This window comes from Triticum aestivum, chromosome 2D (genome assembly GCF_018294505.1).
Source record: "Triticum aestivum cultivar Chinese Spring chromosome 2D, IWGSC CS RefSeq v2.1, whole genome shotgun sequence".
Classification (NCBI taxonomy): domain Eukaryota; kingdom Viridiplantae; phylum Streptophyta; class Magnoliopsida; order Poales; family Poaceae; genus Triticum; species Triticum aestivum.
In genome coordinates, this window is record NC_057799.1 from 642,146,097 (window position 1) to 642,217,379 (window position 71,283).

Here is a 71,283-nt window from a genome sequence, read left to right on the forward strand (position 1 = left end):
AACCCTACTATCACCCGGAAGTTTCTCACCGCCGCACTTGCCTCTCCAATGCGATCATTGTTAGCGGAATCTCGCTGTTCGACACCACCACTGCTAATCCTCCATCCTCCCATGGCCCAGCCACGACTTCGCTGTTGAATCCCGCCGCTCGAGATGCCCATAACAGCCTCGGCGCCGTTGCCAATTCGGGATCCATCGCTACCTTGAACTGCGCTGATTTCGGCCATTCACCGCCCCTTTGTCGCCCTTAATGGCCACCGCGGCACCACTGCTTGCCGGGGAGGTCGATTAGCGTCCACCTCGACCACTACTTGATCGTCGCGGCCGAGCCGAGCTGCTTCTCGTTCGGAGCGTTTGGTTTTCGGACGACGCGACGACGAATTTCAGATGACGCTGCGAGGGCGGAGGTGTCGAGAAGACCTCCTCTAGGCCATTCCTAGCTGGTGCCCGACCACATCGGTGATACTGCAAAACACCATCATATCTATCGGTTGGGGTCCAAGCGCATCTGGAAGTCTTAGATCGGATGTCACACGAGGGTTTTACCTAGGTTCGGGCCACCGGAGAGTAATACCCTACATCCTACTTGCTTTTGTTATTCATGAAGGGATACCTCGTGCAAAGGGTTTACAATGATGTATGAGATTGCTACCGAGTATAGATGTGAATGGGAGCCCCTTAGCCTCTTCTTATATACACGGAGGAGGCTAGGGTTTACACGAAGGTGGATGCGATCTTTGCTGTCGCCGCCCCTTACTTGGAGGGCAAGAAGGCCTCTGGCGCCCTTTTTAGGGTTTCCTTTAACCCTGGGCCTCGTGGGCCTCTTGTCAAGTCTGAGGCCAGACTCCCTTGGGTGAGCCACCCCCGGTGTATGACACTGTCACTCGGCCCCGGCGATCAACCAACCGAATTTCTCCTCCTTGCGCACTAGGTGTTCGACGAAAAGCCTCAAAGGTAAAAAATATGTTTTTCTTTTTTTTTTGCTATATAGGAGTAAATTGTAATGGAAAGTATTCTGTTGTAGATGAGTTTGTTTGAATCCTCTTAGTGGGATAATTCCTTTTCCTCCGAAGAATATGAGATGGATGAAGACGAGGACGTTGTTTTGATCATGATGATGTACATGCCAGAGATAGAATCATGTAAAAAGAGAAGCACTTACAATGAAACACATGGCCAACATCCAGCGTTGCCAATCCCGACGAATCTTTTCGTCTTAGACCACGCTATCGTGCCACGAATAGAACGAGGAGGAGGAGAACCCATTGATACGAAGATGTGCCCAAACCATGTCCTGTGGACGATGAATTACGTCAACGTTCTCGACTCCTTCCTCGCACACGTACGCCACGCTCGGCAAGCCTTAATCAAATTACTTGTAGATCATCTAACTAGCTCCTAGATATCATCTACTAACCAGAAATAGTTGTTGGCCATATGGAAGGAAGAAGAACATAGAGAGACTTCCATGTGGGGTCAAGCTTAGTTGAGGAGTTAAGTTTAGGGTGCTAGGAAAGTTAGAGCATCTCCAGCCGTTGGCCCCCCAGGCGGCGATTTTACACGCCCCCTGGGGGCGAGCCGGCGCTAAAATCGGCGCGGGGGCCCAGACGCTTTTTTTTTAGTTTAAAAAATCAGAATTCGGCAAACTTGACGTTCATATTCAACATGTTCGGCGTTTACATAGATTATTTAAAAAAACATCTACAAGGCGAAGAAGTCGATGAGCGCGGCGAAGTCGCCGACGTCGCCGTCGTCCTCGTCGTCGGCGGCGGACTTCTCCTTCTTGATGGCCCGGCTGCCCCTGCTGGACCCCTGCCCGGCGTCCCGATGGCGGACCGGCGGCGGCGGCGCGTCATCGCTGTCGTCGAGGACGACGATGCCTCCCTCGTCCCGGCCACGGCGACGAGCTTCAAACTGCGCGAAGGCGGCGCACTGGCGCTCCATCTCCGTGTGCGCCCAGTCGTCGCGTGCCCATTTGAGGGCCGCTTCGTCGTCGAGCTCCTCCTCCTTGACGCCGCTGGCGAGCCCGGGCTCCGTCTTCACGACGGGGAGCCCTGGCTCCAGCTTGACGGCGGCGAGCCCCGGCTCCGTCTTTGGCTTGACGAAGCGCGGAGGAGTCTAGGAGGAGGTGCGCCGGCCGCCCTCGTTAATGAAGATGCCGGTGTTGCGGGTGCGCCGGCCGAGCGACATCTCCGCGGCGGGCTCGGCCTTGACGCCGAGGAGCGCCGGCGAGCCAAAAGAGTGGGAGGAGGAGCGGGGAGGAGGAGGAGCCGGCGAACCTCCTGGGCACCCACGGCCCGGCGCTCCGGTGGGGGATCGGGACGGCCGCCGCGGCAGGTTGTTGCCGCCCTCGAGGTATTCCATCACCTCGTGCAGGGTGCGGCCGGGGACGCCCCACCAAACGCGGCGGCTATCGCTGTTCTTGAGGCCGCCGACCACCGGCGCCCCGTTCGTGGACGCCAGCCGCTGCGCCAGCCGCTGCGCCTGCCGCCGCTGGAAATAGTCCGCCCACGCCGTGTGGTTGTCGGCGGCGTACTGGGGGAGGGTGCGCTGCTCCTCCGTCAGGGACGACCGCACGCGGTCGACCTCGGCGACGAAGAGGCCGGGGCGCGCGTCGGCGTCGGGTACCGGGGGGATGGGGACGCCGACGTTGCTGAGCCTCCACCATGTCGGCCCGGCGCGCATGTCCGGTGGCGCCGGAATGTTGGCCTCGAAGAGAAGCCACGCCTCGCCCTCCTGGAGCGAGCGGCGGCCGAAGCCGTTGGCTGCCGCGGAGTCTCCGGGCAAGCGTTCGGCCATGGAGAGGGGAAGGGGAAGGGGAGGAAGGGGAGAGCGGCAGAGCTCAACGGCGGACGGGAGGGACGGCGGCTGGTTTGGGCTCGGCGGACTCAGGCTGGTGTGGCCAGCAGCGAGGGGAAGCCTCTGGTTTTATAGCCTTGGTGGTGTGAACGCGTGGCGGAAGGGGAGGGGTCGCCGCGCCAGCCAGCCCGTGACGTGCCGCCCGTGAGGAATCAATGGCAAGGCTGACCGGCGGCAGCCTTGCCATTGATTCCCCGTGGAAAACCGAGGCGTTCGGGGGAAGACGAGGCGCGTGCGGCTGACTCGGTGGGCCCGCCGCGCTTTCGTGCCAAAACCCTCGCCCCGGCGTCCCCGAGCGCCCCCCAGCGCGCCGAGTTCGACATGGGGCCGCCGGCGCCGATTTCGGCCCAAGCCGACGAAAAACGGGCTCCTGGGGGCGCGACTGGGCCGATTTTTGGGCGCCGGCGCGGCAAAAACGCCTGGGAAGGGCCTGTTGGGGGCGCGGCTAGAGATGCTCTTAGGGGGTTATTGGATAGAGGAAGGGCTAGGATGCTCGAACCAAGGAGACAATGTTTATGCATGGTGTGTATCCATATATCATTCATTTTAATTCCAGTCCATTGTTACACTATTAATGTCTTCATGTATAATTATACAAAAAATTCTATGAGACTAAAAATCCAAGAATTATGATCAGAAATGTACCAAAAAGTATGTAATGCAGCTAGTTTGAGTATATAAGTCGAACATATATATCATCCAATTTGCAATGCACAGAAGTAAATCATGCCAACATAGGCGAATAAATATGTTATTGATGGACCCATTTATTTTAAAATCCATGTAACCTTGTTTCTTTTGTCAAAGGGTTGTACAACCTTACCGACTATAGAGAGAGAGAGAGATCCGATCGATGGAGTTGAATCATTCCCAAACCAACCACTCCGTTTGGGAAGCTTAATTCGGAGAAACACCAAGGTATGTTGACATATTTTGATCTAGTGAAATGAGAGCATGCAGTTACAAATCTGAAACACTGAACTAAACTTTAATTTCTTTGAGAAAAATCGTTTGATTTGTATGAGAGAATGCCAAGGTTTTTACTGAAAGGCAAGCAGCAATGCGATGTTACACCGGACTGATATCAGACTTTCTGGTGTCCACTTTTCATCAACATTACTGTTATTATTATGCACCTAAAACAGAAAGCTTTGGGTTCATATATAACTGTAGTGTTATTGTGTTAATGCGAGTATGTCCGTATGCCATCTATATTTATTTAGAGGACACACTGGATCTCACTGCTGATAAATGACTTGTGCTTGATCATTTGGAGCTCCGTTGGCCCTCCGCCGCCGCGCACGACCTCCACGCCGGTGATCACCGCCGCGATCTGCGTCTCTTGGTGCCCGACATCGAAGATTCTGGTGATGCAGAACCTGCCGCCTCCCAGGTACAGTAGACTGGCCCTGACCTGCAGCCAGCCCTCCGGCGGCTTGAGGTCTTGCCACTCGTGCAGCAGTCTCGGCCGAGCGCGGCGGACCCGGTCAAGGTCAAGCGCGCACACGCGGTGGTGAGCGTTGCCGCAGGCGAGGCCGAGGCCGGACCAGAGGTTGTGGAGCTCGGGGACGTGCTCGGCGCGGCCGTGGAATGGCAGCGTCCAGCGGCCTGCCTTGGCCCACTCGCCACTGGTCGTGTCGAAGCAGTAGGTGCCGACGGCCCCAGAGAAGCAGACGGTGGAGCCGCCGTCGAGCAGCGCGTAGGACCGGATGTCCGTGCATTCGTAGTTGGTATCTTTGACGAAGGGCGGCTGCGGGAGCCGCTGCCACTGCCACCGCCAGCACTTCTCGCCGTGGCCAAGTCCCGGCACCTCGCCGTACGCGTAGACGAGTGCCTCGAAGTTGCACGGGCTGCGGCTGGCGGGGAACCTGTCGAGCACGTAGAGGGCGCGGGCGCGCCTGGGGTCGGCGGCGCCGGCGAGGGCGACGGAGAAGGAGACGGGGCTGGGGCCTTTGGGCCAGTTGAGGGAGGGCACCGGCTCGACGGAGCGGATCCCAGCGTCGCAGAGGATGCTGCTGCCCGCCCGGTCGGTGCAGACCATCCTGCTCTCCGTGGCGCCACCGCCACCGCCGGCGCCGTAGAAGGGCAGGAAGTCGAGCCGCATGTCCTTGGAGCGGTACGCCTGGAGCTTGATCTTGGGCGCGGGGAGCCGCGGCGAGGTCTCTAGCCAAGGCGCCTGTCGAGCCGCCGCTGCTTGTGCTTCCGACGTGGATGGGTAGAAGAGGTGCTCGTCGGGCTTGATGCGGCGCACCGAGTACAAGTTGCCGCCGCCGAGATTCTTCGTCACCACGTTCACGAACCGCCGTGCCATCGTTTCCTTGTTCAACGCTGCGGCGGCTGGCATGTTGGTCAAGGGGAGCCGAGTTATAACAGGCCTAAATCCTTTGTTTCTTCTCCATCTTTTCGGCCTATTTTTTTTTTAAAAAAACTACCGATCTGTCCATCAATAATCATGATAGTACAAAGACACCGAAAATAAAATAAAATATATCCAGATTCATGGACCACCTAACGACGACTACAAGCAATGGAGCGAGATGAAGGCGCGCCCCCTCCCTTATCAGAGTCGGGCAAATTTTATTGTAGCAAATAGTCAAGAACTCGTCGTGCTAAGGCCCAAAGGACCAACACACCAGAACATCAATTGTCGTTGATGAAAACAATCGTACAACAGAAGGATCCAAACTGTAGACACACAGACACATCTTTCTGTTCCTGTGGCTTTCTTTAAGATTTTCATTGTATTTATCTTCTTTCTTTTTCTATGTTTTTATACACTTTTTTTTGTTTTTTGTGTCGGTGCTTAACAGTTTTCTGTTGGTTTCGCTTTTATGTGCTTCTTCACGATTTTTTTGTTTTTCAGTTATTTTCCCTTTTTTTCTTTTTTTCAATACATGCCTACTTATTTCATACTCATTGTGCATTTTTGCATGCATCAAGAACATTTTTATCCATATTTAACATTATTCAAACACATCATAATATTTTTTTAATATATCTTTTGATGTCTACTTTTTTCATACACATTGTACATATGAATTCATGTTTAACATTTTCAAACACATGATTAAAAATTTCCAACACATGTTTTCGAATATTTTTTAAATTACGCGCTGAACATTTTTCAAATATATGTAAAAAAAATTGAATGATATGAAACATTTTCTAAAACTATGTGAATATTTGCTACATTTTATAAACATTTGTTTAAATGTCATAAACATATTTTGAAACGTGTGATGTACCATACATTTCCTTTTACTTGCACAAAACATTTATTTGAATTACAAAAACATTTTTTAAATATCACATCCATTTTTTGAAATGCATGAATATTTTCAAATGGCATAAAAAACTTAATGCTATCAATATTTTTCTAAGATTACTCTAACAACAAATTTACACTGTGTTAACATTTCTAAAATTCATAATTTTTTTGTTAAGTAATTTACATATTTAAATATATGAATTTAAAACATTTTTATAATGTGTAAAATATAAGAAAGCAAAAAACTTTTTTAGAATAAAAAAATCAAACAAGTAAGAAAACAGAGAAGGAAAACGAATAAACCTGGATGAAGCTAATTGGGCTAGCCCATTAGTAACAATGATGAGGTGAGGCGAGCTTGTGTTTCGGCGCAGGCGAGGCACAACCGCTCCCAAACGAGAACGGGCTATCGAGACGTCAATTGGGTTCAAGTAATGTTCGACACGGATCTATAGGAGGCTGGATTTGTGGGCAGAAGGACCAAGGAGAGGTTCTCAGACGCGCACGGAGACTGGATCGACGGTTCTCAAAGAATCAAACAAATCAGACCAATTCGGATGGAAGGAAATCAATTATATTTTTTATGACACTGGAACATAATATAGTCGATGACACGTGGGACAAAGTGTGCTAACGTCCATGCATGCTTCTTCTCTTTATGTACATCAAATCACCCATTGTGTCATTTGGCGCAAAGCCCAACTGGAGCCACAAAACGAGGCAACTTATGAACAAGGCAGAAAAAGACAAGTGGGGACTTACGCGAGCTAGTTGAAGGATGTTTTTCGTGAATTATCTACAAGTGATTATGTTTGTATTCCGTTTTATATTTGCCTTGTACTTACAAACGACAAACAACAATGATCATTGCCCATGTCTTTCTTTGGCGATACATAGGCCGTTTGATTGAAAAATCGAATCGATTCTAAGATTTCTTTTTCCATACTCCAACCAGGATGATAGAAAACCCAACCGCACCCTCCACGGCAAATGAGCTGAAGCATTGAAACTGAAAATCGATCCCCTCCTGGAATCACATGAGCAGGAGTGAAAAGCTGGGAGAGATGGGAAAACGCGGCATCCGGCCAGGCCGTAGGGGTGAAAGGCTAGGAGAGATGGGAAAACACGCCATCCAACCAGTCCGCAGTGGTGAAAAGCCAGCTGAGAAGCCAAAACGCGCCATTTGGCCCGCCACACCGGTCAAAGGTGGAATTGTCGGGAAAATACGCCATCCGACCAGCCGCAATGATCAAAATTCGGGCAAACTTGGCAAGACACGCACACCCCACTTATTAGAACATAAGCAAAGGGAAGCCCGACGTTTGAATTGTGTTTGATCAATGACTATTTGAAGAATGTTTTTACTCAAACTTGTCAATGACTCGCTGCGCAATGAAACAAGCTCGCCTCGCCTCAACATTGTTACTAATAAGAATGTTTGTGGTAAGTTTGCTACATAAGCAAAGGTAAGTTTGCTACATTAGTAACAATGCTGAGGCGAGGCAAGCTTGTGGTAACAACATCAAACATTTAGTAACAAGTAAGAATGTTTTTACTCAAACTTATCAATGACCCACTAGCCGTTTGAGGCGAGGCTAGCTACAACAAAGAAGGTAAGCTTGCTACATGAAACAAGATGATGAATGCATTCAGACACTGTCCATTCATACACAAAGACTCGTTGACGGCGCCTCGTGGGGTGACAGGGTTCGGGCCGGACGGGGCTCTCACCCTCCCAGGCGCCCCTTTCCAGGGGACTTGGGCCCGGTCCGTCGCTGAGGACGCCTATCCAGACTACAATTCGGACGGCACAGCCGCCCGATTCTCAAGCTGGGCTGCTCCCGGTTCGCTCGCCGTTACTAGGGGAATCCTTATAAGTTTCTTCTCCTCCGCTTATTTATATGCTTAAGCTCAGCGGGTAGTCCCGCCTGACCTGGAGTCGCGGTCGAAGCGACGTGCGCTTCGTTTGCTGGGTCGTTCTGAGGCCATAATGTCGGCTGCGCGTCGGATGCACTGCGTTGATAAAGCGAGGACGCCCACCATGCGTTGTGTCCGGCGCGGTACACCGGCAGCCCTATCTTCGGTCCACCGCCCCTTGCGAGACGAGGGACCAGATGCCGCATCCCGATTCCCGATGAGGGTGGTTGGGAGCGTGTTTTGGCGTGACGCCCAGTCAGGCATGCGCCATGTACTTCTGCGTAGTCACAACATTGGCGCAAAGACCAATTGCAGCCAAGAAGCGAAGCAACTTACGAACAAAAAATTTTATGAATGATCCACAAAGGGACAAAAAACAAATGCAACTGAGGATTTAGGTGAACTAGTTGAAGGATGTTTCTCGTGAACTATGTGGAACTGGCCATGTTCGTTTTGCATTTAGTTTGCCTTGTGTATCTACTAACGACATACAACAATAACACTTCCACTTTAGTACACCCCTAATTTACATTTGCCTTGTGCATCTACTAATGACATACAACGATAACACTTCCGCTTTAATACACCCCCTAAACACATCAACTGTTGAGACCGGCTTGTACCCCTTTATAATTAAAGGCGTGATAGGGATTAAGAAATAATTAAGTCAAGTTTAACCCTATTGAAACCCGTATGACTCATTTAAATCCATGCGTAGCGTACACTTGATACCGTCGTATACATATGAATCTATTACAAAATAAAGTCTAAAAGAAACGAGCAAATCTTTGAGACCTTCAAACTCTTTCGTCTTCCATGACACAACGTTATACTTTTTTTAAGGCGGTCGTAGGAAAATAACCACAGTTTATTGCTATGGTTAGATGTTATCTTGTATCTCCTACGGTTCTCCTGTACGATCTAAGTTTATGAACTGTTGCATGAGGGGTGTTGTAACTCTAGAGCTCGTTGCTATGGTTAGATGTTATCTTATTAACTATTTTCATGTATCTGCGGATGGTTAATTACATAGATGTTGTAATCATAAATATGTTGTTTGTTCAAGTAAGAACAACGCGTTATGGGTTAGCTCATGCGTGATTCTTTTTTTAGATGGTGTTAACAAATACCTCTTCTCAACCACCGATCCCGATTCAATTGTCACTCATATTCATTCCATCTGCTAGTACTGCTACTTGGTGATCCCTCGTTAAAACCGTCACAGATTATCGATCGATCATGCATCCATCCATCCCTCGTAAATTCGTAATATGCCACCCTTACTTTGATCATTCCCTCACCATCCGGGCTGGCTATACTGCTATAGCTAGCTGGAGGTTTTTTTTTCAGAAAAGGAGCTAGCTGGAGGTTGATTGGTCATGAACCCATCTTTAATACTAGAATCAAATCAGAGCAGAAATAGTCGTGCAATCCGATCCAATCATCCAGACACATGGTGACTGGTCACAATCCGCATTGCAAACGCTCTGAAAGCTAGCTACTTACTACTAGGACCTGAAATTTCCATGCAGATCATCACGGCTACAGGGGGTAAGAAAGGAGTAGCGAGCAAGCAGGCAGGCAGGCTAGCTCTTGCTGTCCTGCCTGTTGGTGTTGGTGTTGGCGTCGGCGGCGGCGGCGGCGTTCGTGTTGGTGTCGGCGCCGTGGAGGAATTGCAGGAGCACGGGGCTGTTGCAGCGGGGGCACCGGGGCGGCTCCGACGAGAGCATCACGTACATGAGGCACCGGGGGCACCCCGCCACCACCATCGGCTTGGCCGCGGCGGCCTCCTCCTCGTCGGAGGACACGCAGGAGCTCGCCGGCGACCGAGCCATGCTGGCCATGGATATCAGCTCCTGCCTATCAACCTAGTGCTCGTGTACTACGTCGTTTCACTGTTAGGTAGGTGGGTGCTGTGTACCGGCGACCACTAACAGGGAGAAAGAAAGGGAGGGAGGAAGAGACGGTGTGCCCGTGCTTGGGCTGCGGAAGAATGGTGTGCCACCTTGCTGTATATATATAGCGCTTCTGTTGTGCATCAAGAAGAGGGGGTCACTTGAATGCATCAACAGCGAACGGCTATAATGTTTGCGTCCTCCCCTGTCCCGCTCGACTTTGGTTCAAATACTTCTACTTCTCCTTGCTCTTTTTCTTTTCTTCTCCAATAAGGTTACAAGGGTCTGTTTATAACTGTCTAACAAGTGGATAAAACAGAAATGCAGAAATAAAACAGAGCACTGAAAACAAACTGAACTAGAGAAATACATGTACCGCTATGTGTTTCCCTTCGCTAAAATTAAGGGTGAAGAACCAAAATATCCGCAAAGACACAGTTGACACTTCACAACGGAGGTGGTCATAAATAGTGTCACTGCAGGAGTAGTTGGCCACAGAACAGAACTAGAGATAACTACTCCCTCATAAGAGCGTAGCGCTGTCAAAAATGCTCTTACATTATGGGACAGACGGAGTAAATGATATTTAGGCTTGTGCTCTCGGAATCACTCAAAATAGATTTAGTTATACAACAGCTGAGTCGTGCCAAAGTAAGAGCCAACTAACGATTCACACGCTCTATCTGAACTTCAAATTCACCAGAATAGAAAAACAGACAGATATTTTATCTGTTCAAATATATCACTATATAGCAGACAAGCCTTTGTACAGCACTGCCGCCACTATGGCTACTTTCTCGATCCCAGTTACAATCCCACTAGAGATTCCAAAAGTCCATTGCCAAAGGAAATTAAAACAAAAAGGAGATTTCGTTTGTTGCCCACCTGTGGTGCCATTTCCGGTTGCTCGCCCTGTGTGAACAAACATATTTCCAGGCCCTTCCATCTTCCACCCATTAGGATAGGGCAACATCTAACAACTCCACGAAACCAGACACGGCCTCAAGCCTTTGCCACCTTGACTGTCTCACAAGGCAGAGGCTGCAATGCCAAAAGAAATATTATTCAGAAAAAATGTGCAAGGAGAAAGAAATTCTTCGCAGTATTGATGGTCTAAAAATATTCTGTACAGTACTCCTGGCACATCCTTATCGTCCAAAGAACATTAAGTGGCACACTGAATACAAAATACTGCAGCTACATTAAGGTTTCCTAGCAGGAATTTATGGCGCGTATGAATGGAGATGAATGCAGCTTAAATAACGGGCATAAATGGAGGACAGGAATTTTGGAGCATGGTTCCACGCGCACCCGTTAGAACAGTAAATTCGAAAGAAAAAAATACTAGGAAAAATAAAATAGAAAACTGATATATTTTTTTTGTAACATGCATAGTCTACCGTGTACTCGCATATGAACTTTCACGAAGAAATGACATCGTCGTATTCCGGGCAAAAATGACAAAATCGAAGCTATACTAAAAAAAACACTGTTTGATGAATGGTAAGGCCCTGATTGTATTTTCTTCAATAAGGATACCAGGGGTGTGTCATTACTTCACGAAACTTCGCACGTGAGTAGAATGGTCGATCAAGTTTGATACCCCAAAATTCCAGAACTTTTTTTAAAAAAATTATTGTATTTTTTTTCTGATTTTACTATTCACGTGGCATAAATGGAGCACTGTGTTATCTTGTGGGCAGGACTTGAATGGGGGGTGGGATGGAGACCACTCTTGCTTGAATCAATGAAGAAAGATGGACTACTCCTACCAGCCAGGCCAGCTACGAGTTTACAGACACACGCCAATCTCAAGAAACTGGGCTCATAAGAACCGTATTAATGCCGGCTTGTGCAGGCATTCAGTTCAGCCCAGCTTGGACTCAGGGGCGTGCATTTCCAAGTGATGCTGAGCCGGGCTGTGCTAAGTTAAGGCTCATTTTATTGAAGCTGCTGTACTGGAAGATGCCAAATCTTTAATGAGACCACAGTCATCATCTAGCACTTGATTGGACTTGTACTTGTACTTCAAACTCTAATAAGAGGGGAATTCCTCCATTGAATCTGCCCAAAACCACAATAATGTATACTACTCTAAGACACCGACGAGACAACAATCTATGCTCCTATTTATCAAAAAAATAAAATTAATATCTCCTCACGGAGGCAATGAGAAGCTTCGTTCCGCGACATATTATCAGTATTCACTATTCAGATTATCTCGTATTTTATAGGGCTTGTCTAGTGCTGAGATTACAGAACAATTGTACACATACTGTACTGCCCTACACCAGTTAGGAGTCATGTGCTATGAAATGCTTTACAAAATGCCCATCAAAGCAGTGGTACTCACTACTCAGCCATAGGCCTAAAAGTCCTACGGAGAAACATAGATATATGAGCTCCTTGCGTCCGATTCCTAACATTTGAATGCTGTGAAGTGAGCACCCAGATTTTCCCATAGCTAAAGCAAGCCAAAAATTGGTTGTGGGTGGCTAATACGCTGAAAAAACATTTATGCAAATGCCTCGTCTTAAGATTCATTTACGAGTATAAACAAGTTGGACTCTAGTCAAGGATAGCATAACAAAACTGAACTTGCCCATACCTCACGAATATTTACCTACGGCAGTCACTGTTCTGTACAGGAACACACATAACTGAGTAAGCTTCGTCTGCTGCAAACTTGCAATGACAGACTGAGCCCTTAGCGCCAGTAGAACTGTTGCTGACTGTCGGCAGCTCTTAAAAAAATGCAGCAGAAGCCAGGCAGCTCATGCTTACTGCACTGTAAGATTCCAGACCCAACTTTTGGGTCGTCCACAAATTGCCGACATGTAATGCGAGAACATGGTTTGTTCAACGACACTGTCATTTCAAACAAAAGAATATTAGTTACTCTGTAATACTGCTTTCAGAAACGACAAAAATTATCATGACTAAGCAAACTTCCTTTTCCTATTAAATCATTATTGATAAAATTATGGACAGACAATTAATGATAGAAATATAAACATGATTTCTGTGTATTTATTAGCATCCGCAGAAGGTAGTGTTACATTTTCCCACAGGCATACAACATACCTTGTCAGGTAAACCCCGGCAGAGCTCACACAAAGCAGCTCGGGAGTGCATACCGTTAAAAGTTGGTTACAGGTTGTCAGTTGTCATCAGCGTCTTGATTCTCATCACCATCGCTAAAATCAGAATCACTGGAATAATCCGAGTCCCCAGTGCTTACAGAATCAGAAACCTCTCCTAGAACTTCGAATGAATTCCAATCAGGAGGAAATATTCTCTGAAGTGCTTCAGTTAGTGCGCCTCCAGTCATCTCAATCTTGTGAAGCCATTTTGACCAGTGAACAGCAGTACGCATATCAACAGTCAAATCGTTCTCAAACATTTCTCTACAAACACTCAAGATTCCTGTGTAGGTGCTTCCCTCCATCACAGTTGCCCTTGAGAGAAGTGAAGTTACCAGGCAATGATAAGCAGCCTCATCAGGCTTCAGCCCCGCCAGTTTCATCTCTTCAAAACATTTCAATGCTCTGTCTGGAAGCGACGCCCTTGCCCAGCCTTTAATCAAGGTAGTATATGTCTTGAGATTAGGTTTCAGTCCGACATCTGCCATCTCATCTATCACCGTTTGTGCCCTCTACAATAAATCATTTAATTAAGATAAATCAACGGATAGTGTGCAAAGAAACACCCAATAGAAATATTTATCCATTCGCAAATTCTAATTCTGATAAGATGAAGCCATATAGGATAAAGTTCATTGTACTAGAAAATGTGTAGTCATGATTGTCACAAGGAATTGTACTATCCTTGTCGGTCTATCTCCAGCATCCAGTAACAATAGGCTACAAATTAATAATGCAAAAAAAATTGTACCTGCATGTCTCCTGCTTTGCAGCATGCATTTATGTAGGAGGTATATGTATGAATGTTCGGTGGGACTCCATCTTCTTTCATCTGCTTCATTAAGTCTGCTGCCTCCCAAACATCTCCCCTCCGAGCCCACCTAGAGAAAAAGGTCAGTGATTATAGACAAGCAAAAGGAATTGCCTAAAATACTTTGTGAAACAGACCATAAATTATTCTGCAGTATGCCCACGCAAAATACTGTAGAACTAATTCAATAAAGAACTATCATGATAGTTTCTTCATCTCTCTGAATTAGAACTTGGCTTACTAGTTCTACAAGCTCCACTAGTCATGAAATGAATACAGGTTACCTGAGTTACTGAGCCAGCCAACAAATAATAACCCAGCAGAACTGTAGGAGAACAAGGTTAACGGATATTGGTCAAAGAGCTTATCTAGAGTACCTACCCATCAATCAGAATGTTATATACAAATGTATTCCTTGATATCTTCTGAGAGCTCATCTCACGGGTGACTGCTAAAGCACTCTGCATTCTCCCTGATTTGCAACAGGCCCTTAGCAGCGTCTCGTAAATGTAGACATCAAGTTTTAGACCACCCTCTTTGATCTTCGTGAAATATTCAAATGCCTTTGCGATATCCCCAGTAGCAGCATAACCTCTCATAATGATTGTGTATGTATGTTCATTTGGCGTAATACCAGCAATATACATCTTGTTAAGCACAGAAACGGCCCTTTCAACCTACAAGACAAGTAAAGAAAATGACAACAGCGCATGGTTTAAGTTTCAAGAGCTACGATGTATTTGAAAAATACCTGGTTCTTTCTAATTAGCCCATGGATAAGAGCATTGTAAGTCATTACAGTGGGAGCACAACCACTTCGTCGCATCAAATCAAGAATATCCAGAGCCCTTTTCATATCTCCAGCAACTGCAAACCCCTCTATGATTGGCCTAAATGCTCTATTCGATGGTTGCATTCGTTCTTTCTGCATTTTTTCCAGAATGCGAATAGCTCGATCCATATTTCCCATCTTACAAAATGCTTCTATCAGCAAATTGTATATGGCACGATCAGGCTGAAGACCGGATTTTAGCATTTCCTCAAATATGCGGAAGGCATTTGTGAAGTCGTGTAAATGGATAAATCCACTGATCAGCATAGAGTAAGTTTTGTTGTTATGCTTGATTCCATATGACTCCATTTCTTTGCTAATAGCTATAGCTTTAGCGACCTTACCAATCTGTAAGAAAGCATACCAAAGCGGCATCAGCGACTGTCATCATAGAGTGCAATGCAACATGCACAAAAATGATGCTCATATATTGTTGGTCTATACTGTAGGGCTAGATATTTTTTTTCTTTTTACATTTTTGTTTCATTTACCTAATTGCATGTTGAAACTATGATTTGTGAACATGCTAGAGAGTACTGGATGTATAAGACATTATGAAGCAGATAAGTTCATCAATAACTATCAAGCACGTAATAGCTTTATCAACTTTACGGCCCCAGCCTGGGACAATTCCTCAGATAACATCACTTGCACATTATCTGAACAACAGTTGCACTTCAAATATCTTACATAAGAAATCTTTCTTCCATTAAAGCTGCCAGACACTAGTATAAAGAACAAAGAGCAACAGAAAGCAAAAGAGAAAACCCTAATCAGCTAGTTTTACACATTTAACACAAAGGGAAAAAGATAGTAAAAGGCTTTTTTGCGGGGAAGTAAAAGGCTATTCCGCAAGGCAGCAGGCAGCGACCCACGCAGGCAATGAAAAAATTGGAAAGGTATAAGCTAGAATTTTACCTTGACATACAAATTAATAAGGCATCCATAAGAAATTATTGATGGTGTAAAGCAACATTCCTGCAAAATGAAAAGTAAATAACCAGATCAAAAAGGATGTGACACAGAATACTTAATCCACCCCAAACCCAAGAGCTTCAAAATGTATTGTAGGTTCAGGAAGGAGAAAACAATAATGTAAGAATGCCAGCCAGCTCAATTAGCCATGAGATGTCATTTCCCACTATAGACTATACCTTCAGCCTTTCAAACACAATTAGACATTTCTTTTCATCTTGAATGATAGTATATCCATGCATCATACTGTGATATGCATCTATGGGAGCATCTATTCCATCCTCTTCCATTTCACGGACCAGCTCTTCAGCTCGATCCATATTGCCAGACTGGCTGCGAAAATTACATAGACTTGAGTGCTAGATCGATACTATATGAGCAACAAGCTGCCATGACTACATGGCTCAATTAGGTAACATACTAGCATCATAATCATTTCCCATATAATAGTTATCTCCATTTGAACTTTGAAGGGCCTGATGAATCTGGTAACACTAACCAATGGGCATGGATGATGTTGCTATATATGATCCCGTTGAGATCCCCTAGGTTGGTTTTAGCCTCTTTGAACAAGTTGTCTGCAGATCTTCGAAAACAAGAGAAAAGATATTAGCAAGAAGCCATCTTGGGCTGAGAAATAGAGACATGAAAAGTCAAGTGACATGGTACATAAAGAAAATGTCTGAATCTGTCAAATGCAGAAGTATTGTTATAAATATCAGAAGTTCTGAATAAAGCAGATAAGGAGCACATAGAGCATGGCTCCAATTGACTGAGGGAGGAGGAAGGGTAGGGGGTTGGTTACTCACTGAGCATCATTGATTTTGCCAAATCCTGAAATAAGGATACTGTAAGTAACAATTGTCAGCTCAATGCCCTCAGCTTTCATTTCTTCGACGCATGACAGCGCTCCACGCATATCTCTAGCAACTGCATAAGCGTGAACAAGGCTGCATGAAATGAATTAAATTTAATGGAGGGGAGAAACCAGCAAAGTGAAGCAATCAATCTCTAGCAACACCGCAAATGTAGAAGTATAATAGCAATGTGACTACAACACATTATTGAAGGATTTTTATTTTATGTTTAAAGAGAATTATGACTGGAGCACATTATCTATGCAAAGCTCTAGATGTGACCTTGAGAACCACCTGCCTTTGTATCTCACTATCTGCATCGATAAACATCTTTATTTCACATTGGCAAACTGGCATTAAGGTGGCAGCCTATTCTGTTTCTGGGTCGGTTCACGACTAATATTTCCTCAGTCACCTTTCATTCTGGTACCATGCAGAAACATGTTCATGCTCAATTAGTCAATTTACATGTAATAAGTTTTGCAGTTTGTCTATTTCATAAAGTTGTTTGCACAAGACCTCTGGATTTTATTTTATCCTACATTAGTCTGTCTATCATGGAAAAGAAACGGCCTAAAAAATGTAAGTAACAGCTAAAATGCACCAACCTTGTGAAGACAAAGGCATTGGGTTCTATTCCTCTTGCTCTCATGTTCTCAAAGGTTGCACGAGCATGATGCTTATCACCCCGCTTGGCATAATACACAATCATCAGACCAAATTCTCTCCTTGATGGCTGAAACAATCAAAACAACGAATATAAATGGATCATATCAAAAGAATTCAATCACAATGAGACTCAGGCGATTCTATCTTCTGCACAATAAAAAAAAAAGCAGCGAGCATCAACTAAACCAACATTACTTTACTTTTTCGGCCCTGCATATCAAGTAAATTGGCTGTGCAACTTCCATAGGAGGTCTTGGGTGCATAAATATCATTATCCAGATTTTCAAACATGAAAGGATCGATATGAGTTGAAACGCCAGTTGCTTGCACACACAAAAATATAGGGTCGCTAACTCTTAATCAACTCATATAATATCTATTCCTGCACATGGCTACAGCTTACAAGATATACAGAAAATGCAGAATGACTACAAGAATTGTTCATGTAAATGAAGGGCACCTTGTAGAGCAGCTAATTCTTTAGTCAACTAGCCAGATATTTGGGAACTTGAACTTTGATTGAAATTGCAGGTGACATCAAAGTAAACAGCAGATTGAAGTTACAGAGGAAAGCTGTGCAGCAACTACATTAGGCAAATGAGGATTTACAGAAGGTGAATTTTCAGTGTGTGCAATCACAGATCATCTGCCATTAAATGGACAACTACTAGACCATCCTCGCGTTATTGTGCAATTGGCATCCTAGAGTTAATATTCAGTACCATATCAGTATCACCACATGTTAAGATGATATATGCAATTGGCATGTTATAAAAGTGGAGGAGCACTGCAACTAGGAGTAGCAGAAAACAAGGCCGAGGTGGTACGGGGAGCCGCCCACCTTGGGGATCCTCTCGAAGGCGGAGACGACGGCCTGCCAGTCCTCGGGCCGCGACTCCACGACCCTGCGGAACTCGCGGCAGGCCTCGTCTCTGCCGTGGTGCCACGGCGACGGCGGCTCCTTCCCTTGGCCGTGGTCCACCCAGCGCGCCCGGTCCTCCGCCCTGGCCCGCCCCTTCCTCCCGTCGTCGAGCCGCACCGTGAGCGACCTGCCCCGGAAGTCCACCCCGTCGACCTCCGCCGCGCGCTCCGCCGCGGCCTCCGCGGCCTGGCCCTCGGCGTCCGCGTAGTAGAGGAAGCAGAAGCCGGCGTTGCGCTCGGGGTCGTCGTGGGCGCGCACTAGCTCCACCTTGTCGAGCGGCCCGAACTGGCGGAAGAAGTCGGCCACCTCCGCCTTCCGAGCCCGCGGCGGCAGGTTCCCGACGAACACCTTCCCCTTCTGCCGGAAACCCTCGTCCACATCATCCACATCCTCCTCTTCCTCTGGCTCCGGCTCGGGCTCCGGCTTCACCGGAGGCGGGGGAGGGTGCTGTTGCCGCGTCCGGGGCGGAGGAGGAGGAGGGGGGGGCGGGGAGAGCTTGCTGGAGAGCCATAGCTTGGAGGAGAGAGGGTTGGGGAGAGGGAGAGGAGGCGGAGGCGGCGGGGGCGGAGAGGAGGGTTTGTGGGGCGGTGGCGGGGGCTGGGAGGGGCGGCGGAAGGAGGAGGAGGCGGAGGAGGAGAGGGGCTTGAGGAAGAAGGGCTTGGGTGGGAGGAGGTGGGGCGCCGGAGAGGCGGCGGGGGCGGTGGGCAGCGAGAGGAACTGCATCGGCATTGCGACTCCGGAGGAGAGTTCGAATGGCCCGGGAACAACGACGATGCCAACGCAATCGCGGCGGAGGATAAGGCGGGGGACTGACGAGGAGGGAGAGCATTTTTTTTTTCTCTGCATATCCCATATTAGATACTCCCTCTGTCCCAAAATATAAGAACGTTTTTAACACTACACTAGTGTCAAAAACGTTCTTATATTATGGGACGGAGGGAGTAGCTTGTAAAACCAAGCACTCACATTCACTGGGGGCCTCTTTGATTCGCAGGATTTTAAAAACGCAGGAATAGAAAAAGTATAGGATTAAAGTGTCATGCCCACTTGAACCATATAGGATTAGCAAGGAGTGTTTGATTTCATGAGAAAAACAAAGGAATTGTAAAAAAAGATTGGAGTGGATGTTAGATTTTCTATGAAATGTAGTACAAAAGATTCCATTGAAAAAATTCCTATGGGATTCAATCCTATGAATCAAAGGACAAACGTAGGAAAAATTCCAAAAAGATTTCAATCCTCCAAAAATCCTATAGAATTCCTTTGAATCAAACGCGCCCTAGAGTATTTGGGCCGTCGGATCTGTTTAATAGCGAGCCTGGTCGTCCGATCTCAGACCCGAGCAACACAGGCGATTGGATATTTCCTGGATCAACATGAGTCGTCGGATATTTTTACAGATGGCAGAGGTGGGTAATTTTATGGTTTGGGCGGGGTTAGACTAGGGGTTTTGATAGTGGTTGTTGGCTTGACAGTGGTGGGAGAGAGTGTGTGGGTTGCCTCTTCTCTGCTCACTTGCCCCCTTCTTTCTTTGACCAGGCTGTGGATCTGGATCGGACCCGCCGCCACCACCGCGTAAGCCCTCGCCTCATGTGTATTTTCTTCACTCTCCTCTGCCCATCTTCTCTATGTCTTCTCGTCGAGTGATTAATGGCGTTCGATGTGTCAATGCTGGTGGATCGGGGTCTCTCATGGTCGGATCAGGGTTTGAGTGTCGTCCTTGAGCTGCCATTGTCATTGCCATCTTCGCCTCGCCTCAGGTGCCTCCTCCTAGCTCTTTCCCTCCTTCCCGTTTTCTTTCCAGCCAAGCGTGTCTGGGTCGTTGATTTCGTCCTTCGTTGTCTTAGACTCAGCTCGGTTGTCTCCTTCTACCTCTCTTCCTCCTCCCATGCTCCGGCGAGCTCAAGGCCAATGGTGACGGAAAGGATGAAATGGACACTGCCTCCCTTGTCATTCCACCCTTCCGATCTAGTGTAGAAACAAACGATGGTGGCGTTCTTTGGTTGTATTTAGTTTCTACTTTTCAGATGGATTGGCTCCCTCTCTCTGCAGTATATGGAGGCCAGAGGTGGAGGAGTTTGGATAATATGCAGTCAATGGGGACCATCTAGCAAGTGGAGGTGCAAGGATGGTTGCTTGGGAGAAGAAGTAGAGGACGTTGCCAGGGTGCGTCTCTCAGACCTGAAACCCACCTTGGCAAGGATGTGAACATCGTTCATCCTAAACATCAGCAAGCACTTCTGTAAGGTCCCTCTTCTCATGTGCCAAGGTTGTTGCTGAATTATCTTGGATGAGCTCACTGATGTGCCCCTTCTGGTTCATCATGAAGTAATTGCATGTCAGGTGCTCAGTAAATTGTTGGGGTGGGCTACTAAGTGCTTTTGTTTGTGGCGCAGTTTACGACTAAGACTGGGAGGGCCAGACGTGGCCAGCACAAGCTTATTGGCTTGAGTGGCTGGGTTGCTATGTCATCGACGACGTCTGTGTCAAGATGAGCGACTAGGTGTGTTATGAAATTGTGTCAAGCAGATGGTTACATTATTTAAAAAAATAACTTTCATCCGGAGTTAGTTTATTATTTATTCTGAATGTTTGATTCTTCTTCTAAGCTAGATACTGATACGTCTCCAACGTATCTATAATTTATGAAGTATTCATGTCATGTTTACAACAATTTTATATGATTTTGATATGATTTGATTAGAACTAACCCGGACTGACGCTGCTTTCAGCAGAACTACCGTGGTGTCGTTCTTTGTGCAGAAATAAAAGTTCTCGGAATGGGCTGAAAATTCATGATGTTTTTATGGACCAGAAAAAGCCCCTGAAGCACAAGGGTTGGGCCAGAAGAGTCTCGAGTCAACGACAAGGGTGGAGGATGCGCCCACCCCCCTAGGGCGCGCCCTCCTGCCTTGTCGCTGACTCGTGGACCCCCCGATGTGAAACCAAGGACAAAAATTCCTATAAATCCAGAAACCCCAAGAAAGAAACCTAGATCGGGAGTTCCGCCGCCGCAAGCCTGTGTATCCACGAAAACCCAATCGGGACCCTGTTCCAGCACCCTGTCGAAGGGGGAAACCATCACCGGTGGCCATCTTTATCATCCCGGCACCCTCCATGACGAGGAAAGAGTAGTTCACCCTCGGGGCTGAGGGTATGTGCCAGTAGCTATGTGTTTGATCTCTCTCTCTCTCTCTCTCATGTTCTTGATTTGGCACGATCTTGATGTACCGCGAGCTTTGTTATTATAGTTGGATCTTATGGTGTTCTTCCCTCTCTACCTTGTGATGAATTGAATCTTTTCCTTTGAGGTTTTGTTATGTCGGATTGAACCTTTGGATGTGAGAGCACTTGATGTATGTCTTGCGATGGGATATCCGTGGTGATAATGGGATGTTCTATTGATCCACTTGATGTATGTTTTGGTTACCAACTTGCGGATTCCCGTGGTGACAATTGGGTAATCTATGCATAGGGGTTGGTACGCGTTTTCATATTCCTTTCTCCGATAGAAATCTTGGGATACTTTTGAAGTTCTTTGTGTTGGATTGAATATTATGAATCTGAACTTGTTTGATGCATATCGTATAATTGACCCACGGATACTTGTGGTGACATTGGAGTATCTAGGTGAAATTAGGGTTTGATTGATGTGTATCATTTGGTGTTATTTTACTACGAACTCTAGGGCTGTTTGTGACACTTACAGGAATAACTCAATGGATTGATCGGAAAGAATAACTTTGAGGTGGTTTCATACCCTACAAGCAATTCATCTTATGTTCTTCGTGATAGGAACTTTGGAGTGACTCTTTGTCGCATGTTGAGGGATTGCCATATGATTTAATTATGTTATCATTGTTGAGAGAACTTGCACTAGTGAAAGTATGAACCCTAGGCCTTGTTTCCAAGCATTGCAATACCGTTTTCGCTCACTTTTGTTACTTGCTACCTTGCTGTTTTTATATTTTCAGATTACAAAAACCTATATCTACCATCCATACTACACTTGTATCACCATCTCTTCACCGAACTAGTCCACCTATACAATTTACCATTGTATTGGGTGTGTTGGGGACACAAGAGACTCTTTGTTATTTGGTTGCAGGGTTGTTTGAGAGAGACCATCTTCATACTACGCCTCCCACTGATTGATAAACCTTAGGTCATCCACTTGAGGGAAATTTGCTACTGTCCTACAAAACTCTGCGCTTGGAGGCCCAACACGAGTCTACAAGAAGAAGGTTGCATAGTAGATATCAAGTTCTTTTCTGGTGCCATTGCTGGGGAGGTGAGTGCTTGAAGGTATACCTTTCAATTGAATCTTTTAGTTTCTTGTTTTATCACTAGTTTAGTTTATAAAATAAAAACTACAAAAAAATAATGGAATTGAGGTTGCCTCATATGCTTCATCTTTTTAATGTCTTTCGTGAAAATAAGGATTCCGACAATTGTGATCAATTGCTAGAGGAAGAATGTAATAAAATGTTTGGCATGTTTTTAGTATGAATTCTTTGAATATCCATGATGCTAATGATATGCAGAGGCATAAGGTTGGGGATGATATGTTTGATGAAGATGATATTTTTAGTCCCCCAAATTTTGATGAGCAAATTTATTATGATGATAGCATACCTCCTATTTATGATGATTATATTGATGAATGTGGGTTTGGAAGAGTGTCAACTCTAAGTAATGATCCCACTATTTTGGAGAGTGTTGAATCTTTTCACAATATTGATAAGAGTGGATTTGGAGAGGACATGACTCTATTTAGTGATGAATCCACTATCTTGAAAGAGGTTTTAATTGATTATGACAACAAAGTTGCTATCTATGATGATTATTGTGATGACATGTATGCTATAAAGAATAATGATAACTATATGAAACTTGTCATCTTGATTTTAATTTTCAATTGGATTATGCCTCACATGATAGTTATTTTGTTGAGTTTGCTCCCACAACTATTCAAGAGAAGAGATTTGCTTATGTGGAGAGTAATAAAAATTCTATGCTTATGCATCGTGAAAAGAGTGCTTTATGTGATAGTTATATTGTTGAATTCATTCATGATGCTACTGAAAATTATTATGAGAGGGGAACTTATGCTTCTACATATTGCAATAATATCAAGTTTCCTCTCTATGTGGTTACAGTTTTGAAGTTATACTTGTTTTACCTTCCTATGCTAGTTGATTCTTGTTCCCATAAGTTGTTTGCTCACAAAATCCCTATGCATAGGAAGTGTGTTATAGTTAAATGTGCTAGTCATATGCTTCATGATGCTCTCTTTATGTTTCAATTCTTATCTTTTATACGAGCATCATTGAAATCATCATGCGTAGCTAAAAGACATTAAAGAAAAGCGCTTGTTGGGAGACAACCCAATATTTACCCCGACTGTTTTTTTGTGTTCACATGATAAAGCTACTGTAGTAATCATGTTTTATAGATTTTGTTTCAATAAAGTGCCAAGTAAAGCCTTTGGGATAGTGTGGATGATAATTGACTTGATTCTGTGCAAAAACAGAAACTTTTGCTCCCAGACCAGGAATTTTGAAAATTCACTGGAACGTGGTTTTGATCTGAATTTTTTACAAAAAATTGATATACAAATTTTCTACGTTGTCCTAATTTTTCAGAATTTTTGGAGTTACGTAGGTAGGGAAAGTTTCCAGATTACTACAGACTGTTCTGGTTTTGACAGATTATGTTATCATTGTGTTGTTTGCTTATTTGGATGAATCTATGGGTAGCATCAGAGGGTGTGAACCATGGAGAAGTTAGAATGAAGTAGAAATAACACCAATATAAATAAAGAATGAGTTCACAACAGTACCAGAAGTGGTGATTTTATTTTCTTATACTAACGGAGCTTACGAGTTTTCTGTTGAGTTTTGTGTTGTGAAGTTTTCAAGTTTTGGGTGAAGTTTCAATGGACTACGGAATAAGGAGTTGCAAGAGCCTAAGCTTGGGGATTCCCAAGGAACCCCAAGGTAATATTCAAGGACAATCAAGCATCTAAGCTTGGTGATGCCCCGAATGGCATCCCCTCTTTCGTCTTCGTCTATCGGTAAATTTACTTGAGGCTATATTTTTATTCACCACATGATATGTGTTTTGCTTGGAGCGTCATTTTATTTTGTTTAGATTTGCTTGCTGTTATTTATAATAAGTTTTATTATCTTTCATTTCAATAAAAGTGTCAAGTATAGCCTTTACCATGCTTATTTTGCAAGTCTATATGTTGATGTTTGAAAACAGAAAATTTGTTGTTATGTTTTGAATATTGGTGAATATTCAGAACATGATAAAATATTGAAATTTTTACACAATGAGTAACAACAAATTTTCTATAGTGCGGTATTTTTTTCGAAATTTTGGAGTTAGGGAAGTATGATTCCTCTTGCATTCTTTACAGACTGTTCTGTTTAGACAGATTGCTGTTATGTTTGCATATGTTTGCTTGTTTTATGATTTTATTGCGATAAAGGGTTTCCCCCCGCTTTATATTATAAAGCAAACACCCGATACATCCAGCTTGCTGGGACCGCAGCACAGATAAGCCCAAAAGAAAACAAGAAGAAGAAAGAGAAATCAATACCGACACCGATAGATCAACGAAGAAAGGAAGACCGGCAACCGCTACACCCTCCGAAGAAGGACCACCACGCTCCCAACATCTCGATGCGTCGCGCCCCAAGCAACACCTTCAAAAAGGAATGCGATGATGCCGTCGCTGTCGCCCGAACAAGTTCTAGGGTTTCCCTCGGTACGCGGGGGATAGTGGGGAAGGGGTATACCCGATGCCCCTCGGGAAGGTCCGACGGCGCCCGCAGGCGTCATGGCATCGGTGCCGAACAGGCCGACAGGGGTTTCTCCCTACCCACAACCACCACCACCACCTCAGGCATTTCGAAATGCACCACCCTCGCAGCCACCCACCAGCTTGTGCCACCACGATTACCGGACAACCCTCACCGCCTCACTGGAGCTGTCAACACGAGACCTGGAGATGGAGAGGAGACACCGGCCACGGGAGCGAACACAACTCGATCGGAGGGAGGGGACTGCCTCCACCGCCGCAGCGGAGCCGACCGGACGCGGCGACGATGACTTGCTGGGCCACGACGGCCCGACTGGGCCCACTGGACCCGGACAGTCCTGTCACCACGCTGCAGCACGCCGACCAACGGAGTCCTCACAGCACGAGACCGCCGCCACCACGCCACCACCAGGGAATGTCGCTGCTGAAAGCCGAGCCACCGGCCCGCCCCAGCCCAGATGGGGCCCAAATGGGCCCAGATCTGGGCTGGGCGGGCGCCGCCAGCCACAGCGCCACCGGGCCGCCCCATGGCCAACGGCTGCACCGCCGTGTTGAGAGCCACCGGGCCCGCGGCACCTCCACCAACGGGCCGCACCGAAGCCGGCCGAGGAGCACAGCCGCCAGCAACCACCGTCCGAGCAGGGTGGTGCCGCGCGCGGGGAAAGGCAGGCCTGCCGCCGCCAGCTCCCCGCGGCCAAGGACCGGCGCGCTCGCTGGCGGCGGCGGGAGGAGGCAGGGGCAAGGGCGGGGAGCTGGAGAGGAGCAGGGAAGAAGCCCCCTTTCTCCTCGCTCGGGGAGGCGACGCGGGGGTATGGGAAATGGAGGAGAGGGGGAGGGGAAGGGGAGTGGGGGAGAGCTAGCTGCGACGGCGGGCTCCGGCCGTGGTGGCGGCTCCGCTCGGCCGCATCTGTTGCAAATTTCAGAAAGATGGCATGCTATGCTGCCATTTACTCAAGGTACTACAAGGATTAAACATCGATGAATTACCAGACAAGTATTTCATTGACAGATGGAGACCTAAAGAAAAAAGAGTAAGCCAGAGCAGATTTGAAACAACAAAAGAGGGACAATGAAGTACACAAGCAAGGCTCTTATGAATGTCAAGAAGGTCGATAGAATTGGCATTAGAAGCTCCGAAGAACGCACAATGATATGACGTTCTTGATGTTGAGATTGAGAGGGTAGAAATACTAGTGCTGGCCATACCTTATGATGAACCTCCCTGAAAAATCAAAGAGCACTATTTCAAGGCAATCTGAGGGTTAACCTGGAAGAACAACTATCCTTGATCCAGATTACATAAAAACTAAAGGTAGATCAAAAAAGACAGGAAGACAAAAAAGGATTGGTAGAAGAAGTAATAGCAACATGTATAGTAACTTGCTCTGGGTGTCATGTCAAAGGTCACAACATTCAGACTTGTACAAATAGAAAAGAAGGCATTGAAAACGGGGACTTTTATCAACTTATACAAAAAAGTTAGAAGGTAAATTTTCTAGGGATTTTCTAAGAATGGTTGTGTTTTTCTTTTTTGAAAATTTTAGAAAATGCTTCGGATACTTTCTAAAAGATGCTCACATTTTATGAAAATTTGTTTATATATATTTTTAAAAGTTCTCAAATTTTCAGACTTGCACAATTATTTTTGAAAAAAATGGTTGTGTTTTTCTTTTTAAAAATGTTTGGAATTTCTAGAAAATGCTTTGAATACTTAAAAAAAAATGCTCACATGTTTTTGAAACACTGTTCCCAAATTGAGGAAACAATTCTTAGATTTTCAGAAACGTTCAATTTTTTATAAACAAATAAACATTTTTTTTTTGTTTTCTAGGAAATCAAAATAAGAAAACCGAAAAAACAAAAGAGAAGGAGAGAAAAAAACACTCGCCTAGATACATACAGTAGACTGTTACGGCCGGCCCAGTGGAGCAACGCCCGTTCGCGATTGGCTGGCCGGAAGAAAACCTAGAGTAGGGTGGGGTTCCCATTTCCTCGCCTCCCTCCCCTCGAATCAAAGAAGAAGAAAATACTCCTCGCCTCCATTACGAGCCCCGCCGCCACCTCCCAAAATCCCGAGCGCTTCCGACTCCGAGATCTGAGAGCTCCGCCACCGCCACCTCCCAAAATCCCGAGCGCTTCCGACTCCGAGATCTGAGAGCTCCGCCACCGCCACCGCCGCCGCCGTCCCCGTCCCCATCCCCACACCCGGATATGCTGCGTGTCGTTTCGAAGTCCCTCTCCACGGTCGCCCGCGCTGGGCCGGCGACCTCTGACTCCCTCCTCAGCGGCCATCGTGCTGCTGCCGGCGAGATCCTCCCGGGGCCGGTTCCCACCTACGGCCTGCTCACTCCTCGCCGCGGGATGGCCACGGGGCGGATCGAACAAATGATGTAAGCCCAAAATCCTTAACCCTGGCACTCGAGTTTCGGATCTGGTTAGGGCATCTACAACGCGAGTCGATTAGCGCTTAGAGCGTCAAATCCTGACGCTTGGGATGACATCGGGGCGTCAAATCCCTACTGTGTATGATGATACTGCCTTCACCTTCCACTCGGGCACTGGGCTTGTGGTTCAGAACCACCTCAACCATGTCTCTGTCTCCGAGGCGTTGCTTGATAAAGACAATTGGCTGATATCTAAGAAGACTGGCGAGTATGCCTTCGCAAAGCTGGACGACTGGAACACCGCCCCACTGACCCCAGAGCGAGAGCTAGGCGACTTCAGAGCATTGCACTCAAGGTTTGTGAACATCCTGCGGCAAACAAATGGCAGGGACTATGAGGACATGTTGCCGCCCGACCTCAAGGACTTCCTGGAGAAGCTGATCGCTGATGACCTCAAGGTCCAGCACATCGTTTGCCATTCCTTCTTCTTACCGTGCCTCTCCAAGTTCCTTCTAAGGGTACTTCTTGATGTGAAACTGAAGCGGCCACTGCTAACCGCTGACTGCCAGAAGCGAAACGACATCAAGAAGATGTTTGTCGAGATGCCCTATGTCGATGTGGAAGGCAATGTGCTCCGGAAGATTGTGGAGAACAACGTCTTCCTCCGTTCCTGGCAGAAGCGTATTGATGAAGACAAGGCCAGATGGAGCCTGGAGGAGCCAGAGAAGACCGAGAGAGCAATGGGCTTTGATGAAGAAAAGGCCGGATGGAGCTTTATGGAGCCAGAGAAGATGACGCTGAGCATTGATCAGGAAGGGGCAAGATGGGGCTTGATCGAGCAACAGAGGACTGGGAGACCACTGGACCCACTGGACCCTAGAGTTCAGATTGCCAGCAAGCTTATTGCTGTGCTGAGGGCTGGCTGCCTTCATTATCATAAGCCAAACCTTCCCAAGGAATTTGAGGGACTGCTGCAGGGGATAACCATCGACAAAGTCATACGTATGATGAACATTGAGTTCCCAAAGTTTGAGCAGAGGACGCTCGAACTGTTGGCCGAGCACGGCCTCTGGGATCATCTTGAGATCGTCAAACTATTTGGCAAGTATGCCGCGAGGCTCCAGGAGGTAATTGAGAGGGACAAGGTCCGCCCAGCGGAGAAGGCTGCAAAGTCGGCGAAGGCACGCCAGTAGCTCCTCCTGCGCCTCCACATGGTAGGCAAATATCCCTATCCCTGCCCTTTCCCCCGGACACATGCAAGAACTAACTATTATTTGATTAATCAAGATTTTTTTTACCTGTGATTGCTTGCTGAATTGGACTGCTTACCGACTTTGCTTCTTTCCGTACTTAATTGCAGTGGTATACTATGTGGAGCGAGCAAGCCATGAACTTCCATGAAGCTGGAGTTTATCTGGTGATGTCTATGAAGCTGGAGTTTGGCTGTTTGTCTTGACCGAGGATCAAGCCATGATCTTCCAGCAGCCCAGAAATTGTTGTTGTGTGCGGGCTATCTTGTCAGTTTCAGTAATTCGTAAAAAAACCGATTGCTTTTGTGCAATTCATGATTTTGTGGTCTCTGGCACTTAAAAGTCAAATTTGTCTGTATAACATTCAATCGTCGCCAAGATTCTGCTTCATCAAATTTTGCATGTACAGTCTTATAGTTGCTTGTTGCTTGTGTGCGAGGTCCATGTTGCATCTTTATACAAGATGCCATTCAAATTGTTAGGTTGTGTGTTATGCGCAGAGGTGAGGCAGGGAAGGCAAGGAGAATTCAACATAAGAAACGCCAGGAGGATCCCGCCTGAGGATAGGTTGATGCCAGTCTCCAGCACCGATTTACACAGCAACTCCTTTTTTTTTTTGAAAAGGAACACAAAGATTCCATACATCATACTGGCAGTCTGGCCTTCCGCACGATTACATCGTCAGGTAAATCCTCGGCCCAGAGCTGTCTCACAGCTAGTCGTCCAGATCCCATTCCACCTAATGAATGAGCTAGCTTATTACTCCCTCCGTCCGAAAATACTTGTCATCAGAATGAATAAAAGAATGAATAAAAAGGGACGTATCTAGAACTAGAATGGGTAAAAAGGGACGTATCTAGAACTAATATACGTCTAGATACATCCCCTTATATTCATTTTGATGACAAGTATTTCCGGACGGAGGGAGTACATTCACGGGGAGCAAAAGGAAAACATCTAGACATAAAGTTCTGACGAGCAGACAATCTAATTTGTCTGCAGAGATTTCCTTCCGGTGTTCGATCATAGTCCGATGACTGCAGTGCTCGGACCAGAGTCTCGTAGTCTGATTCCACCTGGATGTTCATTAGGCCAACTCCACCGCGCGACCCCATCCTGTCCGGCCCCGTCCGTTTGGGGTAAAAGGGCAGACGGCCCAGCACGCGGGAGCAAACGGACGTTTGTCCGTTTTCTATTCGCTTTCGACCCATCCCCGGCCCAACTTTGCGCCGATTTTGGGGTGAAACGAACAACACGCGGACGGGCGGGACGCGCGCGCTTGTCCTCCCTTGGCCCGCCTGTCGGTGCCGCATAGCAAACCCCCTCGCTCCCCATTTGGCGCCATTTCCCCCAAACCCTCCCACGTCCCTCCCGCCGCCCTCCTCCCTCCCCCGTCCATGGCCGACGCCTAGTCGAATTCCGGCGGCCTGCCCGTCGACCCGCCCGGAAAGGTGAAGAAGAAGGCGGCCAAGGAAGCCGCGGTCGGAGTGCACGCCGGAGGAGATCGCCGAGTTGGACGCGGAATCGGCGAATAGGAGGAATCGGAGGGCGGTTGTCAAGGTCAATGCCGCGACGGCCAAGTTCGCCGCCGAGCGCGATGCGATGGAGGCCGCGCGGCGCAAGGCTGCGGTCGACGAAAAGGAGGACATCATCAACAAAGCGCACGCCCTCCTCATGCTTGGCATGTGCCGACTGGTCGGTTTCCTTGCAGCGGCCGTCGGTCCGGCGAGCACCGGCTCGTCGTTCGCCCGGCCTCCCAACTGCCAGTCGCCGACGTCGTGGACCACGCCTATGTCGACCGGCTTTCCCCCGCCAAGGCACGACGCCCAGACCCGTTTCTCGGGGTCGCCGGACGTTGTCGTGATCGCGTCGTCCACCATGCGCCCCTCAGCCGTCATCGACCTCAACGTCACGCCTGGGTCCAGCAGCGGCGGCGGCCGGCCGTCCGTCGAGATGCAAAGGAAGCAAGCACGGCCGCCGTTTACGGGCACAATGCCGTCCCCCCGCGTCTTGTTCGACGAAATGCCAACCCCAACGCAACTGGTCGACGACCCCTTCTACAGCCAGTTCATGGAGGACGTGATCTTCGAGGGTGGGCATGGCCGTGCCTATGATCCCGAAGAGACCCAAAGTCAGGATGGCCGCGCCCCATACGTTGTCGATGAAGAGGTCGACGACTGTGCTGACTACGACCATGGTGACTCGTGGCATGAATACGATGACATCTATTGCGAAGGTGATGGTGATGAAGAAGAAGGCAATGACATTTATATTGGTGGTGAGCCATTGTTCATCGACGAGCTGACCCAAAGAGCAGAAGCACAAAAGAGGAGGAAGAGCATTCGCACGGGTTCATATACACAAGATGAGGACAAGTTGATTTGCCAATGTTGGATGGAGATTAGCCAAGACCCGAAGACCGGCACGCAACAAAAGGGTCTTGTTTTTTGGACGAGAGTTCACAAAACATTCCATGAAAGGAAGATGTTTGAGCCCTACCAAATTACAAGCAACCGTGGCATCACCTCGATTCAAAAGAGATGATTGTTCATCCAACAAGAGTGTAACAAGTATTGCGCCGCATTTGAGAGTGTTGAAGCACGACCCGTGAGTTGTCTCGGCGTTGGGGACATGGTATGCTATCCTTATCCTAGTCCTTTTCTTGCTACGGCCATGAGACTTCGGCCTTGTATATGTTTGCATGTTCAATTGTTGTTGATCATGTGTTGTAGGCATTTCAATCTTTGGAAGCATTCAAGGCCCGGCACAATGATAAGCCATTCACTCTCACGCATTGTTGAACGATCATCAACAATTGCCCCAAGTTCAAGGATCAATATCGTGAACTTCAAAGGAAGAGAGGCAAGAAGACGGCCAAGTTCGCTGGAGGTGGAGATGGCGAGGCGTTGAAGAGGCCGAGGGGCAAGACCAACTTCAAGGTGGACGACATACTTGATGCCTCATCCATGGCCTTGCATGAGACTTTGCATGGCATGATGTCTCAAAAGGATATTAGGGATGAGAAGAAGCGGCAAAGTAAGGACGAGCAAATGAAGCAATACCTAGAGCTTCAAAGGAAGAAGCTTGAGATGGAGGAGGCGGACAAGAGAAGGAAGATCGACATGGAGGAGGCGGCCCGGCAAAGGCAGCTCGACATCGAGGCTGCCAATGTCTCGGCCAGGCAGCGGCAGCTCGACATCGAGGCCACCAATGCCGCAACCAAAGCGAAGGAGGTGGCCCTTGCGATCATGAGCGTGGACTTGACCAAGATGAGCGAGAAGACAAGGAGCTGGTTCGAGGCCAGGCAGAAAAAGATGTTCGACGCCGACGGCCTGAACTAGGCCCTTCCGATCGGCCGTGGCCGTTCTTTTTGGAGGCTGGCATGGGTGCCGCCCGCCCGCTAGGCCGCTGGCTGTGTGCCTGCGAGAAACACATTCATTTTGGAGGCTAGCTGTGTTGCCGACGAACAAAACTATTCATTTTGGAGGCTGGCTGTGTTGCCGGCGAACAAAACTATTCATTTTGGAGGCTGGCTGTGTTGCCGGCGAGGACGTGTAGGCCACTGGCTCTGTTGCCGGCGTGACTAGGGCCGCTGGCATTTGAAACGTTGCTTTCTTTTTAAAATACGGAGGCGAACAAGATGGGGCCAAAGGATGCGGCCGCGCGCTAGGCGCACGGCCACCGCATCCCGGGACAGGCCCGGACACGACCCTATCGCTCTACCCAAAGGGATAAAACCGGCCAAACCGAACGCCCGTTTGGGATCGCGCGGTGGAGTTGGCCTTATTCCCCACGTAGCAGCAACATGCATAGCCTCCAGACAAGCCGTCGCTTCCGTCTGAATAGCACTTCCCATGTTCAGCAACTTGGCATCCTTGCAAGCAGCCATCTGTTCACGTAGCTCCTCCAGCTGAAGGCAATGCCAAAGCTTCTTTACTTGCTTGCAATTCACACAAAGATGAGCTATGTCCTCATCTAGCCGGTTGCAGTAGAAACAGCTAGTTTCACAGTCGATACCTCTCCTTTTTAGAGTAAACTTCAGTGGCAAATCTCCAAATAAACTGTTGGATTTTCGGTTGACATGGGATTTTCCAAATCCTTTTCCAGGGGAAATCATCTGCATCAATTCCCGAAGAGGAAGGTAGGCCTGCATCCTGGCCCCTTACATACAATTTATATGTAGATTTACCGAAAATCGGCCTTTGCTGTCATAGAACCACGCACAGGAGTCACTGTACTCATCATTGATGGGTGTAGTCAGAATCACCTTAACATCCTCCTCCATAAAGATGCTTCTGATTAGAGGTTCATCCCACCCTCCTGTTTCTGGATCGACCAACTCGCACACCCTTGTTAACAGACATCTTCCCCTCCGTGTAATGGGTGTTCGTGATCCATCTCTATTCAGCCACGGGTCGCTCCAAATACTCACTCCTGTACCATCTCCAATTCTGTGGATCAGGCATTTCTTCAGTAGATGTACACCTTTTAAAATACTTCTCCAGAGATACGTGATGACCCACAAGTATAGGGGATCAATAGTAGTCTTTTGATAAGTAAGAGTGTCGAACCCAACAAGGAGCAGAAGGAAATGACAAGCGGTTTTCAGCAAAGTATTTTTTGCAGACACTGATATTAGTGGTAACAGATAGTTTTGTGATAAGATAATTCGTAACGGGTAACAAGTATCAAGTGTAGCAAGGTGGTCCAATCCTTTTTATAGCAAAGGATAAGCCCGACGAACTCTTATATAAAGCAAAACGCTCACGAGGACACATGACAATTACTGACAAGTTAGTTTTCATCATGTTCATATGATTCGCGTTGGTTACTTTGGTAATTTGATATGTGGGTGGACCGGTGCTTGGGTGCTGTCCTTACTTGGACAGCCTCCCACTTATGATTAACCTCTCTCACAAGCATCCGCAACTACGAAAGAAGAATTAAGATAAATCTAACCATAGCATGAAACATGTGGATCCAAATCAGCCCCTTATGAAGCAACGCATAAACTAGGGTTTAAGCTTCTGTCACTCTAGCAATCCATCATCTACTTATTACTTCCCAATGCCTTCCCCTAGGCCCAAATCATGGTGTAGTGTCATGTAGTCGACGTTCACATAACACCACTAGAGGAAAGACAACGTATATCTCATCAAAATATCGAACGAATACAAAATTCACATGATTACTTATAACGAGACTTCTCCATGTCCTCAGGAACAAACGTAACTACTCACAAAGCATGTTCACGTTCAAGATCAGAGGGGTATTGAATATCATTAAGGATCTAAACATATGATCTTCCACCAAATAAATGAACTAGCATCAACTACGTAAAGTAATCAACACTACTAGCAACCCACAGGTACCAATCTTAGGTTTTGGGACAAAGATTGAATATAAGAGATGAACTAGGGTTTGAGAGGAGATGGTGCTGGTGAAGATGTTGATAAAGATTGACCCTCCCTCGATGAGAGGATCGTTGGTGATGACGCTGACTTCGATTTCCCCCTCCCGGAGGGAAGTTTCCCCAGCAGAATAGCTCCGCCGGAGCCCTAGATTGCTTCTGCCCAGGTTCCGCCTCGAGACGGCGGCGCTTCATCCCGAAAGCTCTCCTCTGATTTTTTTCTAGGTCAAAACCCTCCATATAGCAGAAGATGAGCACCAGACGATGGCCAGGGGGCCCACAAGCCCTGGGGGCGCGCCTTGGGGGGTAGGGCATGCCCCCAGGCTTGTGGCCTCCTGGTGGGTCCCGTTCTGTTGTTTCTTCGCTCATTATTTTTTATATATTCTAAAATAATTCTCCGTAAAGTTTCAGGACATTTGGAGGTGTGCAAAATAGGTCTCTCAGATTTGCTCCTTTCCGGTCCAGAATTCCAGCTACCGGCATTCTCCCTCTTCATGTAAATCTTGTAAAATAAGAGAAAAAAGACATAAGCATTGTACTATAATGTGGAATAACAGCTCATAATGCAATAAATATTAACATAAAAGCATGATGCAAAATGGACGTTTCAACTCCCCCAAGCTTAGACCTCGCTTGTCCTCAAGCAAAAGCCAAAATCGATAATCATGTCCACATGTTTAGAGATAGAGGCGTCGATAAAAATAAAATTCGGACATGAGGGCATCATGATCATCTTTAGAACAACAACATATTGTCATATAACTTCTCATGCTAAAGTGATAAATCGTTCACAAGGTAAAGTATGAATCAAAAACTTTATTGAAAAATAACAAAGTATGATCTCAGTCATTGAAGCAATTGCAATTTATCATAATATCGGAAAGAGTCAATGTAAGGGCTTTTATGTAGTAAGTCCACATACTCGACCATCTTTTAGTCTTCCATAATTGCTAACACTCACACGATACTTATGAGATCAAAGCCTCAATCGGACACAGAGAAAGATAGGGGCTTATAGTTTCGCCTCCCAAGGGTAATGTCAACAATAATAGTTTATGTTCACCTACATCTGAGTGGATATGTATGTCTAGATCTTTTCGCAACACATAGTGCTTGCCAAAAAGAAAAAGTATAAAAAGGAAGGGTGAAGATCACCATGAGTCTTGTATAAAGGTAGGGGATAAAAATGAAAGATAGGCCCTTCGCATAGGGAAGCAGAGGTTGTCATACGCTTTTATGGTTGTATGCACGAAATCTTAATGCAAAAGAACATCACTTTATATTGCCGCTTGTGATAAAGAACTTTATTATGTAGTCTATCGCTTTTATTTCTTCCATATCACAAGTTTGTATAAAGTTTATTTTCTTCACACTAAAAGATCATACATATTTAGAGAGTAATTTTTATTGCTTGCACTGATGACAACTTACTTGAAGATCTTACTCAATCCATAGGTAGATATAGTGGACTCTCATGGCAAAACTGGGTTAATGGATGTTGGATGCACAAGTAGTATCTCTACTTGGTGCAAAAGATTTGGCTAGCATGGGATGAGAAGCAGGCTCAACATGTTGGAGGATCCAGGACATTATAACTTCTTTTCGGATATAAGAAAACATAACCCATCATGTTGTCTTCCTTGTCCAACATCAACTTATTAGCATATAATATTTTAATGAGTGCTCACAATCATAATAGATGTCCAAGATAGTGTATTTATATGTGAAACCTCTCTTTCTTTATTACTTTCTATTAATTGCAACAATGACCAACACTATGTGTTGTCAGCCCTCAACAAATTTTATTCATCATACTCCTTATATGTGAAGTCATCACTCTCCATAAGATCATTATATAATCTTTGGGTTTTTTACATCTGCGCCCCTAGTTCCTTAGCCATACTCATTCATCCCCACGTTCTTAACTTTTTCTCACTTTTCCCCACTCCCTTGCCCGAAACCCTCAGAACTGGTCACAAACGGTGGATGTCGTTGGGTCAGTGCTTTGACCGTTAACTCTGACGAGTGGGGCTGCGCTGACTGTGTCGCCCGTTGGACCTAATGAGTGGGGTCGCATCGGACAGTGCCGCTGTTCGCCCGTTGGGCCATCGTTAGACTGTTGGGCCGTGCGTGGGCCACAACGCCAGAAGCCTGTTATGCATGCACGACATGTCTAGCTAGCCTGCTATGCATGCACGTAGCTAGCCTACCTGCATGCTCCGCTGCCCGCCGCCACGATGCACTGACCGGCGTCTTTTTCACGGGAGCCGCTGCCGTTGGTTCGTCTCATCTCCCACGCGTGTCTCCTCGATGAAGATCATTGTTTCACACTTTTCGATCCACCCGCATCTATTAAACGTGGCAATTAAAACCTGTTGGCAATTAAAGTGGCATATCGATCGATCGACGCGGCTCGTTTGAACGTAAGCGCGGCCGGTGCCACTCCCCTTCCCTTCCCCTTTCCCTATTTAAAGCACCAACCCTCCACCTATTCTCCACACATCCATTTGCGCCGCCCCCTTCTCTTCTTCACCCAAACCCAGAGCACTCTCAAAGCGAGGCGAGGATGCAGTACAACGGCCCCACCTTCCAGCTCCCACCAACTGTGCCGGAGAGACGGTATCCGGCCGGCGTCGTCGTGGAGAGGACGCTCCGCGTGTGGGCGTTCTCACGCTGGAGGGGTGCAAGGGGGTTTGCCCAGTGGTTCCTTGGTGCGGGCTTCGCCCACCTCCCGGCAGGCTCGCCGGTGATGTTCTGACTGGAGGAAGTGCGTCCAAACTCCAGGACTCCGCCGATAGGGCTCACCGTCACCTTCACCAACAGATTTGATGCGTGCTACCTCCTTGGCAAGGTGTTTTGGTGTGGATGCGAATTCATCGCGTTCACAACCCACAACATCTTCACAAACTTCGACTGCATCTTCCCCACCCGCGACGGTATGCACAGCCTCCCCTACTACATCGGCGATGACGGCATGGAGAGGAGGAGCAGTGAAGAGGAGGCGCACTGAAGATGGTGGTGAAGGCCCGGTCTCGTGAGCTTGTCATTCCCTAGGGTGTTACGGCTTTTTATCTTTTATATAATTCTATCTTAATCATGTCGTTGGTTGTACCGTGAACTTGTTATCTCTGTCGTGTTATCCTCTAAGAACTATGTTATGCTTGCTACCCTTATTTGATATGTCGTTGGTTATCTGTGTTTTGCTTGCTATTTCTATATTATTTGACGTGAGATATCGCTAGATGGATATGGTGCCGTACGCGAGCCCTTATGCTAAATCAATCAATGAAAGGGTATCACTCAATGAAAACCAGCAAGTTTTGGGGTTAGCCTTGTAAAAATGGTTGGAGGGTAGCCCATTAGTCTTGTTATATTCATGGTGTGTACTTGTGTAGGTCAAGTTTAAATGGCCCATTTAGAGTAGGGTCAAGTTTTCACACACGCGGATAATGGACTAGTTGAAGTGTCAAAAAGGAAACTAAAGCTAGAAAAATGAGCCATGTTGATGTTCAAAAGAAGAAGAAGAAAAGCTATTTTTTTGAATTGTTGGTGGCCCTATTCCGTATATTGTATGAACAAAAACAAGCTAATTTTTGAATAGTTTGTGGCCTATGCTATGGTTTAGGGCACCCTCTGTTTTATGTAAGAAGTATGCTATTGTTGCTACTTTCTATGTTATGGATGTATGCTTGCTACGTGAGATATCGGTAGATGGATATGGTGCCGTAGCCGAGCCCTAGACATGCTCTCTAGATGGATATGGTGGCTAATGGCGCCACCGGACTTTATTTTAGACGTGGTTTCAGATGCATATCATGATCTACATGATTAAGTCTGACATGCTCTTAATAACAAAAACAAAAACAAAAAAACGTGTATACAATATTTGTATTTTTATTGCAACAAAAACATGTTTATAATACCCGCATGTCAAAAAATCAAAGTGTTGTGCCGTAGGCTATATACAGAAGGAAGATTCCATGATATGTACAAATAAATTTGACATGGGCAAGTTCAACAATAAAAGGGGATTTACCATGGCAATAATCAAGGAAAAAAACAGAGCCAGCGCATGCACTATTTTCTAGGCCTCTTTTATCTTTGTGGGCCTTCGACACTCAACGCAATGATACGGCCCAACGCAATTTGGGCCCTAGAACTACGTTTTTTTTCTACGGTCTGTGTTGTTTGACGAAACTAAAGAAACTGAAAGTGTACAAAACTGACGAAACTGACATGATCCACAAATTAAGCAACACAGAGCATAGAGCACATGATCCACAAATTAAGCAACACAGAGCATAGAGCACATGATCCACAAATTTAACCAAATCCTAGAGCACATGACACCACACTAATAACATCTCTAACGAGTGATGACCAGCAAGTAAGCAAATCCTAGAGCAACTACACAAAAATAAAAGGGATAAATTCCTAAAGCTATCAGATTCGCCTCCTTGTTCAATTGAATCATCTGCTTCAAGTTCTTGTTCATCTTCTTTAATTCCCCCTTCAGATCTGCATCCCCAACTGTCAGAGCAGCACTTTCAGAGACCAAATTCGTTGGTGCTGGCGGCAGATTGAGCTCCCGGGTTGGGGCCCCATTGAATTGAATCCGCTTAACGTAGTCATCCAACCATTCAAAATGTGTGCATTTCTTCATGATCTGAAACGAAAACATGAACCCTAAATCCCAGATCGAAAAAATTAAAAGCAAATAGAAAAAGAAATCAGAGAAAAATCATGAGATCTAACCTGCCCCACTGGCTTGCTCTCGCATTTCACGAACTCGCGCCCGTAGTTGCCATTCTTGACCTCCTTCGAAGTCAACCGTATCAGTGGCGCTGCTTGGGCAGTCAGGACATCGCTCCATGGGAAGTGGACCATACTGGGTCCACGAGGGGCGGGAGGCTGAAGTGGAGCTCGACATATCGCCCAAACTTGCCAGAGAAGAAGAAGCAGAGGAGTGGCTCCTCTAGTCGCCGGAGAAGAAGAAGCAGAGGAGGAGTGGGTCCTCTCGTCGCTGCAGAATAAGCACCAGAAGAAAGGGGAGGCACAACCAACAAGTCTCGCGGATCGCCCCACGATCCAACGATGCGGAGCCGTCCATGTGATCCAACAACGCGGAGCCTGCACGCAGCCTGCCCTCGGAATTCCTTCTAGAAGACCACATCTGAGGGCTGTCGCTTGGCGCTAGGGTATGATCGGACGGCTGACGTTCGGAGCTAGGGTTAGGCGAAACCCCGCGGGGTTTAGAGGGGTTTTGAGCTGGTCAACGGGGTTTCCAAGGCTTTGACTGAGCATAACTAATTTAAAAAAATCGAAAAAATGAAACCTTCGTCGTTCGTCGTTTTATAAGACACACTAACGACGAAAAATACTAAACTTGGTATACGGACATTTACAAAAAAACCTAGCTAGCACGATCAAGGTCAAATGAGCACCATTAATTTAAAAAAATCAAAAAAATATAAAACCTGCGCACAATGTTGTCTTGTGTGACATGTTACCCACTAAAAATCATAAACTTTGTCTATGGACATTTTCATGAAAAAACCTTCACACATATGAGCTATCACGTACAATGTTTCATAGAGACCAAGGAGAGGAGGTAGGGTTCCCTTTGGTTTTTGAAAATTAAAAAAAATCGAAAAAATCACCAAAGCTTGATTTCAAAGTGAATAAGAAGGATCTGAACTTAGTTTTCCATTTTCATATTTTAAACGTGTTTTTTTCATGGTTTTCTATTAAAGTATATTTGTTTCAAAAAAATGTAAAAATAGAAAGATTAATTCAATAAATAATGATTCTTCAAATCTACACTATATAGATTGAATAGCTGTTAATAAAAAAAATATTCGGCTCATTTGGAGTAGGTCCAAAAAAAACTTGATTACAAATGGGGCTGTTTACCTAGCTTGGGAGCTGGAGCACATTCTCATGACTACAAGTTTACCATGCAAAAGAGATCGAATTGATCACCTAACGTTTACAATAGTTCAACAAACTTTGCAACTCACGCCATAGGGGAATGGACTTCAAGTGTTGGTTCAAATTCAAAGTTTGCCTAAAATTCAAAGTTTTCCTAAAATTCAAATTCTACTTCAGATTGCACATCAAATTACAAATAGAATTATTACACCTTAGAAGTTTTCACCCTTATTACAAATCCTTAAAGTTCAAAGTTTATGACTTCCATTCAAGTTCAAATTCAAATCTTTGCCTTGCTCCTTGTGTTTCGGGATGGGTTAACCGTCTTGCTTCTGGTTTCCCTGGCTGGGATATTTTGTGCTTTTGAAAGCTTTGTCTTGTTGCTTCTGATCTTCACTTCTGGTGGTGGCGGTTTTGTTGAGCTTTGACTGACCGAGCAAGTGATGACCAGTTGACGGTCATCTGTGGGTTCACTCATCCTTAAAGGAACTTCAGACAAAATAACTTCCTCCTCTCTTATAGCTTCAAAACCTTCATAAGCCATGGTTTCAAATTCTGCATCAGATGATGGTTCAACCGATGAAGTTTCTTCCTCTCTTGGTCTTTTCTGTCCTGTGCCTCTAATTAACCTAGACCTGGGTCAAATTGAGCTTAGTCATCGTAAAAAAGAGAACAAATGCAAAAAAAGGGAAATGTTGCACACATACCTCGCTGCTACTTCAGTTGCTTCATTCTCCTCTGCTGCTGCATTCTCCTCTAAACTTGCTGCATTCTCCTCTGCTGCTGCATTCTCCTCTAAACTTGCTGCATTCTCCGCTGCTGCTGCATTCTCCTCTGCATTTGCTGCTACCCATTGTTCCTCTTCTCCAAATGATGCATCAACTGGATTGGTACAAGGCCTAGCAATATGCCCTAGGATACCACATCTTTTGCACTTACGTCGTTTTTTTTTACGCGGCCCTCTTCACCAGCTCTTATCCTGTTTTTCCTTGGTCTTCCTGGTGGTCTAGTCAGTACAGGAGAACAGAGTTTGAACCCTGGGTCTACTATGTTCCATTGGTCTTTTCCGAAGAGTGTAGGCACATTTTCAGCATAACCAGCCCTAAATTTGGCAACAGAGAAATATCCAGAGCAATACTGATCAACTTCACCATCTTGACCTCCAATAACAGTCATGAGATGTAGGGCATGTATGCACGACTTCCCGCAGATCTGCCATTGCCTACAACTGCATTCATTAGTTGCAAGGTTCATTGGATATCTCCATTCCCTATTTTTACCGTCTATGTATGTCACCTCAGCCTCGTATGTGGACGGTCGAATGCATTTCATCCTTAGTCCTCTTGCCTTGGCATGCAATGCCTTAATGAGAGATGGGGGCATAAGATGGCCAACATATTGTGTTTCTGCAATTCTTTTACGAAGAGCCATCTTTATCATGACCATCTGCCTGATCTTATCAAATGCTTGCCACAACAAAAGCCCTTTCACTGACTTGAACTTTGCATTGAAACACTCAGCGAGGTTATTGGTCACATAGTCTACTTTGCAGATTTCATTGTATTTGCTTCTTGACCACAACTTTCCATGATGTTCATCCGTGTACTCCTTCACCAAAGGATTGTGAGCATACAACACTCTCAAATGGTTCTCATGCTTCCTCAAGCTGCATGTGTATGATGTTGGCCATAGGTTCTCATCATAAACTTTGCCTCTGAATTTCTTTCTAAAATTCTGCGCTAGGTGTCGCATACATTCCCTATGTTCCACTCCATGGAATACAATTTCTACTGCAGTTTCTAAACCCTTGCAAGCATCTGTGTGTATAACTAAACCTGAGGGTGTACCTATAATGTTGCACAACTGCTGCAGAAACCAGACCCAACTCTCCTCGGACTCTACCTCCAACACACCAAATGCAACTGGGAATAGCCAGTTGTGTCCATCAACTGCAGAAGCTGCTGCTAGCTGGCCTCTCCATCTTCCATTCAAAGCAGTTGCATAGACAACCAAATAGGGCCTACAACCATTCAGAAACCCCTGTCAGCAAGCCTTGAAACAAACAAAAGCCCTCCTGAAGCACTCCTTCTCTAGTGCCTTCCCTTTTATTTCGTACTTAACTGTATGCTTGTCAATCTCTACAACACTCCCTCGACTAGCCGTCTCCACTTCAGCTTTGAAGGTGTAAAGCAACTGAAAACTCTCATTCCATGGACCATTAAACTTATCAAGAGCCCTTTCCTTAGCATAGAAAATCTTCATGTAAGATATATTAATCTTATACTTCTCAAATAGCTTCCCATGGAGTGTTGTTGGACCAATTGCTGGTGTTTCCCTCACCCAATCCAAGATTGCATCTGCCACCCACCTAACCTTTGCAAGCTTAGATTTGTCCTTTCCCCCTCCCCCTCCAGGTGGGCAAGTGTGCCCGTGTGGGTTGCTTTTTATCTGAAACAAAATGAAAATGATGTCAAATACAATTAAGAAACATTACACATGATCTGAATATAGAATGAATAAATAATCTGATAAAAAGATTTAGTTGTAATACTGAATCAATTTGCTCTTTAGCATAGTGGATGCATGCAACCTCCACCTCTACCTATCATAAGGGCAATGAACAGTGAATCTTCTTGGATCACTGCTATCAACCTCATAGGAGTTTTCAGTGAGAATGCAATATCTAGTCACTGCATTACGTCAGTCCACCATCGATTCGAATACGGTTCCTGGAGTAAGCTAAGGATTCTCCCTGTTCCACTCAATTGTCGGCATGTCCTCACCATCATATTCTTGTAAAACTAGGGAGTCGGTGTTCTCCTCCCTCTCTTCATCGTCAGTGTCATCAAATCTAGCGCGGCTGCTAGGCTCCTCTGCATATTCATCTTCCACTGCCCGTTGACTTACTCTATCTACCAGTTCAGGGAATAGAATCTCATCCTCATCATCATGTTGAGGCACTTCGTCGTCAGGCTCTGCATCTACTTCTACATCAGGTGCAGAAGGAGAGGAGAAGTGGCAGAATTAGCAGCAGCCGACATGTTGTGGCTTTCAGAACCACTAGGTTTACTTGGTCTCGACTAACAAGGAGTGCGAGGACGCTCGCTATTAGCATAGACAGATGATGTCTGAACACCCTTCCCCTTCGGGATACGTTGTTTGCGTGCTTGAAGCACACCGATATGGATTTTACCGAAACGGCTATCAGCATTCAAACTAAATAGCAATCCCAGATGCTCATCACAAGTTAATGGGACAAATCTCTACTCGCTACTGTCGAAATATCTCAGTTCAACAGCATCGACAGGGCTCCACGGATACTCACAACAGAGTGCCTCACGGAAATCTGTGAACGAAACGCTGGTTTCTACCACTTTAGGATAGAAAAACCCAAAAATCAGACACGATTTAGTTCCACGCAGCTCGCTAGTTTCCATTCTAACCGCCAGCCAAAAAGCAAATGCAGGATCAACCCTATTCGATTGAAATAAGATAAAGGGCGCAGTTAGGTCGAAAATTTTCAGATAAATTGCACCGATTCACGCTAACGGTGGTCAAATACAGCCTAATTTATGGATCTCCTAATCAATTTGAGAGCAAAACGATGCTTACCCAGGTGGAATCCATGAATTATCCGCCTCTGATTCGACCCAATCATCTCCATGGTCGATCAGCCGGACGGGGTGCTCCCCCGACATCGCTTCCTAATCCTAGATGCGAAGAGAGGGTAGATGCGGCGGAGGCGGCACGACAGCGACGGAGGGGGCAGCGCGGAAGCGACTCGATCTGATTCAGGTTACAGTAAGGGGAACCTACAGTGGGTGTCAGTTTTGCGGCCCCGCTGGTTAGCACGTAACGGTCAAAATGTGGACTCGGCCCTACGCGGCCCCACTCGTCAGAGTTAATGGTCAAGCCATTGACCCGACGGCAACATCCGCTGTGACTAGTTCTGAGGGTTTCAGCCAAGGGAGTGGGGAAAAGTGAGCAAAAGTTAAGATCGTTGGGATGAATGAGTAGAACTAAGGAACCAGGGGCACAGAAATAAAAAAACCCTAAATAAAAAACAGTAGCAAATGTCTAGTGAGGTCATTTTGCAATAGTTTTTGGTTTTTGGTCATTTCACTATGTGTACTTGCTTTGTATGTGTGCTCCTGTTGGTTGAATGTTGGTTGCAAATTGATGTTATATATGTGCTCCTGTTGCTTGCAAATTGATGTTATATGATTTTGCAAGGTTGGTTGAATGTCGAAGAATATCCGAGTGGCCTATGTTTTGCCGGAATGTTGATTCATTTCCATTCCAGCAAATTTCAGATACTCCATATGTCCACTTTTTAGCAAAGGTCATGCCGAAAATTTATATGATTTTCGGCATGACTTGTGCTTGAAACCAGGACATATGGAGTGCCCAGGATTTTCCCGAAGGGGAATGAATAAACATTCCGACCAAATATAGGCCCCTTTTTTCTCTTCATTATATCTTTTATTTACAATTGTTGAATAGGAAACATGTCTAGCCACGCCAAAGCCGGGGGTTCTGCTTGCCTCGAAGAAGACCCCATCAAGGCAGCAAATCAGTATTTCGATTACCTGGACGAACACCAGACGGGGGTGCATGGTGGTGGCAGTGGCACCAACCCCGACACTGGCACCGACACCACCCCCGAGACCGGCAACGATGCTGTCGTAGCCGGTAAAGCACTGAAGCAAAAGAGGACACGAAGACCAAACGAGCTCGGCATCGGACAAATTGTGGTCACGAAGATGCACCCCAAGAAATTAGAGCCAACGACGCCAGAGGAAGCGCGCTCGTGCTAGGGCAATCAACTAGGATGTATCCTCAGGAAAACCGCCAACATCAATGACGAGAAGTTGAAGAAGATACCATATATGGAGCACATGCTCCTAAAGAAGTTGCACAATAGGTTCCTGTTCCCCGGTCGGGATGAAAGCAAACATCCGTGGGACGATGACGCCATGACAAAGATAAACAGCAAGGTGGTGGTGACGTTCACCAACGACTTGTCTGCCTGGAAAGTTCGGGTGAAAAAAGCGATTGCGATGAATGAACCTTGATCCAAGATTCATGCTGGCAATCCATAGGGGGACTTTGAAAAGTTCAAGAAGACTTGCGCTAAAGAAGAAGTCAAGGCAAGGTCAGAGAAAATGAAGGCGCTCCAGGCCAGGAAGACGCCTCCCCACCACCTCAGAAGCCGTGGTTACAAGGGGAAGAGGCACGTATGGGCCAAGGAGGACGCCAAACATGAAAGTCATGGAATCCCAGACCCCTTGGCGGATTTCACCGACCCGCTAGAGCATGACTGGATCAGGGCCCGGTACAAGTGGGTCTGCGTCAAAAAGATCTTTTACACGGACCCGAACACGAGGGAGTTCATGAGACTCCTGGTACTTGTTATATTACCACATTATCATATTCGCTTCCAATCAATTCGACTACAAGTTTTGTCACATTATTAGTAAACCATCCATGTTACTTTTGCAGAAAGAGCTTCACCAAAAGGAAGCCGAAAGCGATGAGTCGTCACAGTCATTGGTGAGGCCCAAGTGGGATACCCCATTCAACCGGGCCCCGAACATACTGAAAACGGTCTCGAAGGACAAACCATCGTCCTATGGATGTGTGCACGGCGTCGGAGATGGCACCTCGTGGAAGACGTGCTACCGCGAGGAGCCAGAGGAAAGAAGGAAGAGACGGTTGGTCATCACTCACCAGACCATCGAGGAGAAGGTCGCGATTGCGGTCAATAAGACCAAAGCTGAGACCAAAGAAGAGTTGCTTGGGGTAGTCAATGCAGCGGTCAGTGACGCGGTGGACATCTTGATTCCGGCAATTTTCGATTGGTCGAAGAGCAATCCAAATAAAGGGTTAGAGGACTTTCCCCGTCCCAGCTTTGTCGGAAGCAATTCGGTGAACATCACGGCACTAGCACCTACTCAAGCAACCGCAAGCCCGACCTCCATCTTGATACGTCTCCGTCGTACCTACTTTTTCAAACACTTTTGCCCTTGTTTTGGACTCTAACTTGCATGATTTGAATGGAACTAACCCGGACTAACGCTGTTTTCAGCAGAATTTCTATGGTGTTATCTTTGTGCAGAAACAAACGTTCTCGGATTGACCTGAAACTCCACGGAGATTATTTTTGGAAAATATAAAAAATACTGGCGAAAGAATCAAGGCCAGGGGGCCCACAACCTGTCCATGAGGGTGGGAGGCGCGCCCCCTGCCTCGTGGGCCCCCTGGTGCTCCACTGACCTCAACTCCAACTCCATATATTCACGTTCGGGGAGAAAAAATCTGAGAGAAGGATTCATCGCGTTTTACGATACGGAGCCGCCGCCAAGCCCTAAACTCTCTCGAGAGGGCTGATCTGGAGTCCGTTCGGGTCTCCAGAGAGGGGAATCCGTCGCCATCGTCATCATCAACCATCCTCCATCACCAATTTCATGATGCTCACCGCCGTGCGTGAGTAATTCCATCGTAGGCTTGCTGGACGGTGATGGGTTGGATGAGATCTATCATCTAATCGAGTTAGTTTTGTTAGGGTTTGATCCCTAGTATCCACTATGTTCTGAGATTGATGTTGCTATGACTTTGCTATGCCTAATGCTTGTCACTAGGGCCCGAGTGCCATGATTTCAGATCTGAACCTATTATGTTTTCATGAATATATGTGAGTTCTTGATCCTATCTTGCAAGTCAATAGTCACCTACTATGTGTTATGATCCGGCAACCCCGAAGTGACAATAATCGGGACCACTCCCGGCGATGACCGTAGTTTGAGGAGTTCATGTATTCACTATGTGTTAATGCTTTGTTCCGGTACTCTATTAAAAGGAGGCCTTAATATCCCTTAGTTTCCAATAGGACCCCGCTGCCACGGGAGGGTAGGACAAAAGATCTCATGCAAGTTCTTTTCCATAAGCACGTATGACTATATTCGGAATACATGCCTACATTATATTGATGAATTGGAGCTAGTTCTGTGTCATCCTATGTTATAACTGTTACATGATGAACTGCATCCGAAATAATTATCCATCACCGATCCAATGCCTACGAGCTTTTCACATATTGCTCTTCGCTTATTTACTTTTCCGTTGCTACTGTTACAATCACTACAAAAACCCAAAAATTATTACTTTTGCTAACGTTACCTTTGCCACCGTTACCACTACTATCATATTACTTTGCTACTAAACACTTTGCTGCAGATATTAAGTTTCCAGGTGCGGTTGAATTGACAACTCAGCTGCTAATACTCGAGAATATTCTTTGGCTCCCCTTGTGTCAAATCAATAAATTTGGGTTGAATACTCTACCCTCGAAAACTGTTGCGATCCCCTACACTTGTGGGTTATCAAGACTAATTTCTGGCACCGTTGCCGGGGAGCATAGCTCTATTCTTTGAGTCACTTGGGATTTATATCTGCTGGTCACTATGAAGAACTTGAAAGACGAGAAAACAAAAATTTATCCCTCAACTACGAGGGGAGGTAAGGAACTGCCATCTAGCTCTGCACTTGATTCTCCTTTTGTTTTGAGTAAACTTGCGACACCTAAACCTGCTACTGCTATTAATTCTGATATGTCGCATGTTATTGATGATGCCACTTCTTCTATGCATGATACTTATGATGAAACTACCTCTATGCTTGATACTACTGTGCCACTTGGTGAATTTCTTGATGAACAACTTGCTAGGGCTAGAGAGAATGAAATTATTGATAATATTGAAGATAGTGATGATGAAGGATCTCCCCCTAATAAATATGAATTACCTGTTGTTCCTGAGGGTTATGTTTTGGAGGAAGAAGCTGCTAGAGCTATCCTTGCTTGCAATGATAGATATGATCTTAAGAAGTTATTAGCTAAATGGAAGCAGCAATCTCTTAATGCTAGAATGAAACCTGACCCCGTTTTTGCTACTTCACCTATCTGTGTTACTGATAAGGATTATGAATTCTCTGTTGATCCTGATATAATTACTTTGGTTGAATCTGATCCTTTTTATGGCTATGAATCTGAAACTGTTGTGGCGCATCTTACTAAATTAAATGATATAGCCACCCTATTCACTAATGATGAGAGAACTCACTACTTTTATATCCTTAAAATATTTCCGTTCTCATTAAAGGGTGATGCTAAGATATGGTTTAATTCTCTTGATCCTGGGTGTGTGCGTAGTCCCCATGATATGATCTATTACTTCTCTGCTAAATATTTCCCTGCTCATAAGAAACAAGCTGCCTTAAGGGAAATATATAATTTTGTGCAAATTGAAGAAGAGAGTCTCCCACAAGCTTGGGGGAGGCTTCTCCAATTACTTAATGCTTTGCCTGATCATCCTCTCAAGAAAAATGAAATACTTGACATCTTTTACAATGGACTAACCGATGCTTCCAAGGACCACTTGGATAGTTGTGCTGGTTGTGTTTTCAGGGAAAGAACACCGGATGAAGCTGAAATTCTATTGAATAATATGTTGACTAATGAAAATAATTGGACACTTCCTGAGTCAACTCCTGAACCAATTCCTGAACCAACTCCTAAGCCAACTCCGAGAAAAAGGGGTGTTCTATTTCTCAATCCTGAAGATATGCAAGAGGCAAAGAAATCTATGAAAGAAAAGGGTATTAAAGTTGAAGATGTTAAGAATTTACCTCCTATTGAAGAAATACATGGTCTTAATTTACCGCCTGTGGAAGAAATACATTGTCTTAATCCACCACCTATTGAAGAAACACATGGTCTTGATAACCCGACACAGGTAGTAAAGGTAAATTCTCTCTATAGATTTGATGAAGGTGATATTCCTCGTTATAAGTCTGCTAGCCAATGCTTAGATGAGTTTGATAATTTTATTGTTAAGCAAGAAAACTTCAATGCTTATGTTGGTAGAGAATTAAAGCGCAATGCTTATATGCTTGAACACTTGGGTGATTATATGTCTAGAGTTAAAGGTGAACTTAAACTCATTAGTAAACATGCTTCTATGGTTACCACTCAAGTAGAACAAGTACTTAAAGCTCAGAATGATTTTCTCAATGAATTAAATAGTAAGAATAATGATTATGCTGTTAGAGTGGCTACTAGAACTGGTAAAATGACTCGGGAACCTTTGTATCCTGAAGGCCATCCTAAGAGAATTGAGCAAGATTCTCAGAGAAATAACATAGATGCACCTAGTCCTTCTAAGAAGAAGAAAAAGAAAAATGATAGGACTTTGCATGATTCTAGTGAACCTATTGTAGACACACCTGAGAATCCTAATGATATTTCTATTTCTGATGCTGAAACACAATCTGGTAATGAACATGAACCTAGTGATAATGTTAATGATGATGCTCATGTTGATGCTCAACCAGCAATGATAATGATGTAGAAATTGAACCTGCTGTTGATCTTGATAACCCACAATCAAAGAATCAACGTTATGATAAGAAAGACTTTGTTGCTAGGAAACACGGTAAAGAAAGAGAACCATGGGTTCAGAAACCCATGCCCTTTCCTCCTAAACCATCCAAGAAAAAGGATAATGAGGATTTTGAGCGCTTTGCTGAAATGATTAGACCTATCTTTTTACGTATGCATTTGACTGATATGCTCAAAATGAATCCTTATGCTAAGTATATGAAAGAAATTGTTACTAATAAAAGAAAGATACCTGATGCGGAAATTTCCACCATGCTTGCTAATTATACTTTTAAAGGTGGAACTAAGAAACTAGGAGATCCAGGGATACCAACTATACCATGCTCCATTAAAAGAAACTATGTTAAAACTGCTTTATGTGATCTTGGAGCCGTTGTTAGTGTTATGCCTCTCTCTTTATATCGTAGACTTGACTTAAATAAGTTGAAACCTACTGAAATATCTTTGCAAAGTGCCGATAAATCAACTGCTATACCTGTCGGTATTTGTGAGGATGTGCCTATTGTGGTTGCAAACGTTACTATTTTAACGGACTTTGTTATTCTTGATATTCCCGAGGACGATAGTATGTCTATGATTCTTGGAAGACCCTTTTTGAATAGTATAGGGGCTGTTATTGATTGCAACAAAGGCAATGTCACTTTTCATGTTAATGGTAATGAGCATACGGTACACTTTCCGAGGAAACAACCTCAAGTCCAGAGTATCAATTCTATTGGAAAAATTCCAAATATCACTATTGGAGGTTTTGAATTTCCTCTTCCTACTGTCAAGAAGAAATATGATATACTTATTGTTGGGGATGTGCATATCCCCGTTGAGGTAACATAGTGTTATTCGAAATTTCTCCGGTTTCATGTGATTCGGAATGAGTTTGTTAACAAGACTTGATCAACCTTGTTAGTGGATTCCTTTCGATGAGCATGGGATGGATGAAGCTAGAAAGCACAACCTTCCGTACCCTCCTTTTACTTTCTGTCATTTAGAAGAAATAAAGTAAAATTAGTATTTTCTGTCTGTTTTCTGATTTATTCGTGCAATATAAAAATACCCCGAAAATAAAAGTTCTCCGAATGCCCCGAAAATGGAATATGATTTTTTCTAGAATATTTGAGAATATCTGGCACTGAGAACACAGCAGGGGCAGCAAGCACCTGGCCACGAGGGTCCAGGGCGCGCCCCCTGCCTCGTGGGCCCAAGGTGGCTCCCCTCCACTTATTCCAGCCACCACACACTCTTTCTTCCTCCCAAAAAAATCACCATCCAGCTCAAACACGAGTTCTAGCTCATTTTGCTACGATTTTCGATCTCCTTGCTCAAAGCCTCATTCACAAAACTTCTTTGGGGGGTTGTTCCTTGGTATGTGACTCCCCAATGGTCCAATTAGTTTTTGTTCTAGTGCTTTATTCATTGCATATTTTTGCTGCTTAGGTTACCAGGTTCTTGAGCTTGCTTATCAAATTTATATGGTCCCAAGTAATTTTAATGCATGATATGGTCTCTAGGCACTTGTGGGAGTAGTTGCTATCAATTTTGTTGAGTTTGGTTCTTTTTTATTTGAAGTTACTAAAAATTTCAGAAATTTTCAGAAAATGATGAAGAGATTTTTGAGGGGCTCATCGAGCCGAAGCTCGAAGGAAAAGCAAAGTGAAGAAGAGGAGAGGCCCAAATATAATCTGCCTCATACCGCGGAAGTTTGGCCGTGTGAATGGCCTTGTGATGATTTCTTGAGAGCAGCCGAGATTATGATGATTTTTATGAATTGGCTGAGAATGCAGGCCTCACCGACTTCCTCAGCGACCAACGCGAACAGTATCTCTTACTCACCAATACTTTTGTGCAAAACTTCTACTATTATCCTAAGGAATCAGCTCCTTCAGTAGAGTTTCATTTATATGATGTGGTTAAGAAGATGTCACTGGATGAATTTTGTAGCAATCGTAACAGTAGCAACGGAAAAGTAACTAAGCAAAGATCAATATGTGTAAAGCTCGTAGGCAATGGATCAATGATGGATAATTATGTCGGATGCGATTCCTGATGCAAGAATTATAACATAGGGTGACACAGAACTAGCTCCAGTTCATCAATGTAATGTAGGCATGTATTCCGAATATAGTCATACGTGCTTATGGAAAAGAATTTGCATGACATCTTTTGTCCTACCCTCCCGTGGCAGCGGGGTCCTATTGGAAACTAAGGGATATTAATGCCTCCTTTTAATAGAGTACCAGACCAAAACATTAACACTTAGTGAATACATGAACTCCTCAAACTATGACCATCACCGGGAGTGGTCCCGATTATTGTCACTTCGGGGTTGCCGGATCATAACACATAGTAGGTGATTATTGACTTGCATAGGATCAAGAACTCACATATATTCATGAAAACATAATAGATTCAGATCTGAAATCATGGCACTCGGGCCCTAGTGACAAGCATTAAGCATAGCAAAGTCATAGCAACATCAATCTTAGAACATAAGGGATACTAGGGATCAAACCCTAACAAAACTAACTCGATTACATGGTAAATCTCATCCAACCCATCACCGTCCAGCAAGCCTACGATGAGATTACTCACGCGCGTCGGTGAGCATCATGAAATTGGTGATGGAGGATGGTTGATGATGACGATAGCGACGGATTCCCCTCTCCGGAGCCCCGAACGGACTCCAGACCAGCCCTCCCGAGGAAGATTAGGGCTTGGCGGCGGCTCCGTATCGTAAAACGCGATGAATCCTTCTCTCTCATTTTTTTCTCCCCGAACGTGAATACATGGAGTTGGAGTTGAGGTCGGTGCAGTCCCAGGGGACCCACGAGGCAGGGGGGCGTACCCCAGGGGGGCCTGCACCCTCGTGGACAGGGTGTGGGCCCCCTGATGCTGATTCTTTCACCAGTATTTTTTTATTAATTCCAAAATGTGTCTCCGTGGATTTTCAGGTCATTCCAAGAACTTTTATTTCTGCACAAAAATAACACCATGGCAGTTCTGCTGAAAACAGCGTCAGTCCGGGTTAGTTCCATTCAAATCATGCAAGTTAGAGTCCAAAACAAGGGCAAAAGTGTTTGGAAAAGTAGATACGTTGGAGACGTATCAACTCCCCCAAGCTTAACCTTTGCTTGTCCTCAAGCAATTCAGTTAACAAACTGAAAGTGATAAAGAAAAACTTTTAGAAACTCTGTTTGATCGTGTTGTTGCAAATATGTAAAGCCAGCATTCAAGTTTTCAGCAAAGATTATGAACTAACCTTATTCACAATAACATTTAGGTCTCATGTTTACTCATATCAATGGCATAATCAACTAGTGAGCAATAATAATAAATCTCGGATGACAACACTTTCTCAAAACAATCATAACATGATATAACAATATGGTATCTCGCTAGCCCTTTCTGAGACCGCAAAACATAAATGCAGAGCACCCCTGAAGATCAAGGACTGACTAGACATTGTAATTCATGGTAAAAGAGATCCAGTCACAGTCATACTCAATGTAAATTAATAGCAATGCATGCGAATGACAGCGGTGCTCTCCAACTGGTGCTTTTTAATAAGAGGGTGATGACTCAGCATAAAAGTAAATAGATAGGCCCTTCGCAGAGGGAAGCAGGGATTTGCAGAGGTGCCAGAGCTCGAGATTTGAAATAGAGATAAATAATATTTTGAGTGGCATACTTTCATTGTCAACATAACAACCAAGAGATCTCGATATCTTCCATGCTACACACATTATAGGCGGTTCCCAAACAGAATGGTAAAGTTTATACTCCCCCACCACCAACAAACATCAATCCATGGCTTGTCCGAAACCCTGGGGGAGTTTTGTTTGCAATTATTTTGATTTGAGCATGGGACTGGGCATCCCGGTTACCGGCCATTTTCTCGTGAATGAGGAGCGGAGTCCGCTCATCATGAGAATAACCCACCTAACATGGAAGATATAGACAACCCTAGTTGATACATGAGCTATTTGGGCATACAAAACAGAATTTCATTTGAAGGTTTAGAGTTTGGCACATACAAATTTACTTGGAACGGCAAGTAAATGCCGCATATAGGAAGGTATGGTGGACTCATATGGAATAACTTTGGGTTTATGGAAGTGGATGCACAAGCAGTATTCCCGCTTAGTACAAGTGAAGGCTAGAAAGAGACTGGGAAGCAACCACCTAGAGAGCGACAACAGTCATGAACATGCATTAAGATTAATCAACAATGAGTGCAAGCATGAGTAGGATATAAATCACTATGAACATAAATATCATGGAGGCTATGTTGATTTTGTTTCAACTACATGCGTGAACATGTGCCAAGTGAAGCCACTCGAATCGTTCAAAGGAGGATACCACCCTATCATACCACGTCACAACCATTTTAATAGCATGTTGGCACGCAAGCACTACAAGAAATATGTCAACTTGTGACCTTGACTATTGGTCACTGAAAGGTCATTGTTTTTCATTTGCGACCTTTTTTTGACCAAAAACAGAAGGTCAAAAGCTGGCAGTCGTAAACTAAAATTAACGAGAGAAGGTCGTAGACGTTTACGACCAAAATATGCCTATTGTTTTGTTTTGGTCACTAGCAGCCTCCCCAGGCCACGTAGGCATCCGACGTGGCAATCTGATGTGGCACAAGAATCAGCCCGGTCCAATTTGGTGTTTATATGGGCTGAGCCCATTAATTCGGCCTTTTTAATATTTATTTTTCCTATTAATTTTTGCTAGCTACATGGGCTGGCCCAGCAATTCGGCCTTTTTATTTCTAGATGCAGCCTTTTACAGCGTATGATCTTTTATTTTTTGCCATTTTATTTTCCACTGTTTTACATTTGTCCCAAATATCATAATATCATACACTGGTCCCACACATCAGAAATTTCAAATGTACTCAAATTATTTTGATAAGTGGGTCGCATGAGTCATGTTTCCATTGCACACATTTTCAAATCACATGCATAATTACTATTTCATATGAAACAGAAATTGTAAATCTGAAATATACAACATTTCATTCAGATACAGAGAGAAGATACATGAAATTCTAGAGTTCACAATGCCGAGATAATCCAGCTATTATTACATAACTTGCTATATAAGAATGTCTTGGAGCTTCTTTGAACCTCTTTCATCTTGAATTTACGCAAAATATCTGCCAACATGAAAACAGAACAGCAAGGATAGGGTTAATAACAACAACACGTGATGGGGTGCTATTTAGTAGTAAGATCAAGTCTAGAAAGAAACATGCATGAAAATTAAGAAGAGCTAGAGCAAGTCTACATGAAAATTAAGAAGTGGTATTTAGTATGGATGCCCTCAAGTTTTCGTGCACGTCATGCCAAGTCAGCCAACACGTAGCATGCATATGGGACGTAAAATGATCAAATGAGGAAGGGCTGAAGCCAAACAGTGGTTCCTCCTTGCAATGATCATAGTTAGATAGCAGCGACCTAACTACAGTTCATGTTACAACAACACTAGTTCATGTGAGAAACACATAGGGTCCAAAGTACAAACCAAAATCAATCTCACTTGGGTAAACCAGGACATGACGAAACAAAATAATTCATTTTGGATTAAAAGAGGAATATGGTGTCCACCTTATACTACTACAACATCATCATCAGGATTAAAACAACACATTTATAGTCAAGAGTGCTGGATAAGACAAATATCAATTGAAACCAACTAGAGCAGGTGAGCCAGGGATAAGTAGCAGCAGGAAAATAATGGTACATTCACAACTTCAGTTCAGGTAAATATCAGCAATAGTATCATCGAGCACAGCAAAACAACAGCTTGACCCAAACTATACAGTCAGCCTCCTATACACCCAACCTACAGCAGTTGCGGCTACACCCTAACTACAACAGCAGTTCTACCAGTAGCAACAGATCGAGTCGATTGTCTCACGTACAGCAGCTCACCAGGAGCCAAGTTGAGGAGGGCCGAGGCAGGAGCAGCTGGATGCAGGTCGTGGGCGTGGTAGGGGAAGGACACAGGCAGAAGGACGCAGGTTGTCCGAGGATCCCGTCGACGTTGTCGCCGTCTTGGTTTCCGGAGAGCTGTGGCCGTGGCTGTGTCCACATGCATGTATCCAGCCTACAGCCATCATACGTACATTCAGTTTATTCAGCATAATCCTACTATCATTTCCGAGCGAACTAGCCAGAGTTCTGTAGTGTAAATATGTATCTGAAAAACAAAGCGAGGGCATGGCCATATATATACCTCAGTGATGGCCTCAGCCTCACCAAGTCGCGCAGGTTTTGCATCAACTTAAGCCTGAGGCACAGGCCAGTCACCGTAGCCATACTGCAGTGCTACACAGTCAGGGTGAATGTTATCCTGCAAAGCAATTGTAAGGTGTGAACAATGATCCCCAAAAATTCAAGCTGGATGATAGTTCTTGACTTCTTGCATGAAACAAAACAGATTTCGTGCGAGCAGACTGTGTACACTGCAATGAGAATAATATAGGATGCTTCACTTGCAATAAGTAAATGCATCCTGAAGGTCGCAGTGAATCAGAGATTGGAACTGCAATTTGCAATGAATCAAAGATTGGGACTACAATTTCATCCCTAGCAAATATATGTTTCCTGATTAATATTCATTTCCAAATGCAGGAAACCATCCCGGTGACCCAGCTTGTCCGAGAGACTGCCGCTGTTATGCAGGAGTTCACATAATCTGGGTATGCTACTATACTTGGCACTTTCTATTTATTATACTACTAATGAGGTTACGAAATTGTTTAAATCAGTCACTTGTTATTCCTAAATTACTATTAGAACAATAAGTTGCTTGACAGTTTTACTGAAAGCTTCACAATGCCATTTGATGTAACTTGTTTTTGTTAACAAGAATCCAAATATGAAATATAACTTCAATGTCCGTTGATTTTGACACTGAATTGTGAAACACAACAATCATTTAGGTAATTGCAGAGAATCTGTGAATCAAGAATCAAGAAAACAATAATATACGAGTGTCACAGCAACATTAATATACGAGTGTTATAATGTTCACACAATCAAGAATCAACAATCATCTAACTTGTTTCTGTTAACTCTGTAGCAACATTAATATACAAGTGCCACAGCAACATCCTCCATCCAACTTGCAGTGAATCAAGAAAGTTGAATTACTTACTCTACTACTAACAGCAAGCCTCTACGCGTTAATAGTAAACAACTGGAATTAATTACTTACTCTTCTACTAACAGCAAGCCTCTACACTAAATTACTTACTCTATTACTATAGTAAACAACATGATTAACCGAAAAGGTTTCCATTAGTTTTAATTAAACTGAAACCCTTCGTAATTTTAATTGAATATTACAGATCAAGAAGAGAATCTGGAAATTTTTATTGAATTCAATTAAATTTGTGCTACTGCTGCTGTTATAAAACTACTGAAACTAATCATGCAACAATTAGCATGAGATATAAGCAGCCCTAAGCACCAAGATTACTACACCAAGTCAAATTTAAGCTACTGAAAAATGGTGGAAGATTCATGACAAGAATAACAGTAGCAAAAGCTTCATCTGCTAAAATACTGAAGCTTCATGTGCAAAATTACTCAAGCTTTATGTGCAAAATTAACAGTAGGTGCTGGAGCTATTCCAAAATTATCACAAAATTTAAGCTATCATCCTGTTGCAGAAATAAATTTAGTCCAGGCCCCCTTCATCCGCCAGGCTGCCGCCAAGCTCCAGCCCTCCAGCAGCGACCACAAGGGCCTCCTGTACGACATCATGAGAACAGTCAAGGACTGCAACATCCAGGTAACAACAAAGTTCAGGACAATAAAATAGATATTATGGTCACTTGATTGCAATGATTCTTCCTACTGTTGTCATCCTTAGAAGTGAAAGCTTTCTGCTAGCCATTCTGTTACTTCATAGTGTCATGGCATGTCAATATATTCAGTACAAACATATAGTAGTAGGTATGTAGGATAACCTCATGCTTGACAAGGGTTTCTTTGAATTTAATGGCTGACAGCCCCTAGCTTACTGAACCTAGTTGGTAACAAATTAACAAACACACAAGCAAGCACTTAACTTGACAGGAAGGAAGGAAGAAAAATGAAGGAGGGGAGATGGCATACCTCGTGTACAAGACCTGTACTGCAGCTCGTGCCCGGTCCTCTGCTACTGATGCGCCTTAATGGTGGCCAGCAAGAGGGCGCCCATGAAGGCGAGCTGAGCTCTCCCGTGCGTGTCATGGTTGCAGGCAGGAGGTCGTTCATGTGGGGGAGGGGATAGAACGCAAATCCTCCAGACGGGTGCTGGTGGTTGGCGATGGAGGAGGTCGTCGGGTGCCTCGTGCGTCCAGGCGACGACGGCAACCTTGGTGAGCCGCCATCACCAGCGTGCATGGACCAGCCTATGCCCATCAGCCGCGCGAGCGCGCTGGAGGTCGCAGCCAGATCGAGGGCTTGACGACGACATGTGTGAGGAAGAAAAACAAATCGGGCATGTGTGAGCAACATCCAGATCGAATCGAAAGGAGAAGAGAAGAGGGCGAGAGAAGACCTTGTTGACGAGTTCCATGGTGTCGAGCGCGCGTGACGAGGGCGCGGATCCGGAAGCAACGCGGCGGATCTGGCCGCCGCCTGACCTGCTGCTGCTCAACGGGTGGAGGTAGATGCGGATGGGCGCGCGGGACTGCTGCAGGGGGGAGGGGAGGAGAGCGAGGGAGTCGGGGGAGATGAGGACGACGAGGAGCCGCGGGGCGGGGCTAGGGTTTGGGGAGACGATGAGGATGGGGGTGGGCTGCAGCAGGTATGCGGCGAAGGTGAGGTGCGAGAGAAGGAGGGCGTGGGCGAGGCCATGAACGGCGGTTCTGGCTCTGTGGACGCTGTACGTGGAGGGAGTGGGGTGGGGCGGAGAAGAGGAGGGGGGAGTGAGGCCGGCGGCGAGGTGTGGTGACGGGAGGAAGGGGCCGGTGGACGAGGGGGACGAGGGCGATTGGATGTGGGGGAGAAGGGGGAGGCGGCGATGGAGAAGGGGGATCTGGGGGAGAAGGGGGAGGGCGTCCAGGAGCGCCGCGGCGTGCGGCGACGGCCATCAGGGTGGTTGGTGCGATCTTGGTGGAGGGGACGGGGAGGGGGCGGCGGCGGCGGCTAGGGTTTCGGCGAGCGGGTGCGGGTGCGGGATTGGAACGGTGGTGAGTTCGTGCGTGGGGTTTGGAACGGTGGTGAGTGGGTGCGTGGGGTCTGCGGGTACGGTGGGGAGTGGGGGCGTGGGTGAGAGGGTGAGGGGTGAGGGCTGCCGTTGGATTCCGGAGCATCCGACGGTGTCTGATGCATGATCCGCATGATAGGCTCGTAGACCAATCAAAACGCAGCAAGCAATTTGAAGACTTTATGACCATCTAAATTGGTCGAAATCAATTAGATTAAAGATAAATTTTTTCATGAAAACTTCCTTTTTCATTTTTTGAGTGCTTAAAATGAGTATTTTTTAAAGGATCAACCAAATATTTTTCAAATGATACCATATTTTGCACAAAGTTTGCATTTTGGATTGGCAAACAATATTGACAGAGAGTTTTTATTTTCTTTGCACGAAAAATTAATTTTCCATTTTTTGAATGCCCAAAATGAGTTTTTTGTGAAGGACCTACCATATATTTTTTGCAAAATTGGACCAAATCATTTTTATAAAATACTAGGCCATATTTAATGCACAATTGATCAAATGGTTGGGTGTCAAAAGTTTTGATCCACCTCTCGTGAAAAAAACAAATTTCCGCAGATTCAGTTGGAAGCGGGTCAAATTTGAACTGCGGCTGCCTCATAGTTTATTTTTATTTTTTCCAAAATCATTTCTAGGTACATAAGTTACCTACTAATAAAGCAAGGTGCGTTTCTCCAAAAAATTTCATCCGTTCACCACTAAAATATTTTTTGGTTCTATTCGAGGTGGTACTAAACTTTTGTACTCCGTCTGTTACCAAAGGAAAAACGATTTATGGAGAACTTCGTACGTGGGTCGCGCACCCTATGGCCCAGTAAAGTCAGTCCTTTTTTCCTGCCCAGGCAGCAATAAAAACAAGTCTATTTTCCGCTCAACGCGGCATATAGTTTTAGCTACGCACAGGGCGACCAAGACACGGCGGCCCATTTTCGTTTGTGTTTTGTTTCAAATTTTCTTTTTCTGTTTCTTCCTCCTTTTATTTCCTGTTTGTTTTATTTTTCCCATTGCAAGTATACTTTTAATTGTTTTCTGAAATTTCACAATTTTCAAAAAATGTTTGCAGTTTCAACTTTTATTCACAATTTCGTAAAAAGTTACGAATTACAAAAATGTGTTCCTATTTTAAAAAATGTTTCTATTTTTTGTCGTGCCAAAATATGTTCAAAATTTAAAAAATATTCCCTTTTTTGGTAAAATGTTCGTATTTTTCAAAAAAATTCAAGATTTAAAAAAATGCTTTTAAAAATGTTCCAAATTCGAAAAATATTCTTGATTTACATATAGGTTTGAAAATTGAAAAGAATGTTTGCATGAAAGAAACACATTTTCTAAAATTCTTTTGCATGTTTAACACATCTTCCCATTTAAAAAAATTGTTCACAACGTAAAAACATTCATATTTTTATAAGAATGTTCATGTATTTAAGAATTGTATGCGAATTTCAGGAAATGTTCTTTTCAAACTTTTTGTTCTTGCTTTGTCCAAAAATGTATGGAATTTTCAAAAAAGTTCAAAATTTGGAAAATAGTTCACGGTTCCAAGTATATTCGTTAGTTCATGTTATGAATTCCAAAATTGCGTTCCTATTTTAAAAACGTTTGAAGTTTTAAATTTTTGTCATTCTGATTTCTTTTCAGAATTTTTAAAATTATTCCCATTTTTTGGAAAATGTTTGGGTTTTCCCAAATTACATACTAATAAAGCAAGGTGCGTTTCTCCAATTTTTTCATCCGTTCAACACTAAAATATTTTTTGTTTCTATTCGAGGTGGTACTAAACTTTTGTACTCCGTCTTTTACCAAAGGAAAAACGATTTATGGAGAACTTCGTACGTGGGCCGCGCGTCCTATGGCCCAGTAAAGTCACTCCTTTTTTCCTGCCCACGCAGCAATAAAAAAATCCTAATTTCCGCTCTATGTCACAATTTCGTAAAAAGTTACGAATTACAAATATGTGTTCCTATTTAAAAAAATGTTTCTATTTTTTGTCGTGCCAAAATATGATAAAAAATTAAAAAATATTCCAATTTTTAGTAAAATGTTCGTATTTTTCAAACAAAATTCAAGATTTAAGCAAATGCATTTAAAAATGTTCCAAATTTGAAAAATATTCTTGATTTACATATAGGTTTGAAAATTGAAAAGAATGTTTGCATTAAAGAAACGCATTTTCTAAAATTCTTTTGCATGTTTAACACATCTTCCCATTTAAAAAAATTGTTCACAACGTAAAAACATTCATATTTTTATACAAATGTTCATGTATTTAAGAAATGTATGCGAATTTCAGGAAATGTTTTTTTTCAAATTTTTTGTTCTTGCTTTGTTCAAAAATGTATGGAATTTTCGAAAAATGTTCAAAATTTGGAAAATAGTTCACGTTGCCAAGTATATTTGTTAGTTCATGTTATGAATTCCAAAATTGCGTTCCTAGTTTAAAAACGTTTGAAGTTTTAAATTTTTGTCATTCTGATTTCTTTTCAGAATTTTAAAAATTATTCCCATTTTTTGGAAAATGTTTGGGTTTTCCTAAATTACCTAGTAATAAAGCAAGGTGCGTTTCTCTAATTTTTTTCATCCGTTCACCACTAAAATATTTTTTGTTTCTATTCGAGGTGGTAATAAACTTTTGTACTCCGTCTGTTACCAAAGGAAAAACGATTGGTGGAGAACTTCGTACGTGGGCCGCGCGCCCTATGGCCCAGTAAAGTCACTCCTTTTTTCCTGCCCACGCAGCAATGAAAAAAAATCCTATTTTCCGCTCAATGTCACAATTTCGTAAAAAGTTTCGAATTACAAAACTGTGTTACTATTTTAAAAAATGTTTCTATTTTTTGTCATGCCAAAATATGTTCAAAATTTAAAAATATTCCCATTTTAAGTAAAATGTTTGTATTTTTCAAACAAACTCAAGATTTAAAGAAATGCATTTAAAAATGTTCCAAATTCGAAAAATATTCTTGATTTACATATAGGTTTGAAAATTGAAAAGAATGTTTGCATTAAAGGAACACATTTTATAAAATTCTTTTGCATGTTTAACACATCTTCCCATTTAAAAAAATTGTTGACAACGTAAAAACTTTCATATTTTTATACGAATGTTCATGTATTTAAGAAATGTACGCGAATTTCAGGAAATGTTCTTTTCAAATTTTTTGTTCTTCCTATGTCCAAAAATGTATGGAATTTTCAAAATTTGGAAAATTGTTCACGTTGCCAAGTATATTCGGTAGTTCATGTTATGAATTCCAAAATTGCGTTCCTATTTTAGAAACGTTTAAAATTTTAAATTTCTGTCATTCTGATTTCTTTTCAGAATTTTAAAAATTATTCCCATTTTTTGGAAAATGTTTGGGTTTTCCCAAATTACCTACTAATAAAGCAAGGTGCGTTTCTCCAATTTTTTCATCTGTTCACCACTAAAATATTTTTTGCTTTTATTCGAGGTGGTACTAAACTTTTGTACTCCGTCTGTTCCCAAAGGAAAAAGGATTTGTGGAGAACTTCGTACGTGGGCCGCGCGCCCGATGGCCCAGTAAAGTCAGTCCTTTTTTCCTGCCCAGGCAGCAATAAAATAAATCCTATTTTCCGCTCAATGCGGCATATAGTTTTAGCTACGCACAGGGCGACCAAGACACGGCGGCCCATTTTTGTTTGTGTTTTGTTTCAAATTTTATTTTTCTGTTTCTTTCTCTTTTTATTTCCTGTTTCTTTTATTTTGCCATTGCAACTATACTTTTAATTGTTTTCTGAAATTTTACAATTTTCAAAAAATGTTTACAGTTTCAATTTTTATTCACAATTTCGTAAAAAGTTACGAATTACAAAAATGTGTTCCTATTTTTAAAAATGTTTCTATTTTTTGTCGTGCCAAAATATGTTCAAAATTTAAAACATATTCCCATTTTTAGTAAAATGTTCGTATATTTCAAAGAAAATCAAGATTTAAACAAATGCATTTAAAAATGTTTTAAATTCGAAAACTATTCTTGATTTACATATAGGTTTGAAAATTGAAAAGAATGTTTGCATTAAAGAAACACATTTTCTAAAATTCTTTTACATGTTTATCACATCTTCCTATTTAAAAATATTGTTCGCAACGTAAAGAGATTCATGTTTTTATAAGAATGTTCATATATTTAAGAAATGTATGCGAATTTCAGGAAATGTTTGTTTCAAATTTTTTGTTCTTGCTTTGTCCAAAAATGTATGGAATTTTCAAAAAATGTTCAAAATTTGGAAAATTGTTCACATTGCCAAGTATATTCGGTAGTTCATGTTATGAATTCCAAAATTGCGTTCCTATTTTAAAAACGTTTGAAATTTTAAATTTTTGTCATTCTGATTTCTTATCAGAATTTTAAAAATTATTCCCATTTTTTGGAAAATGTTTGGGTTTGCCCAAATTTGTTCAAGATTAATTTTTGCATTACAAGACACATTTTCTAAATTTCTTCCATATGTTCAAAACATGTTCCCGTTGCCAAAACTTGTTCACAACTTAAAAAAAACGTATTTTTATAAAACGTTCATGCTTTTAAGAAATGTTTGTGAATTTCAACAAATGTTCCGTTCAAATTTTTTGTTCATCTGTTTAAAATGTGTGGAATTTAAAAAAAATCATAATTTGGAAAATTGTTCACGTTGCCAAGTATATTTGGCATTTCATAAATTATTGACAGTGGTAGCTTCCATGCGTCAATAAGAGAGAATATGCTGGTTAATTATAATTGAAACAAATTATGGGCACGTGCCAATAAAAAAGAATATATTTGTTTGGCTCTAATTAAAGGGTGCGATGTTGAACTAGAGAATACGGAAATGTGGGGGTCTTGATCCATTCTTATATTAAGCTAGAGGCATGTAATTTTATCCTCCCGTTGCAACGCACGGGCATGTGTGCTAGTATCTATTTAATCAGAGAAACATCAAACTTTTTCCAAGATTCAACCACTAGCTAGGAACGGTCATTCCCGCCGTTTTGACCGTATTTTGAAACGGGCATAAAAAATTCAAAAAATTGGGAAACCTCCGCATTGTGTCATTATATGTGGCCAAGTTCCCAGGAAAAACAACAAACTTATAATACGGCAATTATTTTAAAGAAGTGTTCTCAGAAGCGAGCTATCATGCGTGAAGATTCATGGCTTTCAAGCCAAATGATCAATCTTATGTCCACATTCATGGCATACTTTGTTCAAATGATCTCATATTGTGCACAAGGGTGCATCTTGGAATTCCAAACAATGTTGCCTAAGGAAGTTTTCATTTTCTTTGGACGGAAATTTCATTTTTCATTTTTCGAGTGCCCAAAATGAGTTTTTTTATGAAGGACCTACCATATGTTAGTTGCAAAATTGGACCAAATCAATTTTCTAAAATACTAGGCCATATTTAATGCACAATTGACCAAACGGTTGGGTGTCAAAAGTTTTCATCCACCTCTGGTGAAAAAGACAAATTCCCGCCGATTCAGTTGGAAGCGGGTCAAATTTGAACTATAGCTGCCTTCTAGTTTTCTCTTTATTTTTTTCCAAAAATCATTTCTAGGTACATAAGTATCTATTTTATCAGAGAAACACCAAGAAAATTCCAAGATTCAACCACTAGCTAGGAACGGTCAAGCCCGCCGTTTTGACCGCATTTTGAAACGGGCATAAAAAATTCAAAAAAAAATTGGAAAACCTTCGCATTGTGTCATTATATGTGACCAAGTTTCCAGGAAAAATAATAAACTTGTAATACGGAAATTATTTTTAAAAAGTGTTCTCAGAAATGAGCTGTCATGCGTGAAGATTCATGGCTTTGAAGCCAAATGATCAATCTTATGGCCACATTCATGGCATAGTTTGTTCAAATGATCTCATATTGTGCAAAAGGGTGCATCTTGGAATGGTAAACAATGTTGCCTAAGGAAGTTTTCATTTTCTATGCACGGAAAATTCATTTTCCATTTTCCGAGTGCCCGAAATGAGTTTTTTTTGTGAAGGACCTACCAAATAATTCTTGCAAAATTGGACCAAATCAATTTTCTAAAATACTAGGCCATATTTAATGCACAATTGACCAAATGGTTGGGTGTCAAAAGTTTTGATCCACCTCTGGTGAAAAAGACAAATTCCCGCCGATTCAGTTGGAAGCGGGTCAAATTTGAACTATAGTTGCCTTCTAGTTTTCTCTTTATTTTTTCCAAAAATCATTTCTAGGTACATAAGTATCTATTTTATCAGAGAAACACCAAGAAAATTCCAAGATTCAACCACTAGCTAGGAATGGTCATTCCCGCCGTTTTGACCGCATTTTGAAACGGGGATAAAAAATTCAAAAAAAAATCAAAAAATTGGGAAACCTTCGCATTGTGTCATTATATGTTGCCAAGTTCCCAGGAAAAATAACAAACTTGTAATACGGCAATTATTTAAAAAAAGTGTTCTCAGAAATGAGCTATCACGTGTGGAGATCAATGGCTTTCAAGCCAAATGATCAATCTTATGGCCACATTCATGGCATAGTTTGCTTAAATGATCTCATATTGTGCACAAGGGTGCATATTGGAATGGCAAACAATGTTGCCTAAGGAAGTTTTCATTTTCTTTGGACGAAAAACCATTTTCCATTTTTCGAGTGCCCAAAAGGAGGTTTTTTTTGTGAAGGACCTCCAAAATAATTGTTGCAAAATTGGACCAAATCATTTTTCTAAAATACTAGGACATATTTAATGCACAATTGACAAAGTGGTTGGGTGTAAAAAAATTTGATCCACCGCTCGTGAAAAAGACAAATTTCCGCCGATTCAGTTGGAAGCGGGTCAAATTTGAACTGCAGCTGCCTCATAGTTTGCTATTTATTTTTCCAAAAATCATTTCTACTTACATAAGTAACTATTTAATCAGAAATACATGGTTTGGTGGCGATACGTCGAGGTTTGGGCAGTGGCCGAGGGCCCCAACTCTAGAGCGCGTAAACTCGCATGCCCGCCGCGTGGTCACCGCGTGACCGTGGCATTGCCATGTGTTCTGGGCGGCCTAGGCATGTCTAGTGGGTTGGGAACTCCCCAGGTATGTGCTAGGAAGAAAATTACAACATAAGATTCTCACGAGGAGACCGATCGATGCTCAAACATGAATTAGCAGCCAAGTGTTTGATTAGCGGTACAGGAAATGTACATGGCTAATGGGTGTGTGTTTTGGCTGAGGATGATCAGTTACTAAGAAGACCGTCTTCACAAATTTTCAGCTCAAAAGGAGGAGCCTAGGTGGTACTTGCTTTGCAAAGTACCACACTAGACATAAATACGAATGTTGAAGCTGGGCTCAAAATAATGAATGGATTGAGATGGCATTTGGTGGAGGATGGTTATTTGGGCATATGAAAGCACTGTAGAAAATGGATACTATTTGGACATGCCAAAGTGGTACTTCCTTCACAAACTGTTGTTCTGAACAGAATAGGAAAATGAATATTTTTGAATTATTTTTGAACTAGGCAAGGAAGGTTTTTTACATATTTGACGAATATATGACCCAAAGAATTTATGAGATTTTTTTGGGAATTTTGGGAATGACAGAAATATAGGTTGCTTCACAACCTAGGGCAAAAACTGCCACATGGACATGACACATAGGCAAAACTGATGAGGTGGCGCCTAGTCATAGCAACCCACCACAGTTTACAAGGCTATGACCATCTATATTGGTTGTTAACAACTAGAAAATAAGGCAACGGACTAGCGTTGTTCACTTTATGACCATTTCGTGTAAGGAAATTACGACCTTTCTGACCAAAATGGTCGCAATGGTTTAGGGTCTGGAGCCCCCCGAACAGCTTTTGACCAATTGGTCTCAAATGGTCATAAATCTATGACCAATTCTTCCAGGGTCACTGACAGAAGGTCACTAGTTGACATATTTCTTGTAGTGAAGGTAAACCATTATAAACTCCTAGCAAATTAAGCATGGCATGAGCAACTATAATCTCTAATTGTCATTGCAAACATGTTTCATTCATAATAAGCTGAATCAGGAACGATGAACTAATCATATTTACAAAAACAACATAGGTCGAGTTCACACCAACTTCTCTCATCTCAAACAGTCCATCATATATCGTCCTTATTGCCTTTCACTCGCACGACTGAACGGTGTGGATAATAATAATAGTGCACGTGCATTGGACTAAGCTGGAATCTGCAAGCATTCAATACAAGGGAGAAGACAAAGTAATATGGGCTCTTTGTTAAATTAACAATAATGCATATGAGAGCCACTCAACATTTTCATCATGGTCTTCTCCTCTCGACCCCTAAAGAATAAGAAAAGAAATAAAACTATTTACACGGGAAAGCTCCCAACAAGCAAAAGAAGAACGAGCAATCTTTTTGGGTTTTCTTTTAATTACTACTACTACAGGCATGGAAAGGAAACTAGCTAAAAGCTACAACTATTTTTTTGTTTTTTCTTAAGGTTTTTCAAACACACAAGATGAAGGCTTAGAAAAGAAAATGAACTAGCATGGATAGTACAATGAAAAAGTATGAGCACCGACAACTGAAATGAGTGTGTGAACATGAATGTTATGTCAGTGAGAAATACGTACTCCCCCAAGCTTAGGCTTTTGGCCTAAGATGGTCTATGCCCACGGATCGAAGCTACTCTCTCCGGTGTACTGAGGAGGGTCCTCAGGGTGCCACTGGTTGGCGATCTCCACAGGATCCCACTGATAAACAGACTGTCGATAAGGGTCAAGTGGTGGCTCAGGCTCAGGCTCTGGGACTTGTGTCAGCCTCCAGTATGCATAAATGGCCTCTGGCAAGATGAGGTACGTGCCTAAAAGTATGTTAAACAAAGAGGGTGCATGCAAGGTAATAATCTCACAGTGAGTTTTACCAAATATCAAATTGTACCTAAGCATCTTCTTATTATTTTTAATAATAAAATCATGTGCTACCATACTCTTATAATCTAGAAAAACAGGGGGTAGCAACTTTTCCTCTTTCTCATAATGCCTAGCAGGTATCTCAAAGTGTTCAGCAAGGCGTGAAGCAAAGATGCCTCCGAAGATGGGGCCCTTTGTACGGTTCAGACTTAATCGTTTAGCAATAATAGCGCCTAAGCTGAAAGTTGTATCACGAAACAAAGCATGGCGCAAAATGACAAGACCAGGAGCACTAAGATTTCCACTGTTCCCGCGACCAATTAAGCATCTACTAGCAAATATTGCAAAGTAACGTAGAACAGGAAAATGTATACTAGTAATTCTTGCATCTGAAACTTTCCTCGTTTCCCCTATAGAAATTCTATCAATAAATTCATCCACATCACTACTGTGTGGTTCCTCGATGCTGCCCACAAAGGGTATCTTGCAGACCCGACAAAAATCATGAAGTGACATCTCCTTAACCTCATCATATAAGTGAAACTCCACTCAAGGTGGTGATTTTTTAGCATGGAAATAAATTTTTTGCATGAAAATATTAGTGAGTAGTAGATACTGTTCACGCTGGTCATGGGGGAAGTCGGTGAGGCCTGCATTCTCAGCCAAGTAATAAAAATCATCGTAAATTCCGGCGGCTCTCAAGAACGCTTCACAAGGCCATTCGCACGGCCGAACCTCCGCAGTGCGGGGAAGATTGTATTTGAGCTTTTTATTCTCCTCATTCTGCTTATCCTTCGAGCTTCGGCTCGAAGAGCCTCTCGACAATCTCTTCAACATTTTCTCCCTCTGAAAATTTCTGAAATTTTTAGTGACTCAAAATAAAAGTGAACCAAACTCAACAAGACTGATAGCAACTATTCCCACAAGTGCCTAGAGGCTAAACCATGCATTAAAACTACTTTTGACAATATAAATTTGACATGCAAGCTCAAGAACAGGGTCACCTTAGCAGCAAAAATTTGCAATAAATAAAGCACTAGAACAAAAACTAAGTGGACCATTGGAGGAGTCACATACCGAAGAACAATCTCGCCAAACAGTTTTGTGAATGGAACTTTGAGCAAGGAGATCAAAAATGGCAGCAAGATGAGCTAGAACACGGGTTTGAGTTATGGGAGGATTTTTTCTGGAGGAAGACGAAGTGAGTGGGTGCTGGAATAAATGGAGGGGGTCCACGTGGGGTCCACGAGGCAGGGGGGCGCGCCCTAGGGGGGTGGGCGCGCCCTGTGCCCTCGTGGCCAGATGGTGGGTCCTCCTGGTGTGTTCTCAGTGCCAGATATTCTTAAATATTCTACAAAAATTCATATTTCATTTTTAGGACATTTGGAGAACTTTTATTTTTGGGGTATTTTTATTGCAAGGATAATTCAAAAAACTGACAGAAAATACTAATTTTGCTTTATTTAATCTAAATAACAGAAAGTAAAAGGAGGGTACAGAGAGTTGTGCTTTCTAACTTCATCCATCTCATGCTCATCAAAAGGAATCCACTAACAAGGTTGATCAAGTCTTGTTAACAAACTCTTTCCGAATAACATGAAACCGGAGAATTTTCGAATAACACTAGGTTACCTCAATGCGGATATGCATGTCCCCAACAATAAGAATACCATATTTCTTCTTGACAGTAGGAAGTGGGAATTCAAAACCTCCAATAGTAATCATTGAATTTTTTCCAATAGAATTGATACTGTGGACTTGAGGTTGTTTCCTCGAAAAGTGTACCGTATGCTCATTACCATTAACATGAAAAGTGACGTTGCCTTTTCTGAAATCAATAACAGCCCCTGCAGTATTCAAAAAGGGTCTACCAAGGATAATCGACATACTATCGTCCTTGGGAATATCAAGAATAACAAAGTTCGTTAAAATAGTAATGCTTGCAACCACAACAGGCACATCCTCACAAATACCGACAGGTATAGCAGTTGATTTATCGGCCATTTGCAAAGATATTTCAGTAGGTGTCAACTTATTCAAATCAAGTCTACGATATAAAGAGAGAGGCATAACACTAACACCGGCTCCAAGATCACATAAAACAGTTTTAACATAGTTTCTTTGAATGGAGCATGGTATAGTTGGTACTCCGGGATCTCCTAGTTTCTTTGGTATTCCACCTTTAAAAGTATAATTGGCAAGCATGGTGGAAATTTCAGCTTCCGGTATCTTTCTTTTATTTGTAACAATATCTTTCATATACTTAGCATAAGGATTCATTTTAAGCATATCAGTCAAACGCATACGCAAAAATATAGGTCTAATCATTTCAGCAAAGCGCTCAAAATCCTCATCATCCTTTTTCTTGGATGGTTTAGGAGGAAAATGCATGGGTTTCTGAACCCATGGTTCTCTTTCTCCACCGTACTTCCTAGCAACGAAGTCTCTCTTATCATAATGTTGATTCTTTGATTGTGGGTTATCAAGATCAACAATAGGTTCAATCTCTACATCATTATTATTACTAGGTTGAGCATCAACATGAACATCATCATTAACATTATCACTAGGTTCATGTTCATTACCAGATTGTGTTTCAGCATCAGAAAATAGAAATATCATTGGGATTCTCAGGTGTGTCAACAACAGGTTCACTAGAAGCATGCAAAGTCCTATCATTTTTCTTTTCTTCTTTTTAGAAGGACTAGGTGTATCAACATTAATTCTCTGAGAATCCTGCTCAACTCTCTTAGGGTGGCCCTCAGGATACAAAGGTTCCCGAGTCATTCTACCCCTTCTAGTCACAACTCTAACAACATTATCATTTTTCTTATTATTTAATTCACTGAGCAAATCATCTTGTGCTTTAAGCACTTGTTCTACTTGAGTGGTAACCATAGAAGCATGTTCTACTTGAGTGGTAACCATAGAAGCTTGTTTAACTCTATACATATGATCACTCAAGTGTTCAATCATATAAGCATTACGTTTCAATTGTCTAGCAACATAAGCATTGAAGTTCTCTTGTTTAACAATAAAATTATCAAACTCATCCAAACATTGGCTAGCAGACTTATTACGAGGAATATCACCTTCATCAAATCTATAGAGAGAATTTACCTTTACTACCTGTGTCGGGTTATCAAGACCATGTATTTCTTGAATAGGTGGTAAATTCTTAACATCTTCAGCTTTAATACCCTTTTCTTTCATAGATTTCTTTGCCTCTTGCATATCCTCAGGACTGAGAAATAGAATACCCCTTTTCTTCGGAGTTGGCTTAGGAGTTGGTTCAGGAAGTGTCCAATCATTATCATTACTCAATATATTATTCAATAGCTATTCAGCTTGCTCAACAGTTCTTTCCCTGAAAATACAACCAGCACAACTATCCAGGTGGTCTCTGGAAGCATCGGTTAGTCCATTATAAAAGATATCAAGTATTTCATTTTTCTTGAGAGGATAATCAAGCAAAGCATTAAATAATCGGAGAAGCCTCCCCCAAGCTTGTGGGAGACTCTCTTCTTCAATTTGCACAAAATTATATATTTCCCTTAAGGCAGCTTGTTTCTTATGAGCGGGGAAATATTTAGTAGAGAAGCAATAAATCATATCCTGGGGACTACGCACACAACCAGGAGCAAGAGAATTAAACCATGTTTTAGCATCACCCTTTAATGAGAAAGGAAATAACTTAAGGATATAGTAGTAACAAATTTTTTCCTCATGAGTGAATAGGGTGGCTATATCATTCAATTTAGTAAGATTGCCA

General features: G+C 43.7%; 4 protein-coding genes and 1 long non-coding RNA gene across 9 annotated transcripts; 2 read left to right on the forward strand and 3 right to left on the reverse strand.

Annotated features, from left to right (window-relative positions):
• Positions 1–9,308: 9,308 nt before the first annotated feature.
• Positions 9,309–10,004, reverse strand: LOC123050706 (protein GL2-INTERACTING REPRESSOR 1-like). Its single transcript, XM_044473463.1, has one exon. It carries the CDS (start codon positions 9,886–9,888, stop codon positions 9,631–9,633), a length of 258 nt encoding a protein of 85 aa, XP_044329398.1. The 5' UTR covers positions 9,889–10,004; the 3' UTR covers positions 9,309–9,630.
• Positions 10,005–10,519: 515 nt separating this feature from the next.
• LOC123055287 (pentatricopeptide repeat-containing protein At5g04810, chloroplastic) lies at positions 10,520–18,893 on the reverse strand. Its single transcript, XM_044479284.1, has 12 exons — positions 18,068–18,893; positions 17,166–17,293; positions 16,510–16,650; positions 16,200–16,286; positions 15,880–16,033; positions 15,644–15,703; positions 14,645–15,073; positions 14,275–14,570; positions 13,834–13,963; positions 13,024–13,594; positions 12,548–12,807; positions 10,520–10,980 (listed from the first exon to the last, which is right to left on the reverse strand). Exons 1-10 carry the CDS (start codon positions 18,875–18,877, stop codon positions 13,100–13,102), a joined length of 2,730 nt encoding a protein of 909 aa, XP_044335219.1. The 5' UTR covers positions 18,878–18,893; the 3' UTR covers positions 10,520–10,980; positions 12,548–12,807; positions 13,024–13,099.
• Positions 18,894–19,656: 763 nt separating this feature from the next.
• LOC123055289 (uncharacterized) lies at positions 19,657–21,201 on the forward strand. 3 transcript variants are annotated; one of them, XR_006426574.1, is made up of 4 exons: positions 19,657–19,908; positions 19,996–20,390; positions 20,545–20,651; positions 20,884–21,201. It is a non-coding gene; the product is annotated as an uncharacterized lncRNA (long non-coding RNA). The 3 variants fall into 3 exon arrangements; XR_006426572.1 differs by having other exon boundaries at positions 20,545–21,201; XR_006426573.1 differs by having other exon boundaries at positions 20,201–20,390; positions 20,545–21,201.
• Positions 21,202–26,954: 5,753 nt separating this feature from the next.
• Positions 26,955–28,989, forward strand: LOC123055290 (uncharacterized). The gene is made up of 2 exons (XM_044479285.1): positions 26,955–28,575; positions 28,722–28,989. The coding sequence occupies exon 1, from the start codon at positions 27,472–27,474 to the stop codon at positions 28,552–28,554; it is 1,083 nt and encodes a 360-aa protein (XP_044335220.1). The 5' UTR covers positions 26,955–27,471; the 3' UTR covers positions 28,555–28,575; positions 28,722–28,989.
• A 25,376-nt stretch (positions 28,990–54,365) lies between these two features.
• Positions 54,366–58,589, reverse strand: LOC123055291 (uncharacterized). 3 transcript variants are annotated; one of them, XR_006426576.1, is made up of 4 exons: positions 57,539–58,575; positions 55,650–57,170; positions 55,346–55,520; positions 54,366–54,567 (listed from the first exon to the last, which is right to left on the reverse strand). XR_006426576.1 is itself a non-coding variant. In XM_044479287.1 (4 exons), the coding sequence occupies exons 2-4, from the start codon at positions 55,730–55,732 to the stop codon at positions 54,467–54,469; spliced, it is 369 nt and encodes a 122-aa protein (XP_044335222.1). In that variant the 5' UTR covers positions 55,733–57,170; positions 57,539–58,589; the 3' UTR covers positions 54,366–54,466. The 3 variants fall into 3 exon arrangements, 1 of the variants encoding a protein (XP_044335222.1); XM_044479287.1 differs by having other exon boundaries at positions 55,336–55,520; positions 57,539–58,589; XR_006426575.1 differs by lacking the exon at positions 54,366–54,567 and having other exon boundaries at positions 55,082–55,520; positions 57,539–57,867; positions 57,966–58,577.
• Between the last annotated feature and the right edge of the window lie 12,694 nt (positions 58,590–71,283).

What these genes read in the sequence shown, in the direction of transcription:
- LOC123050706 (XM_044473463.1), bottom strand. Translation starts at nt 9,888, where the DNA reads ATGGCCAGCATGGCTCGGTCGCCGGCGAGCTCCTGCGTGTCCTCCGAC.
- LOC123055287 (XM_044479284.1), bottom strand. Translation starts at nt 18,877, where the DNA reads ATGCCGATGCAGTTCCTCTCGCTGCCCACCGCCCCCGCCGCCTCTCCG. An exon ending in GGCAAAATCAATGATGCTCA is followed by an intron (nt 16,287 to 16,509) that starts GTGAGTAACCAA and finishes TTGTTTTCGAAG; the next exon opens with ATCTGCAGACAACTTGTTCA. An exon ending in AACATCATCCATGCCCATTG is followed by an intron (nt 16,034 to 16,199) that starts GTTAGTGTTACC and finishes TAATTTTCGCAG; the next exon opens with CCAGTCTGGCAATATGGATC.
- LOC123055290 (XM_044479285.1), top strand. Translation starts at nt 27,472, where the DNA reads ATGACATCGGGGCGTCAAATCCCTACTGTGTATGATGATACTGCCTTC.
- LOC123055291 (XM_044479287.1), bottom strand. Translation starts at nt 55,732, where the DNA reads ATGGCTACGGTGACTGGCCTGTGCCTCAGGCTTAAGTTGATGCAAAAC. An exon ending in AGGCTGAGGCCATCACTGAG is followed by an intron (nt 55,521 to 55,649) that starts GTATATATATGG and finishes TGATGGCTGTAG; the next exon opens with GCTGGATACATGCATGTGGA. An exon ending in TTGGCTCCTGGTGAGCTGCT is followed by an intron (nt 54,568 to 55,335) that starts GTACGTGAGACA and finishes TCATGTTGGCAG; the next exon opens with ATATTTTGCGTAAATTCAAG.